General features: G+C 40.2%; 6 protein-coding genes across 18 annotated transcripts; 3 read left to right on the top strand and 3 right to left on the bottom strand.

The window, feature by feature from the left end:
* Nucleotides 1-1,775: 1,775 nt before the first annotated feature.
* On the bottom strand, nt 1,776-6,766 carry LOC103695477 (acyl-protein thioesterase 2-like). Of its 2 annotated transcripts, none has more exons than XM_026800538.2 (9): nt 6,662-6,766; nt 6,450-6,567; nt 5,056-5,092; nt 4,808-4,877; nt 4,509-4,613; nt 3,729-3,879; nt 3,550-3,617; nt 3,272-3,365; nt 1,776-3,186 (listed from the first exon to the last, which is right to left on the bottom strand). In XM_026800538.2, exons 1-9 carry the CDS (start codon nt 6,690-6,692, stop codon nt 3,099-3,101), a joined length of 762 nt encoding a protein of 253 aa, XP_026656339.1. In that variant the 5' UTR covers nt 6,693-6,766; the 3' UTR covers nt 1,776-3,098. The 2 variants fall into 2 exon arrangements, with proteins under 2 accessions (XP_026656339.1, XP_017702449.1); XM_017846960.3 differs by having other exon boundaries at nt 1,781-3,186; nt 3,550-3,632.
* A 10,349-nt stretch (nt 6,767-17,115) lies between these two features.
* Nucleotides 17,116-27,619, bottom strand: LOC120103977 (cytochrome c oxidase subunit 5b-1, mitochondrial-like). The gene is made up of 6 exons (XM_039122490.1): nt 27,307-27,619; nt 27,142-27,227; nt 26,994-27,047; nt 17,853-17,919; nt 17,539-17,618; nt 17,116-17,411 (listed from the first exon to the last, which is right to left on the bottom strand). Exons 1-6 carry the CDS (start codon nt 27,473-27,475, stop codon nt 17,352-17,354), a joined length of 516 nt encoding a protein of 171 aa, XP_038978418.1. The 5' UTR covers nt 27,476-27,619; the 3' UTR covers nt 17,116-17,351.
* A 1,036-nt stretch (nt 27,620-28,655) lies between these two features.
* Nucleotides 28,656-32,967, top strand: LOC120108774 (pentatricopeptide repeat-containing protein At3g54980, mitochondrial-like). Of its 2 annotated transcripts, XM_039122486.1 has the most exons (3): nt 28,656-31,454; nt 32,382-32,514; nt 32,612-32,967. In XM_039122486.1, the coding sequence occupies exon 1, from the start codon at nt 28,804-28,806 to the stop codon at nt 31,339-31,341; it is 2,538 nt and encodes an 845-aa protein (XP_038978414.1). In that variant the 5' UTR covers nt 28,656-28,803; the 3' UTR covers nt 31,342-31,454; nt 32,382-32,514; nt 32,612-32,967. The 2 variants fall into 2 exon arrangements, with proteins under 2 accessions (XP_038978414.1, XP_038978413.1); XM_039122485.1 differs by having other exon boundaries at nt 32,382-32,967.
* A 35-nt stretch (nt 32,968-33,002) lies between these two features.
* LOC120108775 lies at nt 33,003-34,592 on the top strand. 3 transcript variants are annotated; one of them, XM_039122488.1, is made up of 3 exons: nt 33,003-33,730; nt 33,851-34,075; nt 34,412-34,592. In XM_039122488.1, the coding sequence occupies exons 1-2, from the start codon at nt 33,133-33,135 to the stop codon at nt 34,030-34,032; spliced, it is 780 nt and encodes a 259-aa protein (XP_038978416.1). In that variant the 5' UTR covers nt 33,003-33,132; the 3' UTR covers nt 34,033-34,075; nt 34,412-34,592. The 3 variants fall into 3 exon arrangements, with proteins under 3 accessions (XP_038978416.1, XP_038978417.1, XP_038978415.1); XM_039122489.1 differs by having other exon boundaries at nt 34,251-34,592; XM_039122487.1 differs by lacking the exon at nt 34,412-34,592 and having other exon boundaries at nt 33,851-34,197.
* A 3,792-nt stretch (nt 34,593-38,384) lies between these two features.
* LOC103695472 lies at nt 38,385-46,887 on the top strand. Of its 9 annotated transcripts, none has more exons than XR_602228.3 (6): nt 38,385-38,565; nt 39,255-39,776; nt 40,117-40,401; nt 43,233-43,279; nt 45,810-46,130; nt 46,217-46,887. XR_602228.3 is itself a non-coding variant. In XM_008776811.3 (3 exons), exons 2-3 carry the CDS (start codon nt 39,372-39,374, stop codon nt 40,942-40,944), a joined length of 1,233 nt encoding a protein of 410 aa, XP_008775033.2. In that variant the 5' UTR covers nt 38,385-38,565; nt 39,255-39,371; the 3' UTR covers nt 40,945-41,126. The 9 variants fall into 9 exon arrangements, 1 of the variants encoding a protein (XP_008775033.2); XR_602233.3 differs by having other exon boundaries at nt 41,798-43,279; XR_602231.3 differs by having other exon boundaries at nt 41,798-45,438.
* A 7,384-nt stretch (nt 46,888-54,271) lies between these two features.
* Nucleotides 54,272-59,769, bottom strand: LOC120108776 (GTP-binding nuclear protein Ran-A1-like). The gene is made up of 8 exons (XM_039122491.1): nt 59,614-59,769; nt 59,411-59,480; nt 59,198-59,254; nt 58,890-59,007; nt 55,629-55,718; nt 55,368-55,547; nt 55,194-55,271; nt 54,272-54,682 (listed from the first exon to the last, which is right to left on the bottom strand). The coding sequence occupies exons 1-8, from the start codon at nt 59,752-59,754 to the stop codon at nt 54,613-54,615; spliced, it is 804 nt and encodes a 267-aa protein (XP_038978419.1). The 5' UTR covers nt 59,755-59,769; the 3' UTR covers nt 54,272-54,612.
* Nucleotides 59,770-70,798: the final 11,029 nt, after the last annotated feature.

Below are 70,798 nucleotides of genomic sequence, written 5' to 3'. Positions count from 1 at the left end.
ATAATGTTCGAGCATGACTAATATTAGAAAAACTTATTGAAGAAAACTAGTATTAATATTGTGTCTGCAAAATTCCCCTAAAATATGTCTACTAACATCATTTCAGGTGATACCATATATCCAATGTAGGTTGATTGGAGTGCAGAACCTAACCCTGGAACCTAACATTTTCTAGGTCCAAGTACTGGGTTTCTACTAAACTTTGATTCGGGAGACAACAAATTAAGTATCTACAACCTGGAAGTAACATATTGAATAGCTTTCTTTACCTGTTCATACCATGCATGAACTAACCAAAGCTTATAATAGAGTCCAAACTAAAGTTGAGTTTGTGTATCAATAAATTTAACAGCATTATTAGTCCATTTTAAAGTTGGATAGTTTGAGACATGGAAGAATTTTAGCCCAGAAACCATCTAATGGAATGTCTTCCGAGAGAAACCACATAATAGGATGTCATTGTCATTTCCATACCAGTTTGAAATGCCGGTGTTTGTAAGAAGTTCCCTAATTCAAGAATAATTAAGATGCTCTACCGCACCTGTCAAAATGTAGGAACCTTCAATCAAAATGCTCTGTTATGTAATATTGATTTTATTCAAATTTATACATATTACTTTTAAATAGTGTCTCTAATTTATGTTTAGAAATTATTTTGTGAGCAACCCCTAGACATTGTTAGATTTGATAACTTTCTGGTTTTTGTTGAACCATTTGTGCACTAATCCAAGCATGTTTCAATGAATTTCATTTTGATCGGACTGACCGAAGTGCCGGGCACTCCCGTTTGGTCAGCCCTATGAGGGTGTTATATGATTTTTATTTTTTTAAAAAAGTAATTATGATGAAATTTTAATGAAAAATATGATTTTTGGATATTAGGCGCTAAGAAGGATTAATTAGATGCGTTAGTTGGATTGCGTTCTCAAGGTAAGTAATGTTTCACTTTTTTCTAAATTTATCGGCAATCATTAAACTATTTTATTCATGACTTTTGAGTGGTATTATTCATGATGCATAAATTTGATGAATAGTATATTATTACGGAATATATTATTTTGGAATACTATGATGATATGTGATCTTATTATGAATATGATTGATTGATTTTGACACCGCATAATTTTAGATCTGAAATATGCAACCTAGAACTATTTGAATTTTAACATGGCTATATTGAGAACTCTGCCAATAAGGGCTAATACGTTGGCACATGATTTATCCTAAAACTTACATCCAAAATGATGAACGACATACCACAAGCAGATACGTGATCCTGAAGGACTTTGCTGCAAGATGATATGTAGCTCATCGCAAGAAATTAGCTGGCATTATGACCCTGCCATAGGAAAGATGTAGTCATAGCTCAGGATCGATAAGACTGATTGAATATTTGAAAGAATTTGAATCTATGAATAGAATTTAATATTTTAAAAAATATTTGATTCGTATATTAGCATTGTGTATATGTTTATTTTCTACAAAATATTATCTATTTGATTGTCTGATTTGTTTAACTAAAGTGATCATTACTTACTGAGTTGTTTAGCTCATTATACGATTTCTTATTATTTTACAGATTCAAAGTATTGGACTGATCGGAGTTTTCAATATGGGAGAATGACTAGCAGAATTCTGGCACATATTATCTTAGATTAGAGTTCATTTAAATTGATGTATTACCTTAGAATAATATTAGAATTGTAAGACATTTAAATGTTGAGTTGGCAAATTTATAATATCATATTGAGATGTCCTGCATGCTTGTGGGGAGGGTTTTCTATGAGCATACGGCAGTTGACGCAACCCCCAGTTTGTGATCTCGGATCGGGGGTGCAACAATATATATGTATGTATGCAATTGAAACGTGCCTGCTTCATCAGCTTCATCTGGTCCATCTATTTTATCATCTTATGTGGATTCCGGAACTCTCCATTTGGTTCAATAAGCAGAACTAGTTTTGCAAAAACAGGACAGAAACTCCAACTTTCACCTCCAATTATCAGGCATCAGGCAGTCATGATGCAGAGAATTTTGGTTCATTCTTACCGCACCGCGATAACTTTTCTGGCAAATCGTATTCAGTCCTGCGTCAAATACTGCGTCAAATTGCGCGAGCTTTTACAGCTGAATCTATTTCAAGGAAGTGATTGCTTGTCAGTTAATTCGTTTCCTCTCCCTGGTGAAAGCATTATTAATGAATTAGAGCCGGATTCAAAATCTGGACTGCCCAGCAATCTTGAACACGATTATGAGAGTCTGAAGGATTCTTCTTCGTCTATTGAGGCCGCGAAAACAAACTCACCCAAACAAGAGTGACTATTATCTCCATCACACAAAAACATTCAGGGGAAGCAGTTGAAGATGCTCATCCAACTTGCTTATTTAACGCGGCAGAGTTTGTCCTAGGACTTCAGATTGAACACGGTCTCTTTTATTCTCCAATTTGTATATGCATATGAGCTTGTTTATCACCCTTGCTGCACTCATCATCAGATAGAATTGAGGATAGAAGGCACTATGAGCATCCTGTACTAATATTTGGATGCTCGATCCTCTAGTGCTTACACAAACGATTCAGTATCCTCATGCATCAGAGCATCACTAGCTCTCCAAAACAGAGACTATGCATTCAATCCAGTCTTGAGCATGCACATATCCAATCTATTTAAACCATAAAATAATTCTCGATGATGCGATCACGTCGTGGCATATTCGATGAGCTCAACCATATATAATACTGCAGTTTGCATGGGATCAATGTTGATTAACATTAACAACATAGAAATAGTACCATTGCCGGCGAGCCTCAACCACCAGGAAGTATTTTCAAAATCTTTCATGTCATAGAGAAATAGTCACTTAACAATTAGATAACACACAGGTAAAATCCATATCCATACCACTAACATCTGAAAGAGTGATATTACTATAAATGTCTAGAGACATTAATGCCAAGCCAACCAGCCGAAGAAACAAACTTGTGAATATGTCTGTGTTTGTGTGTGTATATATATATTTGTCTATTCATTGTAGTTATTAGATAGTTCTTTCCCCCATTTTGTGGTGTTATCAAAGTCCTACTGAAGCTCCCTAGTTATGAGCGGGACCTATCGAGCCCCAATCTTTCAGTAAGCCACCTGCAAACATCATCCATTTCTTCAGGGACCGTGTAGTGGCCAAGCCTGCATAGTGCCAATAACTTGATCATGTAAAAAGCAGCTAATACTCTTTTCTGGGAAAAATCTTGCTAAACAAATGTTTTCATACCCGTTGTAAGTTTTGAACGTTAAATTTCGAAATCCAGATGATCTTAAAACCTCAGCAGATCTTTCCCCATGTTTATAAAGGACCACATCATCCCCTGCAAAAATAGAGAGAGTAGAAATCAAGACACCTGGCATCCATCACTTCTCCAATTTCAATGTCATTATTTAATCCATGGCTTATTCATCACTGGAATTGTGCTTCATGGCAGAAAAAATATATGTAAGCGAATGCATTTAAGGTTATTAACAGCTTAGTTGTTTGTCTGCACATAGATATACCTCTTCCATGACAGACCAGAAGAGGCAAGGAGGCAGCCCGTCTTGCAGCATCTGGTGAACTTTCCACCCTGTACTTCAAGGTCCTAGATAAAGTGTGTGGAATAAACTGAAGGGCTTGATTTCGTTCGAGATATGAGAAAGATGATGAAAAGATCTCTGTGTGCCAAAATGGAACGTACCTAGCACACGGAAGCCAGCCACTTAGACCAATGACTGCACTTAGGTTGACTGGATACAGATTACTGTTTCCATATCTACCATAAGCGTAGCAAGAGGCAGAGTACAGGGCAATCGCAGAACCCATGCTAAATCCACCGATCCCGAGTTTTACTGTAACAAGCAATTTAATATTCTCAAGGTTAGCAAGCATTCCGGAATACAAGCCCATATAGATTATGCACTGCATATACATGGTACAGCATAGGTGATATAGATAGGATATGAAAAATTGCAAAAGATTAATCCTTGGATACATATTTTCTTATCAACATCTAGGAGACATCCACATTTTTCAAGCTACGTTCTTTTTCATTTCTTATTGGAACCTAAAGCTTGCTAGCTAGTTATTTGCGCATCTATTAGTTTCGACCATACAATATTAACAATGGGGCAAATTCTTTGCTTGACGTTGTATTCTTTAAAGAGAAAGATGTAGGAAGATCTGTCCGCTTTATAATCACCCAGGCCAAATATTCAACGATGCAGCTCCCATGACTCGATTTCAGAACCTCTACTAAAGAGAGAGCTTAGCATTATAGTAATGTCTTTGGCTAATCGCCCTCCCTCCATGGGAAAGTGTTCTATTTTGTTGTATGTGTGGGTTAACATGCGTCAGCCTATGATTGAAATAAAAAGAAAATGAAATATATAAGCCAATACGAATATATGAACTTCATGACCTGATGAATATGTGGAAATATAGTAATGAACAAGCCAAGTATCCTTCTTGAAGAGCTTACCATCAGCAGGCTCAGTTGACAGGAGGTTTGCAACATGTGCAGCTGAAACATCCATTCCTTCAACATCACCAGGACCATCCTCTGGAAGTTCTCCAACGTCAAACCCTACGGCAAAAGGAAAAAAAAATGGAGGCTCAAAATATAATTAAGCATTCTTCTTAGCTCTACATCAGACGGGACCTTGATGTGACTATCAGCGAAAGAAAATAGAGAAAGTCGCTATCAAAACCGGCGAGCATGTAGTTCAATGGTTGTTCGAAACAAAGCTAGGAAGTTGGTAATTAAGCTAGAGAAATTACAGGCAGTGCACGGGAATCCACCGAAAGCTGCCACAGGTCGGGTAGGAGCAGTGGGGCATATCCATTTAATCTGCACTTAATAAGCTTTGGTGTAAATAAGCTATTAAAATTATGCTGGGAAACCACCAGATTATGCAGCAACCGAGTTAAAAAAAGTCGATAGCTTTGGTAAGGAACAGAATAGCTCTGTATGATGTAATTTGAGAAGTTGTCGAGTGCTTCAAGTAAAACATGATCATTCTACTTACATTCGGAAGAGGAAGAGTTTCCAAGAGCCGGGAGCCGCTGCGAAAGAAATCCAGAAACGAGAAATTAGGCATGCATGTTTTGCAAATTTTATCAAAGTAATGAATGAATGCTGATTCACACATTTGAAAGCAGATCATTTCGAAAAAAGGACAGCGGTTAGCGTTTGGTTAATATGTGCCATTCCAGCAACAAGCCGATCGACCACACGCGTTTAATTATATACCAACACGCGCGAGAGACGGGGGGGGGGGGAGAGAGAGAAAGAGGGTAGAAGAGCAAAAAGGAAATTGAACCCACCATGATGCTTCATCTATGTTCATCATTTAGCATCTACCTTTTTTCATAGAACAAAAGGATACTGGAACAACCATTGGCTCAACAAGCACGGCTCTTTTTTTGGGGCAAGGAGAACACCCATTTGCCTGGCTCTACTTTTAAGCCCGGATATATGCGTGCCGATGTACTCGACATGGATATACTTCATTAATTATCGTAGAAAGGAGAAAATGGGCTGCTAATTAGATACTAAGGTTTGAGGCAGAAAAAGAAAAGATCTGAATCAAAAAGCATCGCAGGAACCAGGGAGGCACCAGTTCTTGCTTGCTTGGCATGCACAGTTGGTACCTAGAATTAAGCAACGAATAACTTCCTGCATGAGGTGGAAACCAAGACACCGAACCAGTGGTCCCCTTCTCTAATTCATGACCGTCGTAATCCAAGCAAGTCACTAAAAGAAAGGATAAGATACGACCAGCGCAAGGTAATACTGTCTTTGTTATTATGTTCACGGTTGTCGTGGCCCCTCCAATCGAATCATTTGGAGTGGGAATCTCTGCATGAACTAGACGGGGTCCCTACGTCTCAAAAGACATGATTCCCCCATGAGCTGCCAAGAGGGCATTGACATTCTCCACCTCCTTTCAGTCCCTCAGTCTGCACCAAAAAGAGAACAGCAGCACATTCCAAGCACATGCTTTCGGAAAGAAGGAAAAACATATGCATCATTTCAGGTAAAGCAATACTAGGAATATGTGCGGGAAAAGAAAAAGGAACAAAACCTCTCCTTAATCATTTTCAGTAAAAAAATGGAACAAAGTCATGGGCACAAGAATACTGTAAGAACAATCTTCCAGAGTCTTTGCTGGCCATCTCATATATATAAAGATAACTATGAACTGGTAGCCCTTCGGTAATGTTTAAACAGACCCCAAACAATTTTCTCGAGATAACTCGAGCAACCACATGTACTAGAAACTCGTGTCTTGAATTAGAACGCGGATTCATTAACACGATGGGAAGCCAACTGGGGTTGAGGGCAATCTTAGCTTCAACATGCATGAAGGTGCACGGTGTGCAAATGGGTGAGGAGGTTTGGTTACGGATAAATAAATACCTTGCTCCATTATCACCAAGACCATGAAGCCACACGATGGTGGCCTGGTGCCTTCCCTTCGGTCTGACCACATAGGTTCTCCCATACTCAAGAGACCTCCTAGTCGTAGTCCTAGGACCTGCATTTGTCCATGTCAACACCCTAAACCACTAAAAAAACGTATCACGCATCAAACTACAGCTCTACGGTGCACCAAAGTAAAGGATTTAAACCAGAAGCATAAGAGCTGCTCCCGTTGTTCATCTTGGTGGCACAACTGGAAACCCCTGCCTCCCGAGTCCTGAGATGAGTGCTGCTGCCTAATCTACCTCTATTTATACACATCTGTGGGAAGCGGAATGTGCATGGAGGCCCATGGATCCCCTTCCCACTAGGCTACTGCTTACACCAGCTGCAAGTAGTTTCTGGAAAAGGCCTATAAGCCCAAGGTAAAAGGGGGGACAGACAGCACCGAATAAGGAAAGATAAAGCTAGAAGGGAAAGCATGGGAGCTTTTTTTCTCGGGTAGAGAATCTATGGGCGCACCACACACTCCCATGCATGAGCGATCGAGCCAAAAAGGGACATGTGCGATGGAGCCAAATAAGAGACAAAGTGAAAATATAAAGGAAAAGGTGCGCAATGAAGAAAGGCAGTGATGCTTTGGGTTTGCATACAGGAATCAATGCCTGGGGGCAGTGGAGAGGGAACCCATGCCAACCCCAAGAATCTACAATAATAACACATTAAATAGTCTTTCGTTACCGGCGTTCTCAATGGGATAACTAGCCCCGAAGAATCACATCATGATCACGTCATCAATACAGCGGTATAATATATATTAATGAATAAAATATAAGAGAAGGAGGTGGAAAGAAAATAAAGAAGGAGCTTGAAGTAGATGGAAGAGGGCCATGCTTTGCCAAGTTTAACTACTAACCTCAAATTGATGAGAGACAGCAGAAACATAGGATTTTTTTTTTTTTTGTTTGCTTGTTTCATATTTTTTACCCTTTTTTTGCATTTTCTGTGTGGAATATTTTGTCCTTTTTGTTTCTTGGCTACAAAGAATACTTTGTCCTTAAATGGGCAGATTTATACCTGAAAATTAATCGGCCATCGGTCAACTATAAAAAATGGTCAAAAAATATATTGATCGACCAATATCGGGTTCATTATTAGTTTATGCATGATGACTATGTTTGATCACTTGCACTCATATATGTAGCCACATATGGACGGTCTTTTACTGGAATTTAACTTTCTAAAAGAAATTATTTAGAATAAAAAAGTGAATCATGCAAGCAACCTCAGAATTGAAGTTACTAGGACAAGAAGCAACCATCCCAGGTGAAGTTTTGGTTGGAAATAACTCTCTCTTTCATAACAGATAACAAGACGGCCTCATCGACTCTCTCTCAAATATCCTCATACAAGACTATACGACAGATCTACTATGGTGTCTACACCAAATAGCCTACTTCAACCTTGTATCTTAGCTCTAGGATTCTTCACTATAGCAAAGGTTCGATCTACTCTAGAGTGCATCTTATATAATTTTAGTGTATGAAAGACACTTGAAATTAGATTAAATAATATTTAAGCATTAATTCTCCCTTCTTTTTGTAATCTCATTTCTCTCTTCAATGCCTCACTTATATTATCTTATCTTTATAAATTATATATATTGGATCTATCAGTATTGCAAAATTTTAGATTAAATAAAGGTTGATTCAATATCTTTACTTTTAATTATCTTGTCCATGCTTTTGGTGCATGTTTTACTTTTCTTTTTCTTTTAGCCGCTCGGCAATACTGAGCTCTCTCATTTGAGGCGTGAAAAAGGAAACCAAGTATTTCTTTCATTGATCTAAATCAAAAAACATATATGTATTATTAGAAAAATATTAAAACAGTAGGTAATAGATATGAAAAATATTAAAAAGAAATCAAGATCGATCACAAGAAAAATATTGGAAAATGAAGAGCCCATGGCAAGTACACTCCCACTTCTATTTTAGGTTGGTTTGGGAATGCCCCTTTGCAAATCCTTCTTTTTATAAACCTTTTGCGGGTGGCAAGTCGATCCGTCCCATCATGCAAACGTAATAAACAACTGGAGTGAATCTAAACTACCATCTCCTTTTCTCGCGGGGAATATTAGAGAGCTTGGCTTACAATTAGGCCCGTCAGCTCCTCCGCATGCAAAGAGAATCTTATGCAACTCCACCTTCCCATTTTCTATTATTTGCATGGGGATGATGGCGAACAACTCGACCCAAAAACCAAAGTACTAGAGTGTGACGTCAAGTCATTATGTCCCTATGCCGAGAGCGCACACGTGTTACAAGTAGTCGGAACAAGGAATTGCAATCCTGCGAGGATAAGCTGTCTATAAAAATCTGTCCTTCGTTTGGATTGCAGGCTGATTCCATGGAACATTGTATCTATGTGCATTAGGATCTCAATTTATGGATCTATGGATTCGGAAAACAAGAGGATCAAACTATTTCCAATCAAACTACTTGTTACAAATAACATCTTGTTGTTGCATCGAAACATACAAATTTTAACTGATCTAGCGGACATTAAACCTAGTAAAATGAAATGGTTGAACAATTAAAAGATTAGATTATTCAAGAAGATGATATACGGTTCCGGTTGTTGCATTTCTTTGTTTCGAACAATTCTTCTTTCTTTTTTTCTTCTAGATACTATCCTCGAGTTTGTTTCTTTTTTTTTAATATTTCAAAGAATTTTTTAGAAATCCTATAAGATCAATTTATTCTTTTTTCTCTAATAGATGATCAGAAGTTTGTCTAGATTCAAATCCTACTAGGAAGTCTACTGGAGATTAAAAATTGTTGCAGGAAAATAAAGATACTTCTTTTGCCCCTTCAAGGTGATTATATATCTACAAAACACCGTTCCAATCCATCCTATTTCATTATTTTATTTTTTATGAATAATATTGCTTGCTTTTGGTATTTAGGGGACTTGACAACGAATTGGTCAACAACAACAATGATTTGGGTAATGATTAAAACTGTTACTTCTTCCTGATCTGGTTTCTACAACTTTCAACCCTATCTTAATTTATTCTCCAGCTATTGGTGGAGTGCTGTCCTAACTCCATCTTGCATCGAGTTTTCTATGAACAATGCATGACCATGGGGATCATTTGCTTTGGTTGTCAAAACCTCCATTGCTAGGTGATCCAGCTAAACTCCGCATGGTTAATTCAAAAGATTCCTTGGATCAGCGAAACTAACGAAATGCTTCCTGCAATTTTATCATGTCCGGCCATGGAGACAAACTAGCATGGGCGCGGCCCCGTCAAGTGGTTGATCATAGGATCCCCAAAGCGCGTGCTTGAAGCTTTGCCGTGGTCCAAATTGCTAGAGTGGAAGCCATCAGAAACAACCAAGAAAAGGAGGAGGACAAATCTAGCTAGCTACGTCGAATGTCAAACCCTTTGTTCATATTGTAATAGCCCAGCCTTGGCCTTGTGGGCCGGCCCGAAGAGGCCAGGCCTAAGCTCGGGCATGCCCTGTTACACACAAAGGAGGAGAAGACTTCCAATCAGAGTCTTCTTCCTCCTCCAATATTACCGGACTCTGGGAGTCCTGAGGCAATCCCAACATCGGCTAGAACTCCGGAATTCAATCTATTTAAGGCTCCTTTCTCTCCCTTTGAGATATCTATTCGATTTATCGTCAAAAAGGGCCGCCAAAATCTTGTCGGACCGAGGTGAGTGACGCTTGCCTTCCTCTCCTTCTTTTCCTAGATTTATAGTTGTCTTTGCTTGGATTTGAGCCAGCTAATCGCTAGGATTTAATTAGAAATAGGGGTGCCTTGTTTCGGCATCTCTTCCCTCCGTGTTCGCTGGCATCAGCTGCCGAAAAAAGAGTGAGCCTTGCCGCCCCTGAGGACCTTGAGATCATGTGGTGGTGGGTTAAAAAATATCCATGATCAGGCCGAGTTTGATTAGTTCTTTGATGATATTCTTCCTCCTTTTTTTCCTTCTTCTCGTCGGCCAACTGCCGTCGCCGGTGGTGCCGCGGCTAAAGGTCGCTGTCGCCGAAACCCAACCACCTTGGGTTGCCACCCCCTAATCCAAGAAGAAGAGGGTGAGATCAGGCTCTCCCCTATTTTGGAGAAGAAGATGAGAACCCTCTCTCTTTTTTCTCTCTCCTCTCTCTCTCTCTTGGTTTATCTTTCTTTGTTTCTCTCTCTTCGCATGATTCTATGGACCCAATAGGAGAGTCCCAAATATTCTCATTGTAGACTCGGGTTGACCTCCTAGAGAGTTCTGGACTAGTGTCACTGCGACCACCCATCATGCTAGCCTTATCCTAACCATTGCCAAGTTTCGTTGGGCTTTATCATCATGAATCTCTATTGCGTTACTTGTACTATGATCTAATTCTTGTTTCATGAGTTGACTGGCTTGATTGACCAAAGCGGACCGACCTGGATAGTTGGACGCTGCTATCGAGTCGACTCTGTCTGTCCTGCACCCCTACTGCTGTCAGCTATCATTGGACCCATAATTGATAACCCGTGATCTATTTCATTGATTGGATATATATATTTCTTGATAAGATGGATTGAGTTACGCTGTAGTGATTGATTCAAATAATTAAGCGTTGTTATCTAGTTGGCCTTGTATATTTTCCTATATAAGTCTATTTTCACAGTGAGCCTTGATTTTGTATAGGGTTATAGTCATCTGGATAGAAAAAAACCCAACAAAATTTTATACCCTAGTTTCTCTCTCTTTCTGGTTCTTCCTGTTGGTATTTTCTCTCTCTAACTTGATCCAAAGAAATTTTAGTTAAAGGGGCTCAAAGGATGGTCCTGGATTGTTACATAATGGTAAACCCTTGAGTGGACCAGTAGAGGGTTTTGGGTTGTCGGATATCTCGGATAATTTTTTATGTTGATTTGGTTCTATAGAAGAACAATCTTCTGGATAAAAGAACATTGAGCAGGATTCTGCGCACCCCGGTTCGTAGACCACAGTGTGGGTAGGTGATTAGTATATCTAGGTTATCAGCAAAGATGTAAAAATTCTTATACACTAACCTGCATAATATAGATATTTTTGTATCTATATATATATATGGTATGCTAAGGATCTAGATAAGTAAGAAGCAAGAATAATTTTATGATGGTTTCTGTATTAAATCATATTTTGATCATGTATGCTTATAATTGATAGTATGATGGATGCATATACATACATAACTTACACTTGCATAATCGGACTAATGGATGTGTTGCTTTGAACTAACCATGTTATATTGATTATTCCTTTAAGTAGAAAAATGTGACCATGGTTAGTCTAAAGCTAGAAATAAAAAAAACTAATGTATGAATGTGAACTAAATTGAATAAATAAGAACTTGGAGCTTATCTCGTTACTATAGTAGGCTCCATCACAGGCCAAATATGTGATACTTTGATAGGCCCATCACAAGCTGGAAATATGAAATTATAGCAACCCCCATCATAGGTTGGAAATGTAAAATTATAGCAAGCCCCGTCACATATTGGAAATGTGATATCTTGGCAGACCCCTTCACAGGGTAGGAAATAGAGCTGAAATTTGGTCCAAAGTTGGAAAGATAATTGATCCGCATCAAGTTAAAAAGGAATATAATGAAAAGCATTGAAAATACTAATAAAGATTTATGAGATATCACCCGATATATCACTCTTGAGTAGCTAGATTTCTATTAATTTTTGATATTCATATTTATATTGATTATTCGAGCATTATTTGTAGTCGGTTTGTAATTTCATGATATGTGCAATAATTTCTTATGGTTTTCAAACTTAAATTATTATTGTATTGGTGTGGATGTGTAAGGATTCTTACTGGGTTGTAAAGCTCACAACTTTTTATTCTTTCTCTTTTTCAGAGTTACATGTTGCATAATACATGGCTATAGTTGAGATCACAGGTGAAGGGGATGATTAGATAAAGCATCACTAGTACTAGTTGGATGATCAAATTTTGTAATTGGATCAACTTTATTGTTTGGTATAAATTGAGATCATTATTGATTACGAATATTGAGGTTGTAATATATTTTTAGGCCTTCCATATTTTCTAGGGCTCTGCCCTAAGGAGTGTGCAATCATGTCGCGTGCCGGACCTGGGTGCTGGGTTCGTGACGTGACACATATCCCTATCATTCTTTTCCTTTAGATTGTCAGATATAATTGAAAGCACTATTATTCTCTCTCTTTTTGCTTGTTAAAAAAAAAAAAAATGAAGCTGCACGGCAACTGATTCTATTCTCACCTTTGCACCTATGCACGGGCTCTGAGGGAGGACCTCTACAACTGGGACTTGGCTTTTTGTAGGTACATGTACATGCATCATAGGGTTTACTATATATGTGGATGCTTCGATATCTTATGCATAAATGCGAACTTGGGGCATCAAATTTCCAAATACATTGGGAGGGGCGGAGTAATTAGTGGACATGATATTCTGTATTATCTAGAATCATCTTTGGGGTCTGGCCTTTATCAATATTCTTTCACCTCAAACCCCTAAATTAGCATTGCGAGTAAATAGCTATTTGCTAGGAGAATTGAATGATGGTATTCTAATTAATTAGGACATCGAAGCATCCCCTTCCGCGTATCATGGTTACAGATTGGACAGTGTTGTGAATGGAAGGCAAAGCTTGCACTTCTCTCAAAGAAACAAATAATTTATGGTTGCATTTCGCATGTCAAATATTAGTGCCATCTTGTTCCTTAAGAAGGGACAAATTATCACCATCATGTAAGGGACAATCAGGGACCCATTAGGTGCCTGTTGTGGTGGTAATGTATTTAGTTGAATCTGTCAAAATTGACGGTTTTAATATCAGGGTGCTATATTTTTACAAGATAATCATCAAAACCTAATGAATAAATCTACGCATATTTTAAGATGCATATATCATGACTACAAAATAATTTTTTTAATTTATATACCCTATCATATATTTTATCGCGCTAGGTGATTAAAAATATTCTTTTTTGTATTGACTTGATCGATGCATAGATCAAAGAGCACAAATATACATGAATTTTGATTTGCAGATCATGATCAATAATTTTGGTTTTCAATTTAGATGGCGTTATTATTGATTTTGAAGATGAGAGAACAAATATGTTACCCTGCGTCTCTATGAGTGCACGTATATAGAGACCACAAATATAGGTATCGATGTATGTATATATGGATGTATTGACAAAAGCAAGAGGGTTACTCCCAACTCAGCGCGGTTCAGGTTTAGGCACCATCCAAACAATATATGTGTTTATGCATGTGTCTGTGTATGGAATCAATAACAAATATTTTATAGTCGATAATCTGAGTAAAAAGGAACAGGACTGGAGGACATCATCATGCATGTTTTAGGACAAAGGATAGATTCTTCAGTCATCATCTCTACTGTTTGATGTGTGGTCACGAGATCTCGGCAGATGCACTTCGTCATCATAAAAATGAAAGCTCGCCTACCAAGTTGATATCTCTCTGGGCCATTTTGGAAGAGAATGATTGCAAAACGAACCAAGAATCCTCTGGATATGATTGAATGGTGATAGAAAGATGCAGAGAGAGATAGAGACTGAGAATTTTTGCTGCTTTAGGCTCTTGATGTGGTCTAGACGCGTGGGGCGAAATTCTTAAAAGTAAAGCAAGAAAGCACCGAAGGCAATAAATAGCAAATAGCTCCAGAGAAGAACTGAAAAGATTTAGTGCCTGAGAATATATAGAGGTAGAATCCAAGTTTGGTACCAATCGGATCTCAAATCTTTTATCATTAAACAGCGACTGTTCCTTTTGATTGTCAAATGGATTTAAAAGCACTATTAATTTCCTCTCTTTTCTTTTCTTTTCTTTTTTTTCACTTGTCTCGTAATATGAAGATGTACAGGATTTGACTCCAGTTACGCATGAGCCTCTATTAACTTACGTGATCCGACAAGCTCATTATTTAAGTAACAGGACTCCATGTACGACCATGGCTATATGCTTGTAGATATATAATATGATAATTATAGCAAAAGAAAATGAGACTTAATCGTGCTTGTTGCAACCAAACGCCATTTCTGCCATCTCAACAGAGATGTGTTGCCAATTAAGGGGTAGACAAATAACAATTTAACCAGCCCTGTGGTTAATTGGTTAGGTGATAATTATCGGCGCTCAACACTAGCCATCCCCAATTAGCTATCCAGAAACCTAAAGTTATCCAGCCAATCAACCACACACCATACAAAAGATATGATAACCTTATTCAAGATGGATGGCCAGTTTAAAGCTAATTCAACGCCCCTATTTTCTTCATCACTTGTACCCTGGATGGTATTTATTACCATCCCCTCAACAAAACAAAGAATAACTTTATTCGCTGATTAGCTCATTGAACGATGAATATGAGCGAGTAAAAAGGTTATCCAGGGATAGTTAATTATTCGGCATCGAGACACAACCTTATGATTCTAATAAAATATGTATGCATATACATGCATAATATGTATATAAGTATTTAATCGTTGGTAATCAAAGTATTAATATACAATAGACCTATAACAGCACAAATTAAACACTTGATTCCTATTTGAGCCCAAAAATTGCTGCTGAAGCAATTCATAGAGTTTGAGATCTTGAAAAAAAGGCTATAAGAATGCAGCTCATAAACCTTCCCACTTCTTCTTCCACTTCTTTCTCTTTTTTTTTCTTTCTTTCTTTTTTCTTTTTTTCTTTTTTTTCTTTTTTTTTTTACAACGGCGGCTCACACACAACGAATATAAATGCAGCCAACAAGATCGAAAAAGAAATACTACACAAGGGCTCAGACAATGACACATGGTTCACCTAGATAAAAGTGGTGAGCTGCAAAGGAGGCAACCCAGTTTGTACCACCATTTGCCTCCCTATGTATATGGGTGGCCTGATGGAAGCTGCACCCCTCGAGTAGTCAGTGGATATCGTGGAGCAGCGATCTGCCCCAGTAGCGCATCCTCGACTCTGAATCCACTCGATCACTGTGGCCGAGTACCCCTCGAGGAGGATGCAATCCCAACACCAGCTTTGCATAGTTAATGCAACCCAACACACGATGCCTCAGTAGTGCTGAAAATCTACGCCCCATGCAGTAGAGCCCTATCCACCACCACCCTCGGATGAGAGCTGCCATTCTTAAAGATCCGAGCAGTCTTATCCAGCCAACAATGGCAGACCAAGTAGGCAGGCACGTGTCCTCCTCTCCTCAAGCCCGAACCCCCGCACGGAGGCCTTCAAGAAGCACAAGTAGTCCTCAATGAATGTCCACCCCTACCGCAGGTCGGGTGAGCCATGGCATACTCCCAAATTTGACTGGCTTGCAGACACTCAATGAAAACATGGCATACTCCCAAATTTGACTGGCTTGCAGACACTCAATGAAAACATTGTAGATAAACTCCTCCAGCTCCGAACAAACCGCACAGACTGAAGAGATCCTCACTTTCCGCCGCACCAGTACGCCTCTAATAAGCAAATACCCCCAAGCCACCTTCTAGAGAAACATGGCTACACAGAGATGGATATGCGCGTCCTCCAAATCCATCCTTTATTAATCTGCCAAGCCAGAAATCTCTTGACCATTCCAGATAAGTCCCAGGCTGGCACGACAGACCTCTCGATCATCCTTCAGACTCTCCTATCTACTCTCCCTGGATCGACAAAGGCAAGACCAGCTCAGCAATCTGCTCTCCAAACATCCGCCTGACAAGGGCCTCGTCCCACCTCCGCTCCTCTGGAGCGAACAAATCACAAACTCTGCATCCCACCTTCCCACTTCTTTAGTAACACAGATAAATTGAACGAAATCTTACCATAGATGATAACATACATGAGAAGCAGTCTGAATACAGAAATCCACTTTTCCAGTCCCACAAAAACCCCCTTTCATATGTAAATACAATCCTTATCGGGAGCATGCCAGGGATAGGACCTCCTCAAGTTATAAGATCTTGCCACTCCTAAAATAGCAACCTCTAAATAAGGCGGGCTCCAGTTAGGACCTTCTCTCCCTTGGGAATTGAACCTGCAACCTGAATATAATATATCTTGCATACCCCAGGCAGACGGTCCTACAGTCCCCTCTGCAATAGGCTCAAACTTACAGTGGCTCCACAATTCTCCACATAGTCAGCACTCAGTAGCCATTTGGGCTTGCCCTGAACACACATGGAAAATCAATCATGATCCTGTCTTACACTTCGCAATGTCAACATTTTTCAACATAGTTACTTGAATTCATAGTTGGATCCTAATTGATAAAAAGCTCAGTTACTCTTAACTACACCAACCATTATTTGAATACGATTGATAGATAACGGTATTATAACCACAATGTTGGTGGAACCTTTTGGTCATCCCTAAAGAATCCATCCACACACTCGCTGCTCCTCTAGCAGCAGCAACATAAATACCAACAGACTATAGCAACTAGAAAGCAAATTGCAGCCCTACCTGAGCAATTTTCTCGACATGTTGCTTCTAAGAGCAAAGGTTTCCTGCAAATAGATAGATCAAATATAGCGAACTATAGATGAAAGTACATGCAAACTAACACCACAGGAAAAAACCTTTCTGATTTACTACAAGCAAAGGAAAGAACAGAACTGAACAGAACTTAACGTGGCCATTGATTATTCGACAATGCATCAAAAGGTGTAAAATAATCCAAAGGTCACGTAGATGACCATTACACCATGCAAGCAAAACAGCCAACAGAAATGCCTTCAGATTCACAGGCAAGAATATTGGTCAAACAGAATGACCTAAAGCTCTCTGAAGATTCACGGTATGACAGAAACCAACCATCTCACCAAATATTTTTATTTCCAGGAGTCCTATCCCTAGTGATGTTCATCATCACTGTGTGCTTCTGGGTCCCCTCCCTCACCAATCACCTCCAACTGCAAAATGATATGAAATTAATCAGGAACTCTTACTCCTAGACATAAAAGCAGCCAAAAATATAGAATATTTCTATATAATCCTGTTTGGTGGTACACTAGGAATTTTACAAGCCATCTCAATTACCACAAAATATTGGGAGCACACAGGGCACTCGTGTGGTTTGTCTTTCTCCAGCCAGAACCAGACAACATCATGCTCATCCTCTGCAAACACATCAAGAATTTGAACTAACATCAAACGCGGTCAACTGGTGGCATCTTATTTTAGAACTTTCCTTCCTTTCAGTTTCCTTTTCATATAACAGAAATTGAAAGATAAACATTCTTTTCCTCATACTTCTTTTCTTGGAGAAATTGAAAGATGATGAGCCAGGGTCAATCAAAATACAACAGATGTCAAAGAACTAGCTTGTCATAAGTGTGACAAAAGTAACTTACCACCTTCACCACCAGGGCAGCCGACTATTCTCTTGTTATAGTAGGACTTAACGACAGCAGGTGTTTCCTACAAGCAAGCCAAATAAAATTTTATGGCACAGTTCAATACTCAATGTTTTAATAACAAGTTAATACTGTGGACCAGCATAAACATTGTTATATTCACAATCAATATCCAGGAAAAGCTAATTTAATTTTAAAAACAAAGGGAAAATTTTCATTATACTTGAGGAAAGGAAAATTTCTAAACTATTGATGAGGAAGATCTGAGGAACGAAAAAAATAAAGGATACAGGTTGAATGTTGGCTGTATGCAATAAAGAGACAGATTATAAAATATATGGATTATGTTTTCAGTATGACACCATTTTCCTCATAAACCATGCCACAAATTGAACCAGTAGCATGGTAACAGAATGCGCAATGGCTGCCATGAGCATCACCGATCAGGGATACATGACTATGAAACCTGGTAACACCAATGGAGTGGCAAAGTTCCTGAACCAAAGATCTTGGGTGGACAAAAGATCTTCCACACAAAATTGAATAACTAGACCAAACCCATTAAGGGCACAAACATATTCAGGGATTAATTTGCTTTGTGCATCAATTTTAATGATGTGATATATTACATTCTACTAAAAGGAAAATGTGAAAAAGGTAAAAAAAAAAAGTAAAAGCACACAGAACAAGTTGCAACAATGCCACATACACAAGCTGCATGACATGAATATCTGAAGGCAGACCTGAACATTAAGAAAATATAGTAACGAATGTGCATGAACCATCAATTTTTACTATCCTTCCACAATGCTCTCAGAAAAGAAAAGCCTCCAAAGAGATGAAACAAGCTAAAACAATCCCACTACATCCCACAAAGCATCAGTCTCTAGCATAAAGTCATAACTATTCTTTTCAAAACAAGAAATTTTGCCAAGGAGTTATATATATGGAGAATAAGGCAGAAAGTTTTGTTTGGACCAAATGACGGCTTTTCATTTATTACCACAAAGTTGGACCAACATGAACCAGTAATGAGGATATCATACTTATAATATATCAAAAAAATGATGTAAATATGAAAAAGCTAATTAAACAATATGCAAGACATAAAGTATTAAACAGTTGACACTAAGACCACTTAGATTTCCATAGATAGTTGATAGTTTTGGCAATGTTTAACAGGGATGATCTTTGGAAATGAATATATATTCTCCATACTGAATACTGTTCTACTCCTCTATGATGAAAGTCAGGTGTTTTGTCCAGAATCATGTGTTTCGTCCAGAATCATGTGTTTCAACCAAGGACATACCAGTTCTGTCCACAACATATCAAAACAAGATAAAAATGTACAAATAACAATTTGGTGTAATGTTTTGGTTAGATATGCCACAACTACCATTTCAGGTGTTACATTTTTTTTGCCTCAAAAAAAGTTGTAAAACGTCGGAAACTAATGCAACTTCCACATGCCTCTCAACCAGAAGCATTTTTGTTGTCTAAAATCCAAATAAGATATGATAAGCATAGTACATATACACCCAAAATGGTTCCAATAGAAACTGAAAAATGCTTCTCATGATGCCAATGCAAAAAAGTTTAAAAATATATACAATACGTATTTTTAGGAGACTAAAACCTGAGCATCCTACTTTCAACCATCAACATAACCAAAAGCCTCAGACCATGTATTTGTTGTTATCCTAGCAAATCCTTTATCACCACTATCATGATTAAAGTTGCATCATATACTAAGGCAAGCTTTTTCAATTTTAAGTCACAATATCTTGGAGGTTACAATCAGATTTCCTCACCTCTTCTTTTACTCTGCAACAGATAGCAAGTTCATAATTTCACCTGGCACACCTAGTAACTTCAATGAACAAACCCATAACATCTAAGGTATTTTCCATGTCATCCTCCACTAGTGCAACATCTAGGCATCCTCTAATGCATTCTTTTCTAACCTATTCCTCCTAGTTTTATCAATGGCCAGTCATTATCTGGTGAAAGCCTCTCTTAACTTTCAAAGTCATATAGCAAGCATACAGCATACCTGATCATCTCTGACCCAACCAACTCCACTTTGATTATATAAACTGTCTTTATGATCTAACCTTTCCCTTTTAATCTGTTAAGCAGACCTATAATATCATAAATTAATCTAACCAGATATATTTTATGATTGAATAGTTTTTGATCATTTTGGTTTGCACTAACAAATTTGTAACATACATCTTGCTCTGGCATTAGTTTTTGCAACAAAGATGCATGATGTTCCTTAAAAGAAGCCTTCCCTTTTCCTTTTCTAGTAGGCTCTTACAAGGTCTAATGTGATATTGGACTGTTGCTTCAAGCTCGCTACATGCAGTACTAGGGGATTTAGGCAGACTCCTCTCATGCCCAAAGTTGCCTTATTCTAGCCTCATACTTAGATGAATCACAACTTCCTCCAAAAGCCAATACCCCATATAGATGGAACAAAGGTTCGCCGAACTAGTAACGAGACTCACACCGGTTGGCGATTAGCACGGTTTGTACCATACCATGTGGAGATGAACGATTATTTATTTTGAATTTTTCAAACTGAAAATGGCCAATGATTTGCCAACTTCATTGTAGCAAAGTCGGTAAACTGTTTGTCGACTTCATCTCAAAATTAATAAAAAATAAATATATGATTCCCTGTTTCAAAATGAAACAAGAGGGGCTTCCAAGCCCTCCCCCCCTCCCTCTCTCCCTCCCTTCCTCCCTTCCTCCCTCCCCCTCTCCCTCCCTCCCTTTCTCTCTCTTTCTTCCTCTTTTTCCTTCTCCCTCACCCTCCATTTCAAACCAACGTAAGGAATTGTGAGAACCTGATTTTGTACCGGATTGCGTCAACTAAGAAAGGGCTTGGATCGGTCCCTTGTGCATGCCTTGCACATCAGGCGCGGGTGCATGCCTTATATGTGAGGCGAGGGAGGCACTCCCGATGGTAGTTTCTCCTCTCCAGACTCCATCACGCAAAGGAAGCCTAGGACCGCCAAAATCGGGTGGAGCCCTAGGGCTTTTCTATAAATAGAGATGCCTTCTTCTCTAGTACCCCACCATCGAGATTCCCTCCAAATCACCGTCAATTGCAAGTCCTTTGGTCGAGATTTCCTTGGATTCTTGTTGGAAGACCTCACCGAGCCCCCATCATATCTCATCGGAATCGAGGTAATAACCCCTAATCTTTCTCCTCCTCCCTGTTCCGGTTCCATGGTTGTCATCATCACCTTGAATAGCACCAGCAAGTCGCCGGATTTGGTTGAACAGGACCACCCTTGCTTTGTGATTCTTCTCCTCTATTCCGGCTATAATCTCTTCTATTCCGCCAACCCTGTTGTGGGTTAAGACTAAGGTTCTTGCCAGAGCTCTAATCGAGCTCTCAACCACCTCTTATTTTAGGCCAACCTATCATCAATTTTCTTCACCCTTTCGCCGTCGCTATCTTCGTCGAAGGCTGAACCTCGAGCGGAAGCTTGCGGCTGCCGCTAACAGCCCGAGCTTCCTCCATCTAGATCCAGCCCAAGCCGCCCTTTCCTATTTGATATGTTTTTCTTTCTCACTCTTGCTCTCTCTTCATCACTCTTTCTCTCTCTACATACTTTAAAGGACCAATGAAGTGTCCAAACACCTTTGTGAATCCCGATCGATCCTAAGCGAGGTCTCGAACCAGCATTGTGCGACCATCTACCATGTCGTGTAATTTTCCACCATCGACCGTGGTTGTTTATGATTATTTTGTTGATGAGACTTGGCTTTGTAGGTGAGCGATCATTTGGGCAAGAAGATGCTGAGCATGATGTTCTATGCCTTAGTTCTTAGATCAAGAAGTGTGGTACGCATTGTGGTTTGAGTCTATCACACGTAGAGATCAGAATCCCTGAACATTGATCATCTATATATATGTTATTTTCGTGCATCAATGATTTTGGCTTCGCTTGGAATATGATCGCAGCTCATTGCATGATTATATGTTGGGGATGTATGGTTCTTTATGTATCAATGTAGCATATGTTGCTGATTTTGGGTTGCATGGATTTTGATACTCGTGTGCATCGAATTTCACAAAGAATATAGCTTTATTTACTTAACAAGTATAAAAAATAAATTGTATAATCGAACGATTGTGGTGCTCTAAACTAGCCATGTAGTTCATGCTCTGTCATGGACTGGAAATGTGGTACTTGTTGATGCCCCACCACAGATTGAAAATATGGTATTGTTGATGCCCTACCATAAATCATAAATGTGGTACTATTGATACCCAATCAAAAACAATAACGCCACGGGCTAGAAACGTGGCACCATTGATGCCACACCATGGGCAGAAAATATGGTCATGGTTAGTCCAAAGTCCAAATGCTAAAACATTATTTGATCAGAATTATGCAAAACAAAAACAAAGATAATTAATGGGTGTCATTATTGCATGGAAAGGTATTTTGATGCTATATGATATATTGCTGATCTAGCATACTTATGTTATTATATTGGATAGTTGGTGTCAAAAGTTTTATAGCATTATACTTTAATTATTTGCCATTTTCAAAATTATATTACTGTTATGCTGGTATGGGTGTGTGGAGATTCTTACTAGACTGTAAAGCTTGCACCACTCCTTCACTTCTCTCTTCAGATTTGCGGAATGCTTATTGCTTGGTTGCATTTTGGGATTATTGGTGAAAGAATGAATAGTTAGAGCATCATTGACACCGATCAAATAGCTGAATTGGTAACTGAATAATTTGTTACTTATTAATGATAGAACTATTTTATTGTTAATTAAGATCATTATTATCCAATTATGAAGACATTGTATTGAATTTATAAGCCTTGCATATTCTTTTGGGCCTTGCACTAGGAGATGCACAGCCATGTCATGTGATCAACCCTGATGATGGGTTCAAGGCATGACAAAAGTGGTCATCAAAGCTTATATTTATGATCACTAGGAATTGAGACAGAAATGATCCATAGGATTTCTATAGAGGGGATGGTGAATTTGTCTCCGGTTATAATCTATGGGGTGGTTTAACAAATTTTGGGTCATATTGATTTAAGTATAGAGTAGTATTTTGATCGAAAATTATGTATCTAACTTAGAGAATTTTGGTGGGTTTAGATCAGAGTTGCACAATGGAAGTGTGAAGGGTTGAGTCATTGTGAAGCTGATCGAAAAACATCAACTTTGATTCAGAGCGTGTTATGATGGAGAGGTTTCAACTCAAATCATAGACAAAAGGAAGGCTACTTAAGAGCTCGAGGATGAGATAAGGATTTAGCATCTTCAACTCTTTGAAGCCTCAAGTACATGAATTTCGAGGACGAAATTACTTTAAGGGGGGAGAATGTGAGAACCCAATTTTGAACTTGGTTGGGCCAATTGAGAAAGGGCACGTACTGACCCTCGTGCATGCCTCGCACGTGAGGCAAGGGCGCATGCCTTACACGAGGATGCATGCCTTACACATGAGGCGGTGGATGCAAACTCCCGATGGAAGTCTGTATCCTCTTTTGACTCTATCGAGGGAAGGAAGCCCAGGGCCGCCACAATTAGGCGGAGCCCTAGGGCTTTTCTATAAATAGAGATGCCTTCTTTAGTACCCCACCATCAAGATTCCCTCCAAATCATCATCGATCGCAAATTCTTTGAAAGAAATTTCCTTGGAAGACCTTACGGAGCCCCCCATCATACCTCATCGGAATCGAGGTAACGACTCCTAATCTTTCTCCTCCTTTTTCCAATCCTATGGCTGTCGTCGTCGCCTTGAGTAGCATCGGTGAGTCATCGAATTTGGTTGAACAAGATTGCCCCTGAATTGTGATTCTTCTCCCTTATTCTGGCTATAACCTCTTCTATTTCACCAGCTACGTCGTGAATTGAGGCTAAGGTTCTTGCCAGAGCTTTATTCGAGCTCTCAGCCACCCCTATGATCATAGAAAGAGACCCATCACTGGCCAACGAGCCAAGCAACTTCCATTCCCTATTTTAGGCTGAACTATCATCAGTTTTCTTCACCTTTTCACCATCACCTGCCACCATGGTCGTTGATACCATCAGTCTCCGTTGGAGGCCGAACCTCAAGCAGACGCTTGGCACTGCCACTGACCACTTGGGCTTCCCCCATCTAGATCAAGCCGAAGCTACCCTCCCCTATTTGATCTGCTCTTCTTCTTTCTCTCTCTTGCTCTCTCTCCTCCCTCTCTCTTCATCACTCTCTCTACATACTTTAGGGGATCAATGGTAGGTCTAGACACCTATGTGAATTCCGGTCGATCCTAACGGGGTCCTAGACTGCCATTGTGTGACCATCTACCATGTCCTGGACAAGAAGACACTAAGTAGGGTACTCTACATCTTAGTTCTCGGATCAAGTGGGTCAGCACGCATTGTGTTTGTGTCTGTCATTGGTAGTGGCATGAATCCTTGGACATTGATCACCTATATATATATATACCATTTTTGTGCATCAATGATTTTGGCTTAGCTTGGAATATGATAACCACTCATTGCATGACTATCTGTTGAGGATGTATGGTTCTTTATGTATATATGTAGCATATGTTGCTGATTTGGGTTGCATGAATTTTGATACTCGTGCACATCGAATTTTGCAAAGAATATAGCTTTATTTACTTCATAAGTATAAAAAATAAATTGTATAATTGGACAGTTGGTTGTAGCGCTCCAAACTAGCCACGTTGCTAATGCCCCACCATCCCCAAACGTGGTGCTTGTTGATGCCCCGCTATAGGCCGAAAATGTGGTACTATTGATGCCCCACCACGGGCTAGAAACGTGGTACCTGTTGATATCCTGCCACGAGCTAGAAACGTAGTACTATCGATGCCTTGTCACAGGCCAGAAATATGGTATTGCTGATCCCCCACCACGGGCCAGAAACAATGATAATTAATTGGGATCATTGTTGCATTGAAAGGTATTTTGATGCTATGTGATGTATTCATGAGCTCATATAATTATAGTTGGTATCAACAGTTCTATAATTTCATATTTATATTAGCTTTGATTATTTTCTATTTTCAAATTTATATTAGTATAATGCTAGTGTGGATGTGTGGAGATATTTATTGGGTTGTAAAGTTCACACCGCTCCTTCACTTCTCTTTTCAGAGTTGTAGGATGATGCTTATTGCTTGGCTACGATTTGGGATCATTAGTGAGAGAATGAATAGTTAGAGCATCACTAATACCAGTCAAATAGCTAAATTGGTAACTAGATAATTTTGTTACTTGTTAATGATGGAATTTTTTTGTTGTGAATTGAGATCCTTATTATCTAGATATGAAAAGGTCATATTAAATTTATAGGCCTTGCATATTCTCTCAAGGGTTTCCCTATGGAATGTGCTGTCGTATCATGTGACCAACCCGGGTGATGGGTTTGGAGAGTGATAGGAACCATGCCAGTAACCAATTGATCCAGTTTGGCACGCCCCGAAATCGGCTAACTTGGCATGGTTCAGCAAATGATGGATGGAACACTATTGGCATTTCACCTAATATTATATCCTACAAACTGAAGAAATCATGGATTTTTACTTTCAAATACATCTTATAGTTCCTATTTTAAACTCAATTTATCCCTTATCGATCAACCATATACGATCAACAAAGATGATCTAGATCGACATAATGGTAGACCATTAGTTTACAACACCTTGTCATAGGCTCACTACATCTAGAAAATCAACTATCACACCCCTACTACTTTGTCTCAATACCTTTGTATAAGTGCCTAATACATTTTTGTGATTCACGTTGAGGAAAGCATCCAATTAAGCACCTCATTTGATTATATCTAATATCTAATAGACTTCTGAAATTTTGTTAATTGAGAAAATGAATTTACAATTTAGTGTAACCAAGGCTGCATCAACCATGAATTCTTGTGCAAAATATATACTTATGACATATAAGTACTCACATGTCTATGGCTTATATGTCAAAAATTTTTACACTTTTAAAATCCCATCCATTTTATCCATGATAGCTTTCAGTCATCTTAACTGACCTGGAAGTGTTATATTTCTGACCCGATACGTTACGCAAATTTAAACTATATAATTTGCAGATCTCATAAAATTTCTTGGAAAGAAAATAAAACAGAATGATACCTCATTAAATTCTACTCGTGACCAGTGGAATGTGTACCTAAAATGTATATTTTAATTATGATACCAAATGAAAAAGAGGGGCAGCTTCAGTTTTGTCCTCTAATATTTGTCCTAAGTTTTGCATACAAGGAGCTTACATAAGCTCAACATGCTAACAAAAACTAGCATGGCCAGAATTCACAGGCAGGTGCCCTCTTGACAAGGTGGATGCTTCCACCACATTATTATGAAGAATAGTAAAATATTGTTATGAAGAATACTAGACTTGAGAATAATGTAGAATGTCTGGTATCCCATTTCTTTCTAAGTTCACCTAACCTGTAACTACTTTTTTCCCAACCCTACAGTAGATATCATTGACCCATCCTGCACATGTTGTTCATGTATTGGGCATCCAAAGCTTTTGAAGACATCAGCAGAGTTTTACATTAGGGTGTTAAAAAGAAGGGGGCAAAACAAATTAATAGTCCAGGGAAAGAAATGAGAGTTGATGATTCAATCCTTCTAACTGTGAAGTTGCTGAATGCCAAGTTGACCGTATAGCAGTATGAAAATTCTCTTCAGGTTAACTCAGCAGATGGTATGATCTTTATTTTGCAGCCCTAGCAAATACATGAAAATAAAGATATACACAAGCATCATAGACCTACGAACAATCATTGTATTACAATCTATGTAGTTATAGCGATAAGGACGAACATAACAAGATGGTACCCATTAATCTAATGCACATTAACAAATGATATACCACAAGTATTCGCTTCCATTCTACCAAGTACTAAGAAACCAGCTAAAATATTGCAGCCAACACATATGAGAAGATCGCAGTTTAATGCAAAAACACTGAAAGGGTCTAAGCAAGAAGGGAAAAAGACGGAAAAACAACACGTCATCATCCACGAACAAATCAGAACGAAAATTTATCAGGGATCAAGAACATATTGCAGATTCAAGTTCAAGAATCAGACTAACTTTGGTGCCGAACGGACCGACCGGGGAATCCATGTCAGTAAACCGCTTCGTCCCCTAAAAAGGTCACGCACAAGAGAATCCATCAGATCCTGAATCGACCAACAAAGACGCAAGCAGAGTGCAAGTCGAACGAAACAGGAAAACTCGCCTCCAACTCGCCCTCGAGCTCCTCCCGCTCATGGCCGGTGGCGATCGGCATCACGTCCTCCACTTTCTTCTTCGTCGGGACATTATCTAAAGAAAGAAGACCAAATCGGATGGGTCAGCATGGTTCCACCCTAGCCAAAACAAAAGAGATCGGAGGAGGACCCACCGGATTCCGAGGAGAGGAGAGGAGAGGTCTTCCGGAACGGCGAGGAGGTGATGGAGGCGAGGCCACGGCTCTGCAGGGTATCTTGGGCGGAAAGGCAGAGAAGCTGGGGGCCGGATCGCCACCATTGGCCAGCGAGGGTTTGGAGGTGGGAAGAGGCCCTCCGCCACATCGTCTCTTGCCGCCGCAGCCGTCAGAGTTCTCAGGTCACCCCCTATGGTCTCTCGCCGAGACTCCTCTCTCTCGCTTGCTTGACCAAGAACTAGGGAATTGGGTCTCCGAGAACCGCCGCCAGTCTCACAGCCAGTGGGGGGAGGCGGCCCGGAGGCATTTAAAGGCCAATACGACGCGTGTCCGCTCAGGGCGTTCACGTGCCATCTAAGACTGTGTTATCTCAAGATTCGTGCGGATAGATAGCGGAATTTCCGATGAGGTGATCTGCAGTTTTATTTGATATATATATAAATAAGGATCCATCCCGGAGGGCATGACAGTAGTAGAGATCATTGATAATGATGAATGATAGTGGAGATTGTTAGTAAAGGTAGGTAGTGAAAGAGATCTTAAACAACGGTAGATGGTTATAAAGATTGGATATGGTAGTGAATGATGGCGAATATTAACGACCACGATGAATGAATAAAGGTAGAGAGAACTAACTTGCCATGTCAAACTAATATCTCCTTAACTTACCATGTAGGCACCGACGGCGAACTATGGCCCAAATTGGAAGGTCAGTGGGAGCATTGCAATAATTAAAAAAAATATATAGGGTTGACATTATAGCAATTAAAGATGCAGGAATATTTGCAAATCGAGATAAAATACAAAATATCTACTGGACTCTATTTTTTAAAAATAATAAATATTTTCTCTTATCTCATCCAACTTCTCCCGACTCCTTTAAAATTTTGAAAAACAAAAAGCATATATTTTTTTCATAATACATGTATATATATTTCTTATCTTCATATTTCTTAACTTTTCTATTAAATCATTTTTAACATATCTTGCTCGGGATATATTGGTGTTTAGTCCTAAATGAATTACTGCTACAATATTTTCCAGCCTATAGCAGTTGCACGGGCGATCTACTCTAATATTATTTATAATAATTCAGCATATTATCTAAAGAAAATTAAAAAGATTATTTGAGTGCTTAGGATCTATATGAGTAATTCAGAATTATCTAATAAATATTTAACGTATGATACACCTACATGGATCGTCCAAAGATCTAGAGTTGAAATCGGCACTGCGTGGACCGATATCTGTTTGAGTTGGACAAATAGCCAATTATTTACAGATAACTCCTCGCAGATCGAAGGCTGGGGTTGGGTGGGTTTGTGCCGGGTTGGGTGGGTCTGGCTGGCTAGGGTTATCGACTCTTCCCACCATCTGCAAATAGGCGACCCCTCCTCGCTCCTCTCGCTCTCCATCTCACCCCGGCCACTGCCGGAGCACTCGGTGGCCACCGCCTCCGATTCCTAGATCGAAGAAATGAGCGCCTTAGGAAGCTCCTCCACCCTCTCTCCACGGCTTCCCCGCTCTATCCGTCGTATCCCCAGGTCCTTGTACTCCGCCTCGGCCACCCTCCTTCCTTCCATCGAGGAGCCAACAGCGGCCACGGAGAAACCGATCCCAAATAACGTCGTCCATGCCCATTCTCCTCCGATTCGAAGACTCATCTCCGCATTCGACCCCGAAAGATCGATGTCGACGCAGGAGCGAGTCGTCGAGTTCCTCTTGACCTATCAGCGCAGACCCCGAGAAGCTTTGAAGTACTTCAATTGGGCTCAGAATCAGGGGGGTCCCATGGGCGTGGAGCCCCTCTGCATCTTGCTTCATATCCTCGTGCGGTCCGGATGGCTGTCGAGTGCTCGAGAGTTACTAAAAAGATCGATCTTGGGCGATTCCAGCTCCCGCCCCAGCAGCATCGTCGACTGCCTGATTGAAACTTCAAAAAGGTGCGATTTTGATCCTCTCTCCTACTGTTACCTCTTGTCTTGCTATGCACATGTCCATCGAGTCGAAGAGGCGGTGGAAGCTTTCAGTCGGATGGTTGAAAGCAGCATCTTTCCTGACGTAAAAGCGAGAAATGATGTGCTGAGTGCTATGCTAAGGTCGAACTCTTTCTCAAGGGCTCGAGAATTTTACCGAGAGATGCGAGCTAAAGGAATGGACTTCGATTGCAGCACGTGTGATATTATGATGCATGTGTGTTTGAAAGAAGGGAAGCCTGAGGATGCCGAGTTGTACTTCAGGGAAATGGTTGATGGGGGCGTGGAGCCGGATGTGCAAGCTTATGCTACCGTGATTCAGTCGGCGTGCAAGAAACCTGATTCCAAGAGAGCTTGTGAATTGTTCAGCGAGATGAAAGGTTTTGGCTTGGTTCCTTCCGAGTTTATATATACTTTGTTGATTGGAGCTTGTGCAAAGCAGAGAAGCATGGGCGAGGCTGTAAGGTTAAAAGAAGAGATGGTCAGTAGTGGGCTGCCGCTGAACTTGGTAGCTGCAACTAGTCTGATGAAAGGATACTGTGCTCAAGGAGATATTAACACTGCATTGGATTTACTCGCAACAGTTCTCGAGCAAGGAATAGTTCCAAACAATGTGACATACTCGGTTCTGATTGAAGGTTGCTATAGATATGGAAATGTGGAGAAAGCCTACGAGCTTTACTGTCAAATGAAACAGCTGGGGATGTTGCCGAGCGTCTTCATTGTCAATTCAGTGATACGGTGCTTCTTGAAGAATAATCAATGGAAAGAGGCATTTGACTTATTTGAAGAAGCAGTTGGCTCTGGTGTACCAAATGTTTTCACATATAACATTCTTATGCATTGGCTCTGTCATGCTGGTAGGCTGAAGGAAGCTTGCAATCTATATGCTAGAATGGAGGATGCAGGAGTGAAGCCTAATGTTGTATCATGCAACAACTTGTTATTTGGCCATTGTGAACAGGGGGATATGGATTCAGCAGCTAATCTGTATAGCCAAATGACTGAAAGGGGCATCAAACCCAATGTTGTCACCTTTGGCACTCTGATGGATGGGTATGTCAAGAAAAAGGACTTTGACCGGGTTTATGATATGCTCAATATAATGCGTGGCTTGGGCATTGCTTGTAATGAATATACATTCAACACTGTTATAAATGGCTTCTGCAAAGCTGGCCGTACATCTGAAGCGAATGACATGCTGCCCAAATTTATGGAGGAGGGTTTTGTTCCTAACTGTATGACCTATAACAGTATCATCAGCGGCTTCATAAGAGAGGGTGCAATGAGCTCCGCAATCTCAACTTATCAGCAAATGCTTAAAAAGGGCATCTCTCCTAATGTTATTACATATACCAATTTCATTGATGGCTATTGTAAAAGCAATTGTACTGATGTTGCTTTGAAGTTGATGAATGAGGTGAGAAGGAAGGGTCTCCAATTGGATATTGCCGCATATAATGCTATTATTGTTGGTTTTTGCAAGGACAATAATATGGCTGATGCACTTAAGCTTTTCGATGAGCTGCTTGAAGCTGGGTTAAAGCCAAATGCAGCTGTATTTAACAGCCTTATCTCTGGCTATATAGATTTGAGTAATATGAAAGCTGCTTTTGAGCTGCACAAGAAAATGCTAGAAGAAGGAATACCTTGTGATACTGCTATTTACACAACCTTAATCGATGGATCACTAAAAGCTGGTAATGTGACAATTGCTTTAGAACTTTACTCTGAGATGTTAGCCAAGGGCCATTTTCCGGATGATGTTGCCTTCACTGCACTGATACATGGTCTTTGCGAGAATGGACACCTTGAAGATGCTTACAAGATTTTGCATGAAATGGATAGGATGGACGTACGTCCTAATGTTCTTATATACAACACACTGATCAACAGATACTTCAGGGAAGGCAATTTGCAAGAGGCCTTTCGATTGCATGATGAAATGCTTGACAGAGGCCTCATGCCTGATGATAAAACTTACGATATTCTCGTGAGTCAGAAGTTTGAAGGAGACGATGCTATTGCTGGAACTTAGATGTCCCTCTGGCATGGCGAGTGGATCTTGTTTGCATAAATTGGCCCATTGAGACAGATCAAATGGAGGAATCTCATAGTATTACTGGTAGCAATTATGCTCTGCCTGCAAAGGTAAGCATTATGGCTATATAAGTTGCTGTAAATTGGTAGCGATGGCTGCATTTAGTCTGAATAATTGTTTTATTTTTTATTATTCTCTTACCTTCCATAAGTCATCATTATTTTATATCATCTTGTGCTCATTTTTTTTTTTCATCTCCTCAAAGCTTTTAAAATTTCACCACACATGCATATTTTCAGTTTTTGATTACTTTCAATTTGAAAAACTGTGTATTCTTTCTCTTATGGACAATGACAATATGTCGATATCTAGAAATCCTAGTTTGATCAACTTTAAGGGATGGATCCGATATGCAAAATTTTTGCTGATAGTGTTGTTGAACCACTGGAAACATCCGGAATTGGATTGTTTCATGACTTTAATCATACAAATGTTGGCATGAGCTAAGAGGGAGGGAGGGAGCGAGCTCTCAACAAAGAAAGACAAGAAAATTATGATGGATTAAACTCGGATGCTAATACCGTGCACATCATTTGTTGATATATTTGCTCTTTGATATGTGCATGGTTGAAGTAGGTATGGTTCAGTTTTGTGGTAGTTCAATAAGGTATCCAAATTGGACCTGGTTGATACCAGATTCATAGAGGAAATTGTGCTCTAAACGAAATATGTTAAGGGAGCATTCACAACTAGCAGAAAACCAATATGTCTTTTGCATATAAAATATGAGAGAACTAACTAATTGCTCAGGTCAGCATGTTTCGCATAAGCTGGCTGTAAAAAGGTTCTGTTAATGTGGATCATAAGCTTTTTGTATTTTGGGGGATATAGCTTGAAACCTACAGTTTGATGCAATTATATGACTATATATTATTCCTAGTGCAGAAAGCAATAAATGTGCATGTGAAAATTGCTCTGAAATTTCAATCTCAGTAATCTAAACAAAGTAGAAAACTGACTTAGCTGCTACTGTGCAGATGCTTGGCTTTGCTACTAATCTCTCAAGTAACTTCTTTCAACCCCACTTGAGTTGCACAGGAGAGCACCCGAAAAGCTATCACTGAAGAGGTGGCATCATACATACATTTCAACATGGTCCTACCGAATTTGGTAAGCAACTCTCAGGTTGCATTCATTTCATGCTTCAGCAAAGTTTCTTTCAATGACGTGGTGGTACATAAATTCATTTGTGTACGTGGACAAGCAGCATGGGGTGTGCCGAGTCCATTCTCTGCGGCAAACCATGTAGGCAAGTCCTTCAAATGGAGTGGAGATGGGTGAGAGGCCTGCGCGGCCGATGAAACCGACAGCATGGCGCAGAGATATTGGTTGAGCGAACAATGGTGCTTGCGCCTTGGTCTAAATTCTTCTAATAGATATGGAATCTCACTGGGTTGGCATCCGAAACCGTGTCATGGCTTGTGGCTAGCACTTGGATCAATGGATACTTTTTTTCTGGAAACTAGGACTCGATGTCTTCTGTCCTTTGTGTATGCTGTGTGTTTACATAATAATTTTGTGCAAGACTGTTCATCCATCAATAATTGTGATCTTACATCTTTATCCGGATCCGAGTTCTTCATGTCTTTGTATTGGGGTTAACTTTGCCTTTGGTTTATCTCCAAATAGTCTCTATTTTTTTTCTGAAAAAAAAAGTTCATTCTTTTTTATGGTGGAGGGTGGTTGGGGTGATTGGGCGATGATAAAGGTCTAGGCCATAATCCTCGAATGAACGGATTGCATGCATATCCAACCAAATTAAATCGGACAACAATAAGGGAATCTCAAGTTCCACGCCTTCATGTACTACAGTCTGGTCCGATCCGCTTTCTTCTCTTTGTCGTCTCCTTAATCCAACCCGCTTCCACATGGGATCGGAGTCTGACCGAGTCTGCTCTATTGCATCCGCATTACCGCAACCTCCGCAAATCTGAATTAAAAGGCTGCCTCCTGCCAAATTCAAGAATACATCTTCTCCTTTGTTATCTTTCCTTCTCGCTGCTGTTGTTGTTGCTGCTGCTGCTGCAAGAGATGCACCGATCGGCGAGCGCATCAAGGACGTCAGAGGAGTACTATATGAGCATGACGACGGGAGGAGGAGGAGGAGGAGGAGGAGGAGGGGGAGGGGGAGGAGGAGGGAAGGGACTGTCATCGTCTCCCGGCTACCGGTCGAGCCTGGACGTGGACCAACTTCCCACCTACGACCCCCTCTCCGACGCCTCCAAGAAGGCGGCGCTGCGTGCCCGCTTCGCCGAGAACATGGTCCATCTCATCCCCCTCGTCCTCATCTTCTGCGCCATGGTCCTCTGGTTCTTCTCGCACCCCGGTAAAAACCACTCCTATCCCTTCTTGAAGGCCTTCTGATCCTGACGGACCGTAAAATAATTTGATGGCTTTTTCCCATGTGTCCGTCCGTCTTCTACTACTACCGCTCGTTTGTCTGCAGAGATCGATATGGTGAATACAGATGATTCTATTGTTGCTAGAATCAAGAACATGACCATCGATGGCTACAGCAGCTGGAATGGCTCATCGATGACGATAGGGTTGGGGGATTTGGATCCAATCGATGGGATCGGGATGGAAGACAGCGGCAGAGACACCGAGAACAAAGACAATGAGGAATGAGGGGAGTGTTTTGCTGCATACATCATTGCGATGAGGAAATTTGGTAATTCTTTGCGTCTTGGCTCTGCTCTGTCTGTGAATTTTGTTTCTAAAATATGGAAATCTTTCCTTTTTTTTTCTCTCCTATTTTTTTTTATTTTTTTAATAAATAATGTTTGAAGCTTCCAGGTAGGGCATGGTTCTCTTTAATCTTCTTTTTTTCTTGTTTTAAAACCCAGCCTGTCATGAAGAATGGAGGGTGTGGAGTGACAGGTTTCCCCTTTTTATCCTGTTTGGGAGGATGAATTCTGATCCAACTTCTCAAGAAAAAACACACAGAAAAATATCACGCCATGCTTGTAGATATCCATGTAGGGTTGATGCATTCACAATTTTTCAGGTCTCTATTGGTCGAGGTTTGAAATGATGCCTTACTCCATGATCACGCCATGATCAGCTTGCTATTGCTATTGCAACTAAGCTACCTGCATAAATTGCTCGCTGATCACAATGACGTAAGGACTTTGTATTACCATTGGTTAGTGTTGATTCTAATAATACAATCTTTAGACCATACTTCATCATTGTGGCTCTGATCCTTCATCTTATATGGACTTTCAGGTATCTAGATTTTTATAGATGATAATATCATCTTTATTTAATTATCCCTTCTTCTATTAAATTTTTGATAGCATAAATAGTTAGACAACTAAAATTACTATGTAATATCTTTGTAATGTCGTAAGTGCTGGAGCACGGAAGACGAGGAGGAGAAGGAACAATAAAATGGTGGAGAAAGATAAAAGAGAAACAATGGGACCATGTAGAGTAGAGCAAGCCCTGAATTTTATCCCCGTTCAATAGTCATAATCCTAGTTCCTGTGAATCTGGAATGGTTTCACGAATCATCCATATAACTCATAGTTAAATATAATTTAATATCCACGTAAGGGTGTGGATGTAGATAAAGGTATCTTGCAATTCGGATAAATACAAATTAGTCGAAGCCAACCCGATTATAAAAAGCTCGAGTATATGTTTGACCCGTCAACCCAGTGGCTTTTCATGGATTGAATAAATCTTTAAGATCCATGCCAAATTTATAGGAAGCAGTGGCTATGCGATGAGTTAAGGCTTCCTTAATGGTTGATGAAGATGATTACCAAAAAGCTATATTATTAATAATTAAGAGAATAAAAAAATAGAAAAGAAAAGTGAAGAGGATGGGTTTTATTTTTTTTTCTTCTGTTTACTAAGGTATTATAATGGTCAGGTAAAGCGATAATTATATTTTAGTATACTCTATATATAGTCTAGTTCTTTATGGAGGGGGGATATAAGAGATGTCGACCCCCTCAAACCGAGTTTGCTAGAATCTGATTGGTGTGAGGAGATAGAGGGATGTGGGTTGTCGTGATTGGAGGAAAACAGGAAAGAAAAGGAGAAGTGGCACTCACAAGGCCAATATAGCAGGAAAAGAATGTATAAAAAATTTGAGGTGCAGTCTAAGAAGAGTTAAAGTTGAAACCTTGGATATTGTAGGGATGCATTGAATAATGCATAGGGCATAAAAGAATCTTAATTAGATTGAGGGATCATAATTATCGCTAGTGCTTGAAATCAATCTTAGTTACGCATAAAACATAAGATAGATTATGTTCAATTTTGGTGCCAAAATCATAGAAAAATGTCTTTGATGATTGGAAAGTGCTAGCGAACCCACCATAAGAACAAAATCATAATAACATGGGATAAATTAGATAATCCAAAATGACCTAACATAGGCTTTCCTTGTGGAAGAAATGCAAAAATCTATAAATAATGAATTCATGGCAAATGTTGGCATTTTAGCAATTGCCAAACATAAAAAAGTTGGCACCGCAAACCTTTTGAATTGAAAAAAAAAAAGACAATTATCAGAGAGCAATATATCTCTACGTGAAAAACAAAACAAAAAATAATTGAAAATAAGCTATCTTGCTCAAAAAATGAAAAACCTCTAATGGTAGAATTATGAATATATGTTGCCTAAAATCTTAATTGAGAGTTGTTGCTTAACACTCAACAGCCTTATTTAACTCAACATTCAAGCTTCCATCATAATATTACTCAACTAGAACGGCATGCATACATTACAATTTTATTACATGATCATGGATCATGATGGTATATAATGGTGCATTTATTCTCTCTTCCACTAAGATATTATTAGGCGCGCTGCAAAAACTCTGGTACGATGGAATTAGTCCCCTGAAGCATTGATTTTTAATTTTCTCAACCATTATCTTAATAAGCTTCGGTGATGCTATCATGATTTGTTTTTGTTCCATGCTTCATCATGGTTAATTTGTGTGAGGGCATGCAGTTGATGTAGAGTATTTTTTGTTGGACCAAGTGAATCTGAAATGATTATAAGCAGTCTGTCATTTGGTGGCAAATGCTGAAACACGGTCAGGCCACAGCCACACACACACACAAATCCGAAAAAAAAAAAAGGAAAAGAAAACAAAACATGAAAGGAGTCTAGCTTGATGGCTTCTAATGATGAAACCTACTCCACGATGAAGACCTCCAGTCTTAACAGATCGATCAAAGCTGACTTCAACAACTTCAAGTGGTGGGGGGAGACGATAAGTGCATGGTCTTGGTGGTCTCCCCAGACTTCCCTTGGTTGTTGAGTTAGATTTGATGATCTCCTAGCCCCGGAACTCAGCTCGTCAAACAGGTTGCTGCGGTGAAATAACGTCTGTCTTCAAACACTTTGACTCCAAGCAATCCAAATTGAGTAAACGAGGTGAAAGTAATTGTGGGACTTTGGTTTGGGCTATCAACACCATCATTACTTAATACAAATTTAGGAGATGATTTAGCCGAAATGGCATCACCTCAAACACATTCGCCTGGAGCCAGATTGCTTGTGCCGGGGGCAACGAAGAAAAACTCGATCCACTATTTCCTGTGATAAATCTATAGTCGTAATTGAATCGACCATCTCTTGGGAGAACATAGGGAACAACTTCTGCAAGTTTCAAGATCACATGAGCATCATTTTATTTTCAAAAAAAATAATAGAGCTGTAGATTGGATGGCTTTTTATACAATATGAGCTCCTGGGATAATTACAGGTGAACCGCTAAGCCCCCCGTGGTACGGAGGCCTCGTCTCTTTCCACCCGCCACATTTTTCTCCTTTTCCGTCTCGATCGCATCACAGCAAACGCCAACCTAGACAAAAAAGCCCAGCTCAAGATGAAAACGGTTATGTCAAAATTATATTAGGGCTGCACATCTTCACCTTATAATGAGTGGAAACAAAAAAAAAATCAACATGCAAGAGCAAAAAAAAATAATAGAGTCTAAACTTTGAAAAAAAATTTAATTAAATATAAAATAACTATAACTGAAAAAAAAAATTCTATGGTGTTATGGATCGGATAGATATTTGTATTGAATTTTTTAATATTTTATTTGTGGATTCTCACGGTTGTATTTTTCTAGATTGATTTAATAAATTTAGTTTCTTTAGAAAAAGAGTTCTAATCACACTGGGAGTCTCCAACAGATTTTGTACTAACTTTTTTTAATATTGTGTTTGTGGATTTTCATGGTTGTATTTACTCTGGACTGATTTAATAAACTTGATTTTTTTTAAAAATAAATAGTTCTAACCATACTAGATCTACTTTGTGGATGATTCTAATAGATATTTGTACTGAATTTTTTAATATTTTATTTATAGATCCTCATGATTATTTTTATTTTTAATTAGAAAAAGAGTTCAAAAATTTTGATTCAAAAGTTCATATCTATATTTCTTTTAAATAGATATGAATACAAATTGGATACCAAAAAATGGATATAAATCAGATAATTAAACTTTATAACCATATAATTAAAAAATATTACTAAATAGATGATAAATCAAGTTAATAGCATATTAGTTATTTATTTTTTAAAAAATATAAATATTATATGAAATTAAATAAAATTACATATAAAATTGAATATGATAAGATGATTGTTTATGCATATCTTTATTTTTTTTTTTTAACAGATATGAATGCAAATACAAATATTAATCGGATGCTTAAATTATATTAGAATAGATTTGAAAATAAATTGAGATAAATATTATCCAACCACTTTTGCCTTTATCCAACCAGCTTAGATGAAGTGCCCGGAATAACTCATCTCGGCATTTTCAATATTTCCCATCGTATCGTAAACCCTGTATACGAAAAAAAAATGCAATCGTATAAATCGGACGGCTGAGATTGGCGGACGGTCTCCTAGTTGGTACGGGAACTCGCGGACTTGACCGAGACGCGGATTATCGGATTTGATGGGTTCCTCAATTCCGTTTCATGAGTTCCGTAGCTCCTTTGAAATCCCCAGCTAAAATTTACTACGAGGAGGAAACAGGAGGGAGAGCCGGAGAGGAGGGGGTGAGAGAGAGAGGGAGAGGAGGGGGTGAGGGAAAAGAATTCTTTCCTTCCCCGTTCTTCCATCCGATCGATTTTTTTGAGTTTCTTCGTCACGGTCGTCGTCGAGAGAGGTCGGTGGAGTTCTTCTAAATCTCAATCGAAATTTAGCGTTCCAAATCGATAATAATTTCTAAGATTTTGATTCGACGTTGAATCGAGCGGATGGAAATCGAGATTTCGTCTCCTATTTTCTATTGCGATGCTTCGAGGATCCGCGATTTTTTTTTTACATGTTTTCAATTTTTACTTGTAATTTTATGTATTATTCATATTTTTTCATTCTTTTTTTTTATATGATTATCTTCTAAGTATCGGCGAGTTATAAGATTTTGTGAGAATCTATCTTGGCTAGGGTTTGGACTATTTCGAGGGTCTTGAAGAGTATTAGTGCACATAACTCTTGCGTTCATCTACTGAAATAAATATTTTATGCTGTTAAACTTTGATGATCGATGATGCATTCGATCGTGGGATGACGATTTAACCGATTATTGGTCTGGAGGATTTGTCTGTGTGCGATTAGTGTTTTGATTTTTGTGTTTCCCTCGGTAAGCCTAATATTTTTCCGTGTGCTAATTTGTTTATGCTGAAAGATTTGTGGCTTCTTTCATTGCAGTCTGCTTTAGTTGATGCGTCCGTCTGTATTTTTCTTATTAAGGTTCTGCAGTAGTTGTCAATGCAATTTGACATCATGTTTATAATTCTCTTTCTTCCGTGCATCTCGATAATCCTCAGTTGATGTCTTTTGATCTAATTATAGGGTCATGATCTTGGTTCAGAGTTAGCAAGGAATTCAAAGGTTTTGAATTTTATCACTTCGAATCTCATTTGCGAATTGCCCCCACGAGGATTTAGAAATCTGGGTTTTGACATCATTATGCTCATGAGGTTCAAGAAAGGGAGTAAGGTGGAGGTATTGAAAAAGAGGGAGGTGGCCTCAGGCTCCTGGTGGTGTGCCGAGATCATCTCGGGGAATGGGCATACCTACAGTGTCAGGTACGATCGATATTTGCCGGATATGGATGGGGCTGTCGAAAAAGTATCAAGAAAGGTTATCAGGCCATGTCCTCCTCCTGTTAAGGCGCCGAGGAGCTGGGTTGCTGGTGACATTGTTGAGGTATTTGACAATAACTCGTGGAAGCTTGCAGAAGTGTCAAAGGTTGTTGCTAGGAATTTCTATTTTGTCAGACACCTTGGATCCTTCAGGGAATTCAGAGTCTATATATCAGATCTCAGGGTACGACTATCTTGGCAAGACAACAAATGGGTTGTGATTCAGAAGGTAGCATCATAAAATCCTGTTATTAATATTAGATTTTTTTTTCAAGGGATGAACAGTCATTTTTCAATGATGCTTTAAGAGCATGCTGTTTTTTTTCTCCCCTTTAAAACATCATTAGCTTTACCTTTTTACTAAGTAGGTGCATTTGACTTTCTATGCTTTGTTTTCTTGCCCTTAAAAATGGTTTTGCTTTAATTGTTTCTGATTTCACTTTAGAGTCATCTTGAAAACATTTGTAATTGACTTATTTAATTGATGTTTAAGCTAGCTATCAAGCTTTTTTTTTTTTCTGCCTTTCTTATTCCTTTCTATTATCTAATGGTTCATCACTTGCTTGCAGGACTCTGGAAGATGTAATGATGGGCTTACAAACAGCCAGACAAAAACTGTAAAGTTCAGTCCCCAGTTACCCCAGTCATGCATAGAGTTGGAGAAATACAGGGTAGATGAGCAAATTCATGTCAAAAATAATAATGGATATGCAGAGCCTACTTCAAGAAGCATGAAGAAAAGATCACTCCCGGTTGATACATGCACTGGAACCCGCAGAAAGATGAGAGCAGTCCAGAAAGAAGGAAGGCATCAGCAAATTATTGCAAGGCATTCATCCCAATTACTAGAAAAGGTAGATGCTGTTGCTTCACCATGTAACGTGCTTGGTGAAAAATACATGCATGCTTCCTTAAACCACAGAATTTATGAAATAGGCTCGGACAAGCAAAAACGACTAGCCAATGTTGGCTATCATTTCATAGGAAGTGCAGGGCCTAATGATGCTGAGAGTGTTTCATCCTCTGTTGGTAGTTGTAGTCCTAACAAAAGTCCATATAGGTCTCTCCACTATCCTATTGCAAGCCCACCCCAAGGTTTGGATAATCATTTTGATGATGCTGATTCTTCTTGTGCATTAGGAAGAGATTGTTCTCTTCATGCAAAAAAGGCACTGGAGGAAGAAATTCATCATTTAGAGTTACATGCTTACCGTTCCACCATGTTGGCATTATATGCATCTGGGCCCTTAAGTTGGGAAAGGGAAGCATTGATGACTGACCTCCGCCTTATGCTCCACATATCAAATGACGAACATCTATTAGAGCTAAGGCATCTTGCATCTACCAACACAGATATTCGTCATAGTTCTCAGAACATTATTCTTAGATCATTGTAGGGTTCCTTGTGCTTTAGTTTCTACTACTGCTGCTTTAATTTCTCCATATCACTGTAAAGCAGACATTCATTTGTAGCTACATGGGTATTCAGGTTTTGAGGATGCAACAGTAAATTACTATGGCGAGTTTTTTTGTATGCTACTACTTTTCATAAAGCAATGGAATATCTTAGCATTGAAGATCTCCTGGCCCAATCTGTGTTAGTTTATATAGTTGTTATACTTGTTATATTATCCATACTTATTGTATAGTGGAATGTTGAACAATTTCTAAAGTGATGATCTTCAGCAAATTGTTAGCAACTTATCTAAAGATTATGCTTTTCTTTTTACGTGGATTTTGTTGATGCTATTTAAGTTTATTGCCTAAAGGGGGCATTTGCTTACCTGCTTGCTCTCATCGAGCTTTGTCAAGATGGACAATCAACCAATCATGCACACTTATATAACAGTTGAGTGGTGAATAATTTGTATTCTTAGTCTAGAGGCTGAGGTTTTTCCAATTCAGTTGTGGTTTCTCATACAAGAATTTGGCAGCTTGAAAGAAATGCTTGTTGCCAAGGGCATTTTGAACCCTCATTATGTGAGTACGTGCATAACATTAAATGGTTCATGTTTGGAGTTAAAATCCTAAGGGTTCATGCTCAGGGATTGCAATTATAATTTGTTTTCTTTGTTTACCGCCTCAGTTTTATCAAGTTCACTGCTTTAATTTGAAATTTCTTTAGAACAGGCCTCTTGTCGTGATCCAACGTGCTTCTGTGCTTAGCATTTTGATATTAGTCATAGAATTTGATACTGTAAAAGTATTCCATATTGAGGACATATTTGACATTCCCCATGCACTTTTCAGGGCCAAAGTTGGATGCTTGTATAGCTTGCCACAGGGCCAAGATTGTGATGGGGTTTGTCACCTATTTTACAGTTTGGATGTTATGGCAACAATTTCAGCTGATTTTGACACGTTAAGTCAGCATATGATGTAAAGTTGGTATCTTCTATATCTTTTGTCACTTCCATTTCAGGCTAGCTGCGTGCCTGGGATATATGATCTACAGAGGAAAGTTAAACCAAGATCCATAAATGAACCCCATGATATATAGATCGTCAGTATTTTTATTTGCAAAACCTTCTTCCAAGTTCCAAGCTACCTTATATCTTTAAATTTCATAACTTGCTTGCATTGTGTGCATGTTACAAGCTTCTATAAACTAAGGCAATGGCCAACTGGCTTGTTAGGCTTAAATTTGATCATGGATTGCAGACAATCCTAACAATTGTGGTCTTAAATCCAGACAATCCTAAGATAAGTTTAGAAGCAATGGTTGCAGGTGCTGAACCCATCGAAACATAACTCCGCGAATGAGAGCATATGTATAGAATTGCATCCAAATTTATATGATATCACAAGAAGCATTTTGTTTTACTTATTTCTTGAATTATTGAATATTGGCACAAAGTCTTAGTTTAATCAGAAGAGACGACTAGACGCAATGAAAATCATTCCATTCTTATGTTTGGAAGGTTCAGCATTAAAACACAGACACAATATTGCCTGCCCCTTCAGTGCTTCAGAACCAAGATTCTATCTCCACTCCCCTTTTCCCTTTTTTTGCTCCACTGGTGGTTTGGAATTTTTCTTGTTGGATGGGGTTGTGGGTTGCTACCATGTACCAATCAGTTGGGATTATGTGGAATTGTGGATATTCAAATTTTATTCCGATCACCATCAGTAGACTTTTTGTATGATATAACTTTCAGAAAGCAACAAAATCTCCTAGGCCAAAGGGGACTATCGTACACGCTTTGACAAGATGGACAATTGAATGCAGGCGTTTATCTTTCAGTTCTCTTGCGATTGGGTTGTGAGAGGGCACACATGCGTGCATATACCAGTGCTTGTCTGTCTGAGTATGTTCTCTAGAGAAAGGGTTGCAGCTCATTGTGATGTATAATATGTTCTTTTTCGGATAGAACTTAGCAGGTTTAAAGATGTATGTGGTTAACGAGGGCATCTTGAACTGTCATGTTCGAACATTTGCTTATTGTTCTATGTTTCATGCTGAGGCTTACATTTTCAATTTGTTTTCCCTCTTTTCTTTTGCTAAGTTTTATTGGTCAATTGATTCAGAATCTCTTATGTATAAGCAGCTTCTCTGTGCTCAGCTATTATCAATTGTTCTGATCTATTGATTAATTTTGGAGCGCTTTGATGTCATCTGTAGAATCTGACACTGTTAAGTACTCAATATTGAGGATATATTTAATATTATTCATGCATTTTTCAGGATCAAAGTTGGTTGCTTGTAAAGCTTGCCACAGGGACAGGTTGATGGTAGTGTTTTTCGTCTATTATACACTTCATACATTCTTGCAGCATTTTCATCATATTTTGACAAAAATTAGACAGCATAAGGTGATAAGTGGAGTGTCTTCCATTTCTCTTGTCGCTTCTCTTTCAGACTAGCTGTGGACCTTTGATGTATGAATTACTCCATGAAAATTGATTGCACTGTGCAAAATATAGGTGGTCAAATCCCTTGTTATGAAGATTGTGATTAAAAAAAAAAAAATTCAAGACATGCTCAGTAGATTTATGCTCACTTTCATAACTTGCTGATTCTGGTTTTTTTGTGTCCATGCCACAAGCACCTATGAACTAAGGCAATTGTTAACTCAAGCATGTTGGTTTTTTGGAATAAATCTGTTCCATTTTTGTGGATGACTTACTCAAATAATATAACATAAACTTAAAAAATTGCACAGATTTACATCTAGAAGAATTCAACAAGAGCTTTCGAAGCAAAGTATGCATGTTTGGAATACTTTACAGGAGAACTCAGAAAATGAGAATTTATAAATGGAAATAGCATGAAAAAATGCATCTGATATTCAAGAAGCATTTCATTTTATATATTACTTGGATTATTTAAACATGTAGTATTTCAAAACTAGAACATCACAAACAATAAAAACCATTTCAAAATTTGTTTGCATACTTTAATACGGGCACAATTCAATCCGCATACATTGGTTCAGGAAGTTGCACTGACTATATTTTTCTTTGCCATTACTGTTCTTTTGTTATACTGTATGTTTAACTTATTTTATTTCAAGGAATTAGGTATGCAGGAATTCTATGAGCAAAATATCTGAAGGAGATGTTCTATTGTAGGAACAATAATAATTAAGGTGTTGTTATAATAGAGTACAGTATTTGGAGGTAGCAACTCAACACACCCAATTCCCAGATATGTTAATTTCGAAGTTATGAAATTAGTCTTCAGTTTGAAAAAATTGAAATGGAAATATGCATGTAGTAGTATATAGTTAATTTTGTTTAAGAGGAAAGGTTGCTTGGAATTAACTGGATGGATTATATTATTAGTGAGTCATTTTGGTGTTGGTTAGAAGCCTTGGAAGGTTTGTGCCTTTGTGCCTTAGTTTTCTCATACATTTTTGTGCTTTTGTAACTCCTTTATTCTTTTGTTAACCCTTACTTTTTTCAGTGTTTTTCTGCTTTGAAGAAATCTGTTAGAAAGAAATTCTGCATTTTACTACATAATCTGAAATTTTGTTAGACAACTTATGGTCGCTGCCCATCATGCACTCTTTTGATGTGCTTGATAGTTAAGTCTTTTTTCCATGTTATGTATGGTGAGTTGGAGAATTTTCTGTTGTATTTCCAGGTCTGGTGAATGTGCATACATGACTAGCATTCTCACTCCTTCCTCTTGCACCCCTTTTATACATGCAAGATGAATACAGCAGCTTATAAACATCTTAATGAAATATTTGAGCCTTTAGATTCATGTAGCAACTTGAATAAAACCGAATTAGCATGATGCTGCTGACCAGTTAGATTAAACATCTGAATGCACTACATTTGAAAATCTCTACTATGCAAGTTAAACATTGAACAACATGATACGGGGTGAAACAGAACATAGCACTGAAATGCTCTACTGATCAAGAGGTGAAGCAAAAAAGTAAAAGCAACCATTCATCAGCTTCAAGATTTTAACTTGGATCTTGACATTGGGAGTGAATGATAGAATTTCATTCAGCAAAAGAAAATATACAAAATAATACTTTTGAATTATTGATGGATTTTGTATAGTTTTGCATTTAATTGAGTTAATCCAACTTGTATTTGCTTATACTGAAGAGTAGAAACTTTTGATAAACAGTTGGTTGAATACCTACCACATTAATTCTTGTTCTACAAATATCCGAACATGCCAATTTGCTATGTATGCCACTGCATAACCATGATATGCTTATACAGGTTTATATGCAACAATTGAAAATACACAAGCTCTGTATATTGTGCCCAAGGAACTTTATGACATGGTATGGATGATATAGTGGTTATAATTGTTGCCACTGAACTTTACTGGACCTATTCTGGTTTTCTCAGGTGTAGTATCTATGATGCTGAACTTGTTCAGGTGGATGGATCAGCATGCTGTGAAAGATATAGTTTTTAATCTGGTAGATGAAGTTCAATATTTTATGGTTACATAAAGATAATGTTTCATCGTTTGAATCTTTTCATGAAAGTACATGTCTGCAGAGTTTCTTGCTAATCTTGAGGCATGGCATCTTACTCCATCGAGATGCCATGCCTACGAAAAAGTCGAAGCAAGAGACTTAGAGAGCTTTAAATATAAGCAAAATTTTCAGCATACCAGGATCGAGCAAAATATTTTTATTGAGTACAATTGTGACCATCCTGTCATTTCATGCAAAAATCAGATGGCTGTTGTTATGGTTATGATTTTTTTTTTTTGGGTGTAAAAATCTTCAAGCTTGGTACCCTTTTTCAGCGGGAGTTTTTCTCATCTAATTGCTGTCTTCAACAGTTTGAAATGAAGCTTTTAGGATAACAAACCTGCTGTTCCAGCCTCTTGAAGCTTGACAGGCTAGCTCTCCCTCCCTCCCTCTGTGTTTGTGTTTGGGGGGGGGATGTGTTTCTGTGCAGTCTGTTTGCGTGGCACATGCATGTTTTGGATATCAGAGAAACTTTTAGAAGGGGTCCTCTGGGGGTGGTCTTCTGCCTCTGGCTGAGCATGCTTTACCTTTTGATGAATTAGCTGGAGAGTTTGGATCTTTGATTTGTTGGTCTCCTGGAAGACAGCCTCGTCCGAAAGTGCAGTTTTAACACTTTCAGCCGCTGCTATCAGGTATGATGATAGGATCTATGATGAACAATGAATTTGCATAGAAAGAGTTGAAACATTTATTTCTATTCGGTATTGGTGCATTGCAGGGTATGGATACTGAAGTTGTGAGCTCATGCAATATGGAACGGAAGGTTTGGAACTATGAGGATTGGCTAATTAGATTGCCAACTATCCTTCATTATTGGCACGATTACTTCATGGTTGAGTGGGTTGATGCAAGATGCACAGATTGTTGTTTTTCTTTAAGCAATTCAGATTGATCCACGAGCATTTGTTTTACAGAATAACTAAAGAAACACTCCTCTGAAGCTTGGACTTGGATACTGAGGGTTGTGCAGCAGCTGAAACATGGGTTTTGCAAAATCAAGGAAAATGGACTTGGAGTCCAGGCCTCCACGCTACATCGGCACCTCTGCTGGCCCTCAGCCGATGCAGTGCGCAGGGCCTGTTGTACACACTAGTCATGCGCGGGGCACATGGCGGGTACACCGTGCACAGGCATAAGAGAATCCAAGCTTTTTATTTTTTCGGATTCTGTTGTGCAAAATTGGGGTTAGCAGTATCAGTCGAGTCTTTTTGTTGTGTGGTGTGTATCTTAAGCCAGAAGCTTGCCTTAATCCTTTTCCTGTGAAAATGCTTGTTATATTTTTGTTAGAATTCATTGATTGATTGATTGTGCTAAATTTAGTTGGTCTTACCAAACTTCACTTTGATTGATTTATGATTGATCGTGTGAAAGTTAGTCGGCCTTATAAAACTTCATCAACCTCTTATGAGGGTAGAATTATAATTTTCTTCTCTCTTTTTTCTTTTTTTCTTTTCAAAATGGTATCAGAACTTTTTGAACACCTGCTTTTAGGTGCTTTTGTTCCTTTGGAGATGGAGTTAAGCTCCTCGGGAACCCACTGTTGGTGCTCGTGTTTCTTTGGGAATAAGGGAGTTAAAGCTCCTCGAGCATCCGCTTTCGGTGCTCATTTTCCTCCGAAGATAAGGGAGTTGATCTCTCTAAGCATCCGCTTCCGGTGCTCTTGTTCCTTCATGAAGGCGGCATCGTACTGTCAGAAGTTTGGCGAAGGTAAATTTAGCAGGCATAATTTCTTCCTCGATCACGTAAGAGCAGCGTGCCACACCATACCGTCAAAAGCTTAGTGAAGATAAACTTGGCATATGTGGTTTCGCTTTCCATCATGGAGGCTTACATTTGCATGAGGCCACTCCAGCCTCAACCTCCGATTTTATTTACTTTTCTCGGCTCTTTCATCATCCAATTTGAGGTCTCTTGCTCTTCTTTTATGGTGCTTTCGTCTGCGAGAATCGTTGAGCTTCAGTTACCTTCTCTCTAAGATCTATCCTCATTTGCAGATGCCTTCACCGAAGCTCATCATTCTGGCATCTTTCGATTTCTAGTTTCCAAACTCAAGTTGGTGTCCATTTTACCACCTTGAGTTTGAGGGGGATGCTAGAATCCATTGATTGATTGATTATGCCAAATTTAGTCAGTTTTACCAAACTTCATCTTGATTGGTTTGTGATTGATTGTGCTAAACTTAGTCGGCCTTACAAAATTTCGTCAGCCTCCAATTATTATATAAAGATTGTTCCTATATACTGTAATTGATGGGTAGAAGTATAATTCTCTTCTCTCTTTTTCTTTTCAACAATTTTAATACTTCTAATGAATGGTTAGGAATTTGGAAAAGAAAAAGGAAGCGCCGTCGGGGATTTGCTTTGGGTTATCTGAAAAAGATGTTCTTTTCAAGTTGCAGGTCTTTTCAAGGACTATTGATTTGATCAGGTCTAATGGAGTCAAGCCAAACGGACAAAGTTCTAATGACGGCCAAGCGGTGGGCCCTTGTCTGCATTCTTTTAAAAAAGCGTTCCAAGTTTTGGGCCCATCCAGTCTTACTTCGAGAAATCTCAAGCCATGTTTCGAGTTTCAAACCAAGTTGTTCGGCAATTCTGGCTGAAGTTATAGTTATTATCCGTCCAAGTTCTTTGCATAAATGCACGCAAGCAATCCGAGTTATCCCTATATGATCTGAGTATCTGCTTGGCTGAACACCCTTCAATCTAATCTAATGTATCCAACTTTTTTTGTGGGAAATATTTTGTCCGACATTTTAAAAATTTCGGTTAGCCGGTTGAATATATTTTACAGTGGCAATGTGGTCAAATTGGCTCAAAAGTTGCAAGTACCTTGATTCCTATTCCTGCTCTCCCTCTCCTCTTCGCTTCCGACGATGGCAACTTTGATGCTCTAGTTGAAGGTCGACCCGCCTTGTTACTCTCGACATTTCTTACGTCGGATTCCATCGTTTGTTGCCGTCAAAGATAAGCTGCCTGAACTGGCTCATCAATCTCAGCATTACCTGTGACTGGCGTGACGGCGGGATCCTCCACATAGTTTGCTCCGGTCTTGCTCACGAATCTCGCGAGATGAGGCATTAGGTACTCGCTGCCATGAAGAAGAGGAACTCTTTAGGCATCTGCCTCCGCCATCCTCTGCTAGCGTAGCAACCTTCGTCACTGGGGGCAGCGAGCGCCTGCACCACCAACAGCAAGAACTTCTTGCCAACCTCAAACGTTCTTCGATCGGTCCAGCATCTGCGTCAGCCTAGTCGCGCTCTTCCCCTCCATTGATAGCCCATTTTGGTTTGATAGGATGGCCAGTAGCATCACGGTTGTCGAATATGAGGAGATCGATCGGGGCTAGTATGATGCCTTCCTCGGCAATGGTAGTCTGGACGTCTTCAATGGTGGGCAAGGGCTTGGATGAAGGAAGGGGATGCATCTCCCGACCGGTGGCTAGCAATCAGGATCAGGACACGGTTGTATGCAAAGACATCCTAGCCATTTGCGAGATCGATGGTGATGGCCTCCATCATGGTGGCATTTGCGAGATCGATGGTGATGGCCTCGATCATGGTGGCAACGTGCTCGTGGCCTCGTGGGGAGGTTGTCCTCGGCGACGAGTGGGGCGAAATTGGGGGATCATTGAAGGTACCGCTACTGGAAGATATGTAACCTCAAACTATGCCAGTTTACTGCATCCCACTCTCATCGTGATGCCAACAGAGCTGCTGGTTTCATAGCTAAACTAGCTCTTCAACTAGACTGCTTTTGGACCTCTCAGGACGTTATGCACTGGAACCTATATTCCATTGTGCAGGCGATGCTCAAGGTGCCATATATAGGACATCAAGACGACTGTGCTGGGATGGTTTTGGTTGCTTCTTCAGACCGCGATGGAACGGGCCTTTTAGTCCTGAAAACTGAACGGGGATCTTCAAACATATATCGTATGGGTATAGTAAGTCTTTCTTAGATGTTGTGTCTGTTGTATTAATATAAGTATTCTGTATTGTTTGTGTTCGGGGAGTGCTAAGTTACATTGTTTAGGAGTACCACTCACAGGTGGTTTGTAGCAGGTGCGAACTGGGGGGAAGACCTTATCCAATAAGAGGGAGGTTAGAAAGTTTCAGGACTTCATCACGAGCAATGGCCTGATTGACCTCGGATTTGACGGTCCGTGGTTCACTTGGTGCAACAATCAGCAGGGACAAGTCGGGGTCTAGGAGCGAATTGACAGTTTTCGCCATGACTGGATGGGTGCAGAGTTATCCAGACTACTGTGTGAGTCATCTACCTCGGATCGCCTCATACCACTGTCCGGTTCCAATGAGTACCTCATCCATCATTCCTTACCGTAGTCCATTCAGATTTGAGAAGCTATGGATGTCATATCCCCGCTCCTGGGAGATTGTTCGTGATGCGTGGTGGGTGCCGGTCGGGGGTAATACCATGTATAAAGTTTCTCGCAAGCTGGAGATAACTAAATGGCGGCTGCAGAGATGAAATAGGGAGGAGGTAGGCAACATCTTCAAGAGGGAAGAGGAGGCCGAAGAGGTTATCTCCAAGCTGCAGTACCAAGAGGTTCAGAGGGGGGCCTATCGGCGGCGGACCTGGAGGAGCTTAGATCCCATCTATCCACTCATGACTCACTCTAGGAGACGTTCTCGAGGTAGAAGTCTCGGATTCAGTGAATCAGGGAGAGGGACAACAACACCAGATTCTTTCATCAGTCAACCATCATCACAAGGCAGAGGAATAGAATCATGGGTATTAGAGGGCCGGATGGCAAGATGATTGAGGATTCGGATGTTATTAGAAGAGTGCTAGAGCAGTTCTTCAAGTCCAGGTGGACAGACCAGACGGGTAGGGGGAGCTCGCCTTCCATGCCGCCTCCTTCTGCCAGGGTTACAAAGGAGGAGAATGCTGCTCTAATCAGACCAGTCACTATCGAGGAGGTTCGAGAGGCTTTGTGGTCCCTAGGGGAGAATAGGGCCTCGGAGCCGGATGGATTCCCTTCGATATTCTTTAGGAGGTATTGGTCGATCATCTGGCAGGATGTAGTGGAGGTTATACAACAATTCTTTAGCTCACAGCCCTACCAGCAGATTGGAAGAGAACCTTTGTCACGTTGATTCCGAAAAGACAGGATGCCATGGAGCTGTGCCACTACCGGCAATCAGTTTGCGCACTATATTGTATAAGGCCACGACAAAGGTTTTTTGTTGCTAGGTTGCGGTGCATTCTACCTAGACTTATCAGTCCGGAGCAGGGGGCCTTCGTGGGAGGGAGAAGCATTACAGATAATATCCTTATTGCCCAGAAATTCTTATTCGACTTACGGAAAGCCCCGAGGTGGAAGAGCTTGATGAGCATCAAGCTAGACATAAAGAAAGCTTATGATAGGATGAGTTGGGAGTTCCTGCGGAGTTCGCTGGTGAGCTTTGGTTTCCATGAGCAGTGGATTGACTGGGTCATGGGTTGTGTGTGCGCTCCTTCCTTCGCTATTCTCGTGAATGGCTCACCCACTCAATTCTTCGAGTCTGTGGTTGGCCTCCGTCAGGGTTGCCCTTTGTCTCCTCTGCTCTTCATTCTGTGTTCAGATGCGTTATCAGGGCCCTTCGGCGTGCGGCGGAGACTCGGATCTCGGAGGCTTATAGACCAGTGGTGGAGTCAATGACGCAGAATGAAGGTGGGTGCTGCTGAATTTTTATAGAAGATTGCTGAAATTGGTTGAACCCAAAGATAATTTGAGTTAGGATGTGGTAATAAAGGATTCAAGGCCTACGTTTGAGGTCTAAAACCTAAGGGGATTTATGATGAATGACAGATTGAAACAATAACAATAAAAGTGCTGCGAGTTGAAAGTAATGGAGATAACTATGGGCTGAATATAAAAGTCTCACCTATACCCAAAATCCAAGAAGTTTTTCTAACATCTTACTAAGGAAGAAGAAGAACCTTTGGAGTCTCACCAAAGAAGAAGAAGAAGAAGAAGCCTCTCGCCTCTAGATCACAAACAATTTGCAAGCCAAAATATTCTACCTTTATTTTTCAATGTCTATCCTTTAAATAGATGGGGTGTTGGAACAAAATAGAAAATTAATCTTATGACAAAACTTAGATTAAGTCTCATGACTAAACTCGTAACTAAAGTAAGATTTTACCATGTCCAGGGACCAAGTAGGATTTAACTAAGTCAAAAGATCAAATATTTTTGCCCTTCCAACTTGATTTTGGTTGCAAGACCTTAAGCTCACAGCTGCTAATGATTTCCTTAATCATTCTCCTCTTCGAACAGTAGCTTTTTTTCAAGATTTCAGCTACCCTCATGGCTTCTTGCAAAGGAGCTGATTACTTCAATTTTAGCTCTTTCAAAAGCCAAGGTTTCAACCCATCAATAAAGTTCCCCAAAAAAGCTTCATCCGGCCAACCCGTCACCATAGTTTGAAGTTGATGGAATTCATCAATATAGGTTTGGACCTTCCCTTCTTTCTTCAATTTCGCCAATTGCCCGTGATGATTGACAACCGGCGATGGCCCCATTGTATCATGAACTCTTTGACAAAGGTCGTCCGCTCCAATCTTCTTCTCTCACTCTCATAAATGGATCTTAACCACCTCCACCATCGGCTAGCCCTTTCCTCCAAATGAAAGCTTGCTAAGGTGACTTTCTCATCTTGGGGTACTTCATACACATAGAAGAATTGCTCCGCTTTATCCAACCATGGATCTCCTCTACTAAATTTCGAAAAGTCTATTTTTGGTTTTCTTGACTTCCGATCTTAAGCTCTTGGACTCCCTTCTTCATTACTATATTCTCCTACATGTGGCCTTCTTCTTCTTCTCTCCTCATGACCTCTTTGGCCATCATGTCATGGGGCATGATAAAGCCTCTCTTCTGGCTCCGTAACTCTCTTCATAACATTCTTCTTGTCTCATACTCCCTCCAAACCTATCTACACAAGCACCATAGCCTTCGATCCTACTCCCTCTTCTCACATTTTCTCTCATATTTTTCCTCACATAATAACCCCTATGGTCGGGAGCCGACCCACTAACACATTCACTCTCTCTTTTTTCTCTAGCTTGGCCCTACCGTAAGGCATGCGAACAAGACCTCTCCCTCTGATTTTTTTCTCTTTCACCCTCACCCAATCTTCTTTCCAATCTCTCCAAACTAACATTTGTCACTCTTCTCATTTCAGCCATGGAGGTAAAGAGTTTTTCCAAGAGTTCGTTTACTTGGTTAGATTGACTTTTGAGGGTTTCAAGTCGTTGTTAATGGGAGTTAGAGTTTTCCTCGAATTCCATGATTAGATGGCTGCTGCGGATGATCGCAACACCCAGAATTTTCTGATCGAATTCAAGTTCTCCTTAATCAGCGCTTGATTCTAAGTTAGTTTTCTGATTCACTGTAGTTGAAAAATTAGCACAAGATACTACCAGTAGCCTCACTTTTGTGCCATCCCTATATGAACACGGCGAAGATCAAAAACTTCAATACAATCTACTCGAAAGAAGGCACAGATACACCTGCCCCTTTATAACTCAAGACTCTCTCAATTCAAAATTTTAGATCTCACAATCAACTCCAAATACTTAACAACTCATTCCCAAGCAATTGATAATGATACAGAATTTTAAAGATAACAATTCCACATGAAGGATATAGCATGTACTACTCTTTGATAAGATAGATTTAAGTAGTGTAAGTGTGGCATTACCTCCCGAGATCCTCCTCTTAAGACTCTCAATGAAAGCACCAAATTGATGGGGTGCGTCGGTCGACCATCTCCACACCACGTAGTCCCCTTGCCTTCTTTGCATCTGCCCTTGGAATGATAGCGCTGCCTCGATCGGGTGTAGGCAACGCCGAATAGATTTGATATTCGGCACACTTAAAATTTCTTTGTCCAAGATCGAGATTACTGATTGTAGCTTATCTCGATGTTTGCACAAGAAGGATGGTTCTCTTTCTTGAAATGCTGGAACTAATGGATTACTGGTTGCAGCTTATCCTTTGATTTATCCAAATTGAATGAACCCACATGAGATGCATAATGAGGAAAGCTTGCTAATTTGATTCAAAAAAAAAAAAAAAAAAAAAGACGAGAACAATCTAAGGAGGGATTAGCTTATCCTAACCTTAGCCCAAGCCCGAAAGCCAATTACAATAGGCGCTAGGCCTTCCAAACCTTTGCTGTCGACTCACATTCTAGGTGGATGAAAACAAGATTTTCAGGATATCCCCCTTAATCTTATCCCACACCTTATATAAGATTTTACATAAACACATGCTAAATTTTGAAACAATTCAAATTTAAATTTAAAATTGAAATTCAAAAAAAAAAGAGAGAGCAACGTTGGGCGTGATCAATAAGCGTCGCTGCTGTCGTATGGATTGCAGAATTCAAATTCAAAATTTGAATTCAAATTCAAAATTTGAATTCAAATAAAAGCCAGTTGATTGGATATAGAACAGTTACTCCTGAATTTAATTCGCCAAATTGGCCCGGCATAATCCTTAGCTTTAATTACTACAGTGTTTGATGGCTACAGAATTTGAATTCAAATTCGAATTTTAGACGACTGTTGGAGGCCGAATGCGAATGGGGCGAAAAACCGGACGCGGTCCATGGTTGGACTTGCGGAGGCTCTTAACACAATGAAGCAGAAGAGAGCTCACCTTAGTCATGCACCATCACACCCGGATGTCAAAATAAACCATATTTGAGGTTCTCCTTATGCCCCTACCTATACCAACAATTTATATGATCACCAACAACAAATTGAAACCAGATTTGCCGTAGATGGCAAACTTAACCATAAGCCTGACATCGCATATTCTCAGTACTGAATTTAATGCAAAAATCAGAAGGCACGGATCACTTGGAAACCAAACATTTCCAAGCTTAAACAGAAGTAACAAGACAAGCAAAAGAACATCCAAAATGCAGTCCTAGCAAATGCCAATGACAGACCCGTGACCTACCCAATCCAATCATCTAATAATACTCCACAAATAGGGACATCAAATGCAAAATCAACTGGCTTTTTTCCTAGATTAGAAAAAGAAACGATGCTGTAGTTTAGAAGCAAAGACATCCCGCCAACACTATCATCCCTCCACTTACTCAAATGCATCATCATCATCATCCGGAAGGGGTTGTGCTGCAGCAGCAGCTATCTCAGCCTCATACCTGAAAAATACAGAAGAGAATATTAAATGGATAGAATCGATACGAGTTACAAGAAAGACATCTTCCTGAAGGTGTGCCCGCACAATCATATACCCATCAAAAAGCCTTCCACATCATATTAGAGTTGCAGAATATAACACTTGGATTATATTAGCCCCCAAATAATATTATTTGTATTGGTGCATTGTAGTTTGGCCATGGTTATCAACAGAATACAGTAACAGCTTTTCAATTGGAAAAAAAAAAAAATGGTAGCTGTCCATCTAAAAATCAATGTTTGATGAGGATCTACATAAACTGCAGAGCTAAACAATGTCTGCAATCAATGTGTAGACCCCAACTTATATTAATGATCAACAAAACATTATTAGGGAAATGATAATGATTAAGACTAATCTATTAAAATAAGAAACATATGGTGAATTTTACTGTCACCAGTGCCCCTAACTTATCATTGTCAGCTTACGAAATAATATCCCATCTCACTAGTAGTCAGGTGTATTTCACTTACTGTTGCTGCGCAGCAATGTCAATCTGTACTTCAGGAGGAGCAAGAGCTGGTGATTCAACAAAGTGAAGATTTGGATCCCTGCAGGAAGGCAAGCATCGATACATAAGCACCTACGAGCATTCACATGTTTAATATAACAACGTTGAAAACAAGTAGCATAATAAAAGCTCTTACCCAGCAAGCTTTCTAGCCAAATAGAGGAATGGCTTTTCAAAATTGTAATTACTCTTAGCAGATATCTCATAGTACTGAAGATTCTTCTTCCTGTGGAAGGTAACCATCTTGGCTTTCACCTGCCTGTTCTTGACATCTACCTTGTTGCCACAAAGAACTATGGGAATGTTCTCACAGACCCTGAATGCAGCAAAAATTAGATATGCTTGAAAGAATCTATGCCAAACAAAATTTAGAGGATAAACTGATTGCAAAGCTCACCGACAGAGATCCCTATGCCATGTAGGAACATTCTTGTATGTAAGCCGTGCGGTGACATCAAACATGATAATTGCACATTGACCATGGATGCTGGAGAGGAAGGAAATTATTAAGCTTAAGTTTCAAAGCTAAGAGGCAACAAACGTAATTGATGACCACACCAATAAAAATAAACCAAACAACCTTGTTCCAACATTTAAAATAGCAAGAATCTCTAGTTTTTTTAAGAAGCAACGGAAATTTTACAAAAAAAAAGAAGGGGGGGGGGGGGGGGGGAAGAGAGGGGGAGGGGGAGGGGGGGGGGGGGGGGGTGAGAGTTGTAAATACAAAACTCTTAAAGACCTGAAGTAAACATAGACAAAAAATTAAAGGACTTTGTAAAACAAGCAGTCAGATGCACAGGGAAACAAGCATCAGTATATTACTTTGCAAACCAAAAATAAATGCCCATTACCAATAGGAACCCTCTTTTCTGATGTTTATATCAATGAACTAGAAATAAAATTAGGTGTATATTAAAATTAGGAAATTGAAAATCAACAGACTAAAACTAAGCATTTATTGATAACATGGAAAAAATTTTCAAAAAAACTATTAATAGGAAAACAATAATTTCTCGTATCAGCAATTCGTGGCTATTGCAAATAGATAATCGAGCAAATAATTTTGGACCTAAAACTAAAATTGACTTCGATGCCAAAAAGCACACAACAGATGAATCATTCCTCCATTTTATTTCCATTTTTTTCAAGGCATCACGTACATGCATGGTGGTGGTTTTGCCAAAATGATCCAACTGCATCTATTTTGTCTTTAAAAAGACGCATGTTGATGAAGTGGTGGCCTCTCAGATGATATTATTTGCAGATGACAGATAAAGAAGCATATAATATTGCCTCTCACAATGTAAAGAAAACCACATCATAAATTTCAAACATCACAAGACAAACTAGAAGCAATGCATCACACAATAAGCATTATTCAGCATAAGCACAGGTTTTCGACATTGGACTCTCAAATACCAGAAGCATGGATGCATAACACAGTCAATAATCTCTCAAAAATAAAATCATCTGCAAATTCCATACACAATAACAGAAATCTATTTTTTACTTTTTCTAAATTTCAGAAATGGAAAAGACATGCATGACATTATGAGCAACCAAATAGCAATGAAGCAATATGCAGATGACAGAGCACATAACTGATCTCATAAATCTGCATATATTTGGAATAATGTCTCTACCAAAAACATATTCATACAGCATAATCCACAATCAAGAGAGGGTGAGCCTTGGTGCAGCTGTAAATTGCTCCAGTGCAACCTAGAGGTCACGGGTTTGAAACACGGAAATAGTCTTTCCATATGTGGAGTGTGAAGTTGTGTACATCTAACCTTCTACAGACCCCACAATGGCGAGAGCCTTGTGCACTGGGTCACCCATAATCTACAATGAGGAGAGTGCACTACAAAATTGAAAAAGGAAGACATAAGCCTAGAATTATGGCTAAATTCAAAAGGGAAAAAATGAGAACATTATCTAATTATACACTACTCCATACAGAATGCGCATGTACAGTGACTTAAAACACACAATATGGAAGCGCAAAAATGCATGTCTGTAACATTATGAAGGATAAAACAAGAGGAATAGGAGTTTCGCAGATTGATGACCGTGACGGTGCGAAGAGGTGTTTGGATTTGTATCAAAGGACTACAACTAGATGACAAAGACCAGGAAGCTTTTACAAAAGAGGATTTTGAAGAGCTTAAAAGCAACACCGGAGATAGGCATCAAGAGGGGCATTGGCAAATCGGGATTCATAATTGAAACTCAAGAGAATCAGAGCATAGCTTTACTGTTCCTGATAATGGTTTATACTAGAGCCGAAACACTTCAAAGAACTTTGGAAGTCTTCATTGCTTTATTTGGATAATGTGCTCCAACGGAAAGTTCGGCTAAAAATTTTAATGCCACAATTTGATCTAAAAGATCTGTCCAGAAAAAGGGGTAAAATCTGTCTTGATCTTATACGTGGGTTATATTACATTATTTCATTAATATCATTATTTATCTATAAAAGTTTTTCTGCAGGGTACTTGCAGAGGTTCAATAAACATGAAAGATCAGTACTATGGTGATGTTAAAGCTTGTATTCATGAGGGCTGAGGCAAATTTCCCTCACCACAACAGCACAGTAAAAGCATTTAAATCTTACATCAAACATGTACTGCTATCATCCACAACATTATCATCAGCTGGGTCCACTGAACATAGCTCAATAGATGTAAAAGTAAATATTGCACTCAATCATCTAAATGAATGACAGTTTCAATGTGTAATCAATCATCTAAAGTTGAAAGAAAATGCTCAGCAAGAAGCCAAACAAAGTATTCTGTTATAAAATAAAGTGTTAGTTGGTAGTCCTGAAACATAACTTCCTTAGTTTCTCAGCAAACAATGCCTAGGGAAGGAAATATTTCAGAAAACTAATTTTCTGTTTAATATAGTATAACTCTATATATGACTAAACCAATAACACCTTATTATTAGTGTACTGAGAGGGGGCCTAGTAATGTAAACCGAAAACAGCATATGTATCAGGAAATTGGAAGTATCTAAGTAAAACTACTTGAGCTTGCAAATGCAAACATAAAAATCAAATAATCAAGCAAAGCAAAGCTTCATATCACCATATGATTCAAATTAATCTTTAACAGGACAATCACACAAGCACCATAACTAGACAAGAATATAGAACTTGAAAGAACAGAATTGGACAGCAACCCATTCAATTAAAAAGGAGCAAATAAACAACTTCTCATCGTGCTAATACTATCATGTCATGACAACATAATATCATAAAAAACACATGCCTCCTAATTCTAAAAGCAAACTTAAAATATCAACACAATCGCATAAAAATCAGTACAACAATAGATTATACATACACACATATATATTCATACATACACACACAGAGAGAGAGAGAGATATATATATAGAGAGAGAGAGAGAGAGAATCTCTCATCGTGCTAAAACTATCACGTCAGGACAATGAAATATCACAAGACACGTGCCTTGTAAGACGCAAACTTAAAATAACAACACGTTCGCATAAAAATCCGTATACCAATAGGTTATACATACACATACGGAAAGAGAGAGAATCAAAAAAACCAGGCACAGACCCCTATCCATGGATGCATCCAGGCAGACAAAATAAACAATTATAGAAAGGGTAAACCCAAGAACTCACTAGTATCCATCCCTAAGCCCACCAAACTTCTCCTGCCCTGCAGTATCCCAGCAGTAGAACCGGATTTTCCCACAGTTGGTGAAAAAATCCAGGGGATGGACTTCAACCCCAATAGTAGCTGGAGGAGAACAAAAAAGATTCTTTGAAATTAATATCGCAGCAAATCAAATCGGATGCAACATGAGCGAAACAAGCAAATCAAGAGGAACACAAAGAAAGACAAAAAAATAATAAGCGAGAAAGATCCAATAAAGAAAGACGAATAATTCAAAGCAAAAAAAAAAAAGACGAATAAGATGCCTACGTACGTTCATATTTCTTCTCAAACTCTCCGGTGAGGTGCCTCTTCACGAAGGTAGTCTTGCCTGTAGGAAAGAGATCAGAGAGCTCTTGAGAACCGATCCATTCTCTCCGATCCAAGAAAGGACGCGAAAATCACCAAGAAATAGAAAAGTAGAATGTCCAACAAGCTAAAACCCCCAAATCTACATAGAGAACGAAGGGGAGGATGGATCGATCACCTGTGCCACCATCGCCGACGATCACCAACTTGAAGCTCGGATAATCAACCGCCTGTTGGCCCGGAAGCGCCTGCAATCACCAAGAAAGGAAAGGGATCGGCAAAAACCCCAGAAAATCCAACAGAAAATACTAGCCCTCACCAAGAGAAGAGAACCCAAGATACGAGAGAAGGAGGAGGCAGAGTAGCGCGAGAGAAAAATACCATCTTGCTTCGATCGAGGAGCGTTTTCTCCCTTCTCTCCTTCCACCGGAGCTCGGAGACGGAGAGGGCTTTTGATTGGGATGGGGGGAAAGGGGGAGTTGGGGACTGGGGGTATATATGGTCACGGCTCTTGGCTTTCATTTGACGCGACCATTTGGGCCGTCCGATGTGATCGCGCTCTGCAGCAATGGTTTAACTAAGACCGTACACGTGGCAGGGCATCGATGCCGGTCACTACACTCGAGGAGTTTGACCGGAAACCCTACTCTCGCATTCGTGGCCGTGAAATTCTAGAGCGGCCCGAACTTTCTTAGACTTCAATGTTTTCTTTCTTTTTCTTTATTAAAACCTGACAAGAACCCACCGAACAGCTTGCGAAGACCGCTTCAAAATGGAAGGCTACCCACACCGCCAATCTGGCGTTCAATGGTGCAGATGGGACGGGAGAAAGGCGAAAAAAGAAAAAAAAAAGGGAAAAAGAATGAAGCAGTGGAATAATGATAAACTAATATTCTTTAGGTATTATGTTTTAAATGACATCGATATATATTTTAATATACTCTATAATTGCACTATAAATAGGAACAATCATGATTCATGTTTTATAAATAAATTGTAAAAAATATAATATAAGATTTCGTTCATTGTAAATAATAATTGATTCATTTTTTATTATTATTTTCTTAATTATTAATAAAAATTTTAAAATATCATACAATAAAGTTATCTTGGTTGTCCGTTATTGTCACTTTTAATAAAAAATAAAAAAATTATTTTTAAAAATATGTTTGATGGTCACTATTATTTTGGCAATAAAACTAAGAAAATATTCAATAGACACCGCCAGAAATGAAGGTGGCGAAGGGCTAAACACTTGAGGATGTGCTTAACCTCCGTGAAACTGGCAACCATTGCATAAAAGTAATTGGAGAAGGAATGGATTAGGGGCGAAGAGAGAGTGGAGGATGCGAGCAGTGAATGTTTCAGTGAAGATGTCGGAAAAATGGTAGGCGTCGACAACAAGAAGGCCGGTAATGGCAGAGGGAGAATGAAGTAAGAGGTCGGTAATGAAGATGCAAGAAGTAAGTAGATTGGTGATAAAGATGCATGAAGTAATGAAGGTGGGGCAAAAGAAATAGAGGGCGGTGTAGAGGTAGGATTGGAGGTCGTTGAGGACTTTGGAAGGAGTCGAGAAGGAAGTTGAATAGATGAAAAGTTGCAGGGATTTAAGATGCGAGTGGGTGTTGAGATGCACGAGGAAAAAAGTCTAAATTTTACATTCATTTTTTCTAGAAAAAATAGAAGTTATTTTTTTAAAAAATAAAAACGCAGCTGTTGGGGGGAAAAATAGACCACCCCACACGTACAATTAAAGCACCCAAATCTGACAACAAGCCTGAGCTCACCATACAGGCCGAGCTCATCATGCAGGCCGAGCTCAGAGAGCCGAGCCGAGCTCATCATGCAGGCCGAGCCGAGCTCATGCAAGCCGAGCTCATCCATGTTGCCGAGCACAGAAGGCCGAACCAGAAGGCTGCCGAGCACAGGAGGCTGCCGAGCTCAGAAGGCCGAGCATAGCAGGCCGAGCACAGAAGGCCGAGCACAGCAGGCCGAGACCAAAAGGCTGAGCTGACCTCAGAAGGCCGACCTCGTCGTCTATATGCTGCGGCCATCCCCTGCAGCAGCCTCACCGCACCATGCTTTACTTGCCGGCCACGCCACGACATATTAATCAGGAACCATACCCTGCTACGATTGTCAACGCCTCACCATTCTCAAGAATGTACTGCACTGCGCGCCACAAGCAAGCTCTGGCTACACGCCATCTCCTCCCATGATGGAAACGGGCCATCCACGGTAACCCATTAATTCGTCTAGTCACATCACAGGTAACCCTGCCACTCTCCCTATAAAAGGGGAGCTTCTCCCTCTAAAAAGGGGGCTGGAGGCTTCTTCCTCCCAAGGGAGGCTTCGGACTTGGAAATACAGTCCCTCTCTCTTCTCCAAAATTAAGCCCCCCTCTGACTTAGGCATCGGAGGGCCGGCGCCGGAAAGCCCGGCCACCGGCTTCTTGCAGGTTCCCCCGGAAGGAGCCGCACGCCGACGATCCACCGCCTGCCGTTCTCGCTCACAGGCCACCTCCCGGAGGACGCCGCCAGACGACGAACCACCGTCCGCCGATTCTCCCACCGGAGCTCCTCCTCCTCGGCCGACGGCCGCCCCCGGGTCCAAATTCCAGCAACAGTTGGCGCTAGAGGAAGGGCCCGAGTTGTGGCCATGAAACTAAGGAGCAGAGGAGTCTCTGATACCTCCCGGCATCATGCTCCAAGCCCCGGGCGCTCAGTCCAGAATCCACCACCAAGACCTCCGGCAGATCAAGCTCCACAAGTCCAACCCGAGCACTTCGACGCGCTAGTGCAGCAAGTCCAAGCGCTAGCCATTGCAGCCCAAAGCCTGCAACAAGTGGAGGCTCCTCCTGTGCCGCCTCCACGGGTTCATGTTAAGCAGAGGAAGAAACTTTCTCCCGAGCTATCTCGAATCAGGCATGGCTCCCGCTACAACGACGTACGTGGGGGCAACTAGTGAGAAGTAGTAGCGAAAGTCTCACATCAACGAGTTGGAGGGAAAGAGAAATAAAAGCTGAGGTCTGGAGAAGGAGAGTTATGTACTCCCTCCTCATGGGTGTAAGTCCTTACGACGGCGCTCGTGACGTTGCTCTCCTTCAGAGCGTCGCCATCACCGAAGCCCCGGCCGTGCACAGACGGCTGCCGAGCTCATGCAGGCCGAGCCGAGCTCAGAAGGCCGAGCTCGTCATCCACATGCTGCAGCCACGACCTGCAGCAGTCTCATCCAGGCCGAGCTCATGCAGGCCGAGCTCAGAAGGCCGAGACCAGAAGGCTGCTGAGCTCATAAGCCTGAGCTCAGAAGCCCGAGTGCAGAACACCCCTCCCAGAAAATCGAGCCAAAGAAGGCCAGTGCTGAGCCAATTCCTGAGGGACTTCGAAGCTCGAGAGCCATCAAAATATCTCCAAAAGGTACAGGATGCCACTTTGGCTTCAAATAATTTCAATATTTCATCTATTTTCAGGTCGGAGAATCCAAAAAACGACCTACGGGTATCCCTATCTCCAACGTCGCCCCGCTCCGAATAAGGGCGCACGATCGCCAACGAAATCCATCTCCTGTATGTATCTCCAATGATGCCCCGACTAAATTCGGGATGCCCCGACTAAGTTCGGGATGCCCCGAGTGTCGACAGTGCGTGCCCAGACCCCTCGACACTTCGGAAAGACGGGGTAGTACCTTCGCGGCCCTCCGTGGCGCTCAACACCAACAACGGGGTAGTACCTTCGCGGCCCCCCGTAGCGCCTCCTCGACTAAGGTCGAGATGCCCCGAGTGTCGACAGTGCGTGCCCAGACCCCTCGACACTTCGGGAAGACGGGGTAGTACCTTCGCGGCCCTCCGTGGCGCTCAACACTAACAACGGGGTAGTACCTTCGCGGCCCCCCGTAGCGCCTCCTCGACTAAGGTCGAGATGCCCCGAGTGTCGACAGTGCGTGCCCAGACCCCTCGACACTTCGGGAAGACGGGGTAGTACCTTCGCGGCCCTCCGTGGCGCTCAACACCAACAACGGGGTAGTACCTTCGCGGCCCCCCGTAGCGCCTCCTCGACTAAGGTCGAGATGCCCCGAGTGTCGACAGTGCGTGCCCAGACCCCTCGACACTTCGGGAAGACGGGGTAGTACCTTCGCGGCCCTCCGTGGCGCTCAACACCAACAACGGGGTAGTACCTTCGCGGCCCCCCGTAGCGCCTCCTCGACTAAGGTCGAGATGCCCCGAGTGTCGACAGTGCGTGCCCAGACCCCTCGACACTTCGGGAAGACGGGGTAGTACCTTCGCGGCCCTCCGTGGCGCTCAACACCAACAACGGGGTAGTACCTTCGCGGCCCCCCGTAGCGCCTCCTCGACTAAGGTCGAGATGCCCCGACGAGTCGACAGTGAGCCCGAGCTCCCTCGACCTCGGGATGACGGGGTAGTACCTTCGCGGCCCCCCGAAACGTTCGTGATTGACAACAAAGCACCCTCAAAATGTTCGTGGATAACAACAAAGCAACGCCCACACAGATCTCCAATGCTGGGAGAAGTGCGACGCGGAAGATCTGCCGCATCGTCTCGACGTTCTCGAGAGCTGAGTCGACCACAAGCCAAAGAAGGCTGCTGAGTCGACCTGAAGCACTTGACTCCAACTGCATGAGAGGTACACCCTACTTGGCATGCACATCTCCATATATATTTGGCTATGTCACAGGATGATCAACGACTGGACTACTTCCTTCGTCCGAGCCAAAAAGCAGCTCGAACCCGGAAGTCTGGGGGTAGTGTTGGGGGGAAAAATAGACCACCCCACACGTACAATTAAAGCACCCAAATCTGACAACAAGCCTGAGCTCACCATACAGGCCGAGCTCATCATGCAGGCCGAGCTCAGAGAGCCGAGCCGAGCTCATCATGCAGGCCGAGCCGAGCTCATGCAAGCCGAGCTCATCCATGTTGCCGAGCACAGAAGGCCGAACCAGAAGGCTGCCGAGCACAGGAGGCTGCCGAGCTCAGAAGGCCGAGCATAGCAGGCCGAGCACAGAAGGCCGAGCACAGCAGGCCGAGACCAAAAGGCTGAGCTGACCTCAGAAGGCCGACCTCGTCGTCTATATGCTGCGGCCATCCCCTGCAGCAGCCTCACCGCACCATGCTTTACTTGCCGGCCACGCCACGACATATTAATCAGGAACCATACCCTGCTACGATTGTCAACGCCTCACCATTCTCAAGAATGTACTGCACTGCGCGCCACAAGCAAGCTCTGGCTACACGCCATCTCCTCCCATGATGGAAACGGGCCATCCACGGTAACCCATTAATTCGTCTAGTCACATCACAGGTAACCCTGCCACTCTCCCTATAAAAGGGGAGCTTCTCCCTCTAAAAAGGGGGCTGGAGGCTTCTTCCTCCCAAGGGAGGCTTCGGACTTGGAAATACAGTCCCTCTCTCTTCTCCAAAATTAAGCCCCCCTCTGACTTAGGCATCGGAGGGCCGGCGCCGGAAAGCCCGGCCACCGGCTTCTTGCAGGTTCCCCCGGAAGGAGCCGCACGCCGACGATCCACCGCCTGCCGTTCTCGCTCACAGGCCACCTCCCGGAGGACGCCGCCAGACGACGAACCGCCGTCCGCCGATTCTCCCACCGGAGCTCCTCCTCCTCGGCCGACGGCCGCCCCCGGGTCCAAATTCCAGCAACAGCAGCAAACAAACAACTTTTTTTTACATCAAATTCTATATTTCTACTATAAAAAAAATAAACAGCTATATGAAAGAGATAAAGAATTACTCTTTTGCAAAAAAAAAAATCTAGGACTACTATTATTTTTAATTATTTTAAGCCATAAGGTTGTGAAAATATCCAAAATAACAATGCTAGAGTGAGGATTTTCTATAATTGGGTTGGGCATGGATTACTCGAGACTAGTGCAATTACCGATGGGTCATCCTAACTCTATGTAGCATCATCGTTTTTTATGTTTTTTTATCAAGTATTGTATTTCTCATTTTTTTTGTCACTTTCTTCTTCTTTTCTGGATACCAACTTAAAATTTTCTGTTTATATATATATATATATATATATTCTAAATTATTTTAAATCATTATAATTGATAGGTGAGATGGTTATTGGTCACCTAGTTAGGTATGGTTTCAAGATATTAAATAGGTTGGTTAGATGGAGTGTTTCACAGAGACCCAATACCCTTACCTGGAGAGGTTGAGGGTTGACACTTTGGTAGTAACATTCGTACCATATTCCTTGAAAAGATGCAATTTTTTTGACAAACATAAAGATATATAAATTATGAAGATACGGTATTTGAAGATATTATAATGATGATGGAAGATCGTTGAAGATCTTTGATAATTTGTTACCGCATTGGTAAGTAAGAGAGATTGGGCAATTTGATACCGTATTAAATTACGATCCACAAGCTTAGGTTCGTTGGCGGATAAGAGCATAAGTATATAAACACCACTCCCATCCCTTTCTTATCCAATGTGGGATTATACTATGCTCTCAACACCGCCTCTAACATGTAGAGTTCGACGGAACCTATAAAGAAGTAACAAGTGGAATAGTAACTAGGAGCATAGAAATATTCGAAGGACAAGAGAGATTCCAGGTCTAATACCATGATATAATATAATCCATGAGTACTTAGGCACCGCAACGATTCTTTTCCTATCCAACGTGGCATTATACTTTTACCTGATGTGACATTATATTTTTCTCAATAGCAACATGTGCAGCCTTTGATGCGGGTAAGCAAGGTTTAACCTTAGCTTCAAAGCAAAATAATGGAAGATTATAATTTATTAAGCAAGAATTAATTGTCATAAACAAGATATGATCGAAATTTAGAAGCCAGAAAGTAGGAAATTCATTTTAAAAACCAGAAAGCTAGAAAAACTAGATCTAAAAGCTAAGAAATATCTAGTAGCTTCTCTATCTTGCTAACAAAAGGCTTCTAAATGCCCATGAATTCATGAATTAATAACTAGAAGCGTCAGTTAGCCTCGCTGCTGTCTTCAAAATCCATTAGGGCTTGCGCAGAATTGCATCATACAAGGAAAAGAGGAGCAAGATAGCACACTAAAAAATAATTCTTTTTACCTTGCAAAAATGGGAGATATGTATAGATTTTGGGACCTCTGCAAAAATTAGAGCAACCAGATATCTTTACAATCCTTGAAAAACTTGAATGGAACTTCTGAAATATCTAAACTAGGACTTCTCGCTGAAAGAAGTTTTTATATGGAAATTTTTTTCCATTGGTGAACCAACAACCGTCGAAAGTGTTCAGATGGTTATTCCACTGTCGCATAATATCCATCGTAGCTTGTTCCACCATTGGATGCTTCTAGACAGGACTTCAGCTCGGACTCAATTCCTTGATCTTCAGAAAGTGAGCTAGCCGAATCGGATGTTCTTACATGGGTGCTATTAAAGTCACTAAAAATATTTGGGGTAATTAATTCCCCGCCCTTCAAAAGACTGCCCTATAACAAAAAATCCCTGTTGACCGGACATTAGTTTCCCCATTAAGATATCAAATCCACCAGAGAGATCTTTTAATGCACGCCTTGCTCAGCATTCTGGTTGGCACATCTACTGATTCTTAGAAGACACGAAAGCATGAAAATATTTTGGGGAAACTAATGTCCAGTCCATTCTTTGACTGGACTGTAATGTTTAATCCATGTTAAACATAACTTTAACAACCGGTCCATACCCATTTCCAATGCATAATAAATTTTCATAAAAAGACCATAATGCCCTTCACCTCCTTCATCTTCATTTCCTCCTTTTTTTTTTTTCCCTTGTTTTGAATCCTATTCCTTCCAAGCCATCCCGTAAGGTCCGCGTGTGCCCGTTCCGCTTCCGTATCATCGGCTCCGATCTCCAGGCTAAGTGCGACTCCCTCTCCGCCGCTGCCTCCCTAGCCCTCGACCTCCACCCGTGCTTCTTCCCCACCATCGCCGCCCACGAGAGAATTCGGAGGAGAAAGGATCACAGCCCGCTCCACCGGCCACGTCGCTGAGCCACCGCCGGCCTCGGCACTCTTCCGGTGCCGCCAGCCTCGTGGGAGGAGAAGAAGGGAGGAGAAGAAAGAAGAGGCATCGGGAAGAAGAGAAGAAAAAAGAAAAGAAAAAAAGAAAAAAAAGAAAAGAAAAGAAAAAGAAAAGAAAAATAAATAAATAAATGTATATATATATATGAACGAATAAATAAATAAATAAATAAGATAATAAATAAATATATTTCGAAAAAATAAAATAATAAATAAATAAATAACTAAATAAATAAATAACGACCGGCACTCTTCCGGCGTCGCCGGCCTCGCGAGAGGAGAAGAAGGAAGAAAGAAGAAGAAGCTTCAGAAAGAAGAGAAGAAAAAAGAAAAGAAAAAAAGAAGAAAAAGGAAAGAAGAAAAAAGAAAGAAAGAAAAGAAATAAATAAATAAATAAATGCATATAAAATATATCTATGAATGAATGAATAAAGAAATAAATAAATAATTAAGATAATAACTAAATATATTTCAATAAAATAAAATAATAAATAAATAATAAGGAGGGAGGAAAGAAGAGAAAAAAAAGAAAAGAAAAAAAGAAGAAAAAGGAAAAAAAGAAAAGAAAAAGGAAAGTGTTGCCCAAGGTGACAAGCCAAGAGGGGGGGGGGGGTTGAATTGGTTTCTCTCGATTTTAACTATCTTACTTATGTTAATTGATGAGTTAGTGGAATTAAAACTAATCACAATACAAACAACAAGAAGTATAGTGGTTCGGTGCTCTCCTAAGCACCTACGTCCACTCCCTAAGCGACCCCTTGGAAATTCACTATAATCCCGCGGATTACAGTTGGATTGTTTTCCGGGCTCACAATCCAAAAATCTTTACACTTTGGTTTTACGGGCTCACCAACGAACCTATGTTGGTTTTACGGGCTCACCAACGAACCTACGTTGGTTTTCCGGGCTCACCAACGAACCTTTACAATTGGTTTTACGGGTTCACAATCAACCTACACCGTTGGTTTTGCGGGCTAACCAACTAACCTTTACAATGAGTTTAATAAACAAAGTAAGAAGATTTAAGCTCCTAGATGAGCAAATATAACAATATAATCTACAAAGAAGAGTTTAGAGAATAGTTATCGCTTGATGTGACTTCTCTCTTCTTTGTCAAGGATGCTTCACTCTTCAAGGGTGGATGGAGCTCTTAATGACTCTTGGAATCTGCTCAACCACTTTCTTTTGACTCTTGAATGAAGCACTTGGATGAAGAAGATTAGGGCACTTTGTCTTTCTTGTGTACTCTTTGATATTTTTCAAAAGGATGTTCTCTCTGATGAATAGTGCCACTTTAAATAGTTTTCTTCATCCATTGGACAAGCCCCAATGGTTAGAATTCAAAAACTAGCCGTTACTCACTGTTGGAAGGACAAAAAGTACTTCTGCAGAACTAGCCGTTATGCTTCTGCCCGTGTTTGGGTCGGCTCAACCTGTCCTTGGGTCGACCCAACTTTCACTTGGGTCGACTCAACCTTTCCTTGGGTCGACCCTCTCAGAACCACAAAAACTTGCAATTCAGCCTTCCTTCACTTGGGTCGACTCAACATTTCTTTGGGTCGACTCAAGGTTCAGTTGGGTCGACTCAACTTCTTCTTGGGTCGACCCTCTCAGGGTTTCCAGAGAACCTTTTCTGTCATGTAATCTGTCATTGTCTTTGGGTCGACCCTCTCAGTGTTTGGGTCGACTCAAGCTTGGGTCGACTCAACTTCCTCTTGGGTCGACCCTCTCAGTGGTTCCAGAGAACTGTTTTCTTGAGTCTTTGAGAGGCTTGAGGTTTGGGTCGACTCATGCTTTCCTTGGGTCGACCCAACTACTATTCATCCGTGCCATTTTTGCAGAAGTGTACCAGATGCTTTCTTGATGTGCCGGGGTCGACCCAATCATCCTTGGGGTCGACTCAATCCACACTTTGCTATAACTCAAGGTTAGATTCATCCAAATAAACAATGAAATGCATCTTTATCTTATTATACAAATATACTGAGAGTAATAGACTTATAAATGAAGTATCGAATTAACTTGTAACATACTCTTGATTATTGCTTGTTAATCATCAAAATAACACTATCATCCTCAATCTCCCCCTTTTTGATGATTACAAAATATAGAGTATGAGCCTATTGATACTTATCTTAAAATCAGTTTTAAAAGGGCTCAAGTTGCTAAATTTCAGCTTTTCAAATATGAGAGTGAAGTCTCCCCCTATTTCATCCAAATGTTTCCAATTTGACTTTTTGAATTGCTCCCCCTTTCATTTATATTTCATTAAAGATGAAACTTCAAAAATTTGAGATAAAGCATGAGTTTCAGATTATGTATCGAGGTATGAAAGGTATGTGCCAAATTCTGAAATTCTATGTGCCAAATTCTAAAATTCAATAGAAATTTTAGATTTGATCATTTTCATTGTTACAAATTGCTCCCCCTTAAATATATATGCTTTCCTATTATAATTTTCAATTTGTTTTACAACTTATTTCTCTTTTCTTACACAACTTATTTCTCTTTCTTTACTTCTCCCCCTTTTTGTTATCATCAAATAGGTGCATGGGAATAGATACAATAAATAACAAACATTTAAACCTCATTGATCAAAATAGGAACATTTTAGTACAATAATGCCAAAAACAAAAGCAAATACAATGTTCCTCAATCAAGGTTCAAAATACATGATCAACACAAAATACATATGAGAACTAGATACATATCCTAGGCTCTAAACAAGATCGTGAGACTCTCCCGGATCGCTTGGCTACGACTCTCTTGGGTCCCATTTCTCCAAGATCTTGAAGTAATCTACTGTTTGGAGATGATTGGAGAAGATTTGAGAGTGGGGAATAGGGTTTTCAGAAGAGGACAAAGGGTAAACAGTGCCCTAGATAGCTCACGGGTCCCCCTTTTAACAGTGGAGTCCCGACGTTGGGTCGACTCAAGAATTTTCTTGGGTCGACTCAACGTTGGGTCGACCCTATTCTGGGTTGGGTCGACCCAAGTTCAGAAATTTTTCCTTTCTCTTCCTTTTCGCTTCTAAAAATTTTTCTTGCTTCCAATCCTTACAAATTCTTTCTGAGACAATGATACATGAGTAAGGAATCTATAGATTACAAGTTTGACTCATGTTTCATGGGTTTTTAGAAATGGAAGGAATATATCATGAGACTGCTTGCTCCCTTTTATATCTCTTCAATAAAAAGGATCACATATGCCTAATTCCCTCCTTAGCGTGCAGAATCTATCTTCACTCAAGGGTTTTGTGAATATGTCAGCTAATTGTTTTTCAGTGCATATATGCTCAATACATATGTTTCCATTTTGTACATGATCCCTAATAAAATAATATCTTATTTCTATGTGTTTGGCTTTAGAATGCTGAACCGGATTTTTAGTGAGGTTGATGGCACTAGTATTATCACACTTAATAGGAATGTTGTCTAGCTTAACTCCATAGTCCTCTAGTTGTTGCTTAAGCCATAGTACTTGAGCACAACAACTGCCAGCAGCTATATATTCAGCT

Source organism: Phoenix dactylifera, unplaced genomic scaffold (genome assembly GCF_009389715.1).
Source record: "Phoenix dactylifera cultivar Barhee BC4 unplaced genomic scaffold, palm_55x_up_171113_PBpolish2nd_filt_p 001546F, whole genome shotgun sequence".
NCBI classification, from domain to species: domain Eukaryota; kingdom Viridiplantae; phylum Streptophyta; class Magnoliopsida; order Arecales; family Arecaceae; genus Phoenix; species Phoenix dactylifera.
The sequence above is the reverse complement of the archived record's forward strand: the minus strand, read 5'-3'. Positions and strand labels throughout refer to the sequence as shown.

Coding starts and splice junctions, on each gene's coding strand:
- LOC103695477 (XM_017846960.3), bottom strand. CDS start 6,692: ATGAACAACGGGAGCAGCTCTTATGCTTCTG. Junction 5,093..6,449: donor CTTGGTGATAATGGAGCAAG/GTATTTATTTAT, acceptor TTTCTTTCGCAG/CGGCTCCCGGCTCTTGGAAA. Junction 4,614..4,807: donor TGGATTCCCGTGCACTGCCT/GTAATTTCTCTA, acceptor CTTTTGCCGTAG/GGTTTGACGTTGGAGAACTT.
- LOC120103977 (XM_039122490.1), bottom strand. CDS start 27,475: ATGTGGCGGAGGGCCTCTTCCCACCTCCAAACCCTCGCTGGCCAATGG. Junction 27,048..27,141: donor AGCTCGAGGGCGAGTTGGAG/GCGAGTTTTCCT, acceptor TGACCTTTTTAG/GGGACGAAGCGGTTTACTGA. Junction 17,920..26,993: donor TCGGTCCGTTCGGCACCAAA/GTTAGTCTGATT, acceptor GCTTGCTTGTAG/GAAACACCTGCTGTCGTTAA.
- LOC120108774 (XM_039122486.1), top strand. CDS start 28,804: ATGAGCGCCTTAGGAAGCTCCTCCACCCTCTCTCCACGGCTTCCCCGC.
- LOC120108775 (XM_039122488.1), top strand. CDS start 33,133: ATGAACGGATTGCATGCATATCCAACCAAATTAAATCGGACAACAATA. Junction 33,731..33,850: donor CTGGTTCTTCTCGCACCCCG/GTAAAAACCACT, acceptor GTTTGTCTGCAG/AGATCGATATGGTGAATACA.
- LOC103695472 (XM_008776811.3), top strand. CDS start 39,372: ATGCTCATGAGGTTCAAGAAAGGGAGTAAGGTGGAGGTATTGAAAAAG. Junction 39,777..40,116: donor AATGGGTTGTGATTCAGAAG/GTAGCATCATAA, acceptor ACTTGCTTGCAG/GACTCTGGAAGATGTAATGA.
- LOC120108776 (XM_039122491.1), bottom strand. CDS start 59,754: ATGAAAGCCAAGAGCCGTGACCATATATACCCCCAGTCCCCAACTCCC. Junction 59,255..59,410: donor CGTCGGCGATGGTGGCACAG/GTGATCGATCCA, acceptor TCTTTCCTACAG/GCAAGACTACCTTCGTGAAG. Junction 55,719..58,889: donor GGGCTTAGGGATGGATACTA/GTGAGTTCTTGG, acceptor CTTCCTCTCCAG/CATCCATGGTCAATGTGCAA.